This window comes from Mauremys reevesii, linkage group 25, assembly GCF_016161935.1.
Source record: "Mauremys reevesii isolate NIE-2019 linkage group 25, ASM1616193v1, whole genome shotgun sequence".
In the NCBI taxonomy this organism is placed as follows: domain Eukaryota; kingdom Metazoa; phylum Chordata; order Testudines; family Geoemydidae; genus Mauremys; species Mauremys reevesii.
This window is the reverse complement of record NC_052647.1, coordinates 9,815,521-9,869,308: the sequence shown is the minus strand read 5'-3', so window position 1 is coordinate 9,869,308 and position 53,788 is coordinate 9,815,521. Positions and strand designations below refer to the sequence as shown.

The following is a 53,788-nucleotide window of genomic DNA, read 5'->3' as shown; positions in this document are numbered from 1 at the left end:
TGTGCTGAGGTCCCCAGGCCTCTTTCACACCGGGCTCTTTCAAAGGGCACCGTGGGAGACGGATGCCCATTTCCCTTTGGAAACGGTCCCGCTCCCTCTTAGAGATCATTGTTATTAGCCCCATGGCGGCGGCAGCAGCAGCTGTGTTGGGACCCCATGGCGTGGCACCTAGAGAAGAGCTTAGTTGAAACAGGCAAAATATGGGAGGGGAAACTGAGGCACAGAGCGGGCATGTGACATGCTCAAGGTCACCCAGCTGGCAGTGGCAGAGCCGGGGAATAGAACCCAGGTCTTCTGAGTCACGGTCGACTGGGCAACGCTGCCCCTTATCAGAACCTCTGCGGGATTTACTGGCAGTGCTTAGGCTGGCTCTCCGGAGCGCTCCGCTCTGGCGTCCTCTTGTCTATTTCACGCTTCCTGTTCTGTTCTCGCTGCGCTCCGTTTCCTTGCTGAGCCTTGGCAGGCCGAGATTGAGACGCACGTTCCATGGGCTCTTTGCCCTGCTTTTTATTCCAGTTTGTACCGATCAGAGGGGAAAAACCCCAAATGAAAGTCACCTTCCAGTGGGGTTCTTTGGGGGAAAATAAATCGCTCTTTTGTGCTTGTACAGCACCGTGCGCAAAAGGGTAACAGGCTATGACCGGGGCTCCCAGATGCTATTGCAATAGAAATAAAGAATCATATTCTCTGAGCTGCTTTTCTGTTCTAAAGTTTTCCATTAATAAAGGACGTATTTACAAACTCACCGACAGAAATAGCGGCACGATTTCTAGTTTGCGACCTGGGCTAAAACTTTTCCAACACTGCTCTGGGAATTTGGCTTTTTCCCCTTAGGACGGGGAGGAATTAGACCGGGGGAAAGAATTTATGTTTCATTGGATTTTTCTATATATTTTTTTCCATTGGTGGAAAACAAATTGTTTTTTTAAAATGTTGGGGTTTTTTTTTACCCCCAAACCACTGGCAGTTTTTGGAGTTGGTTTCAGCAAAACACCTGCAAAATGTTGTTGGAAACGGACATTTGTGTGTTGACAAAACTAGCCATTTTTTGTCCTGGGGGGTGGGGGTGCAGAGAAAGGTATGAACAAAAAACCTCAGCCAGTCCTACTTAGATGACTAGCTCTCTGGAGGAGGGACCGTCTCTTCACGGTGTATGCGCAGCTCCTGGCACAGTGGGTGCCCTGGGCCAAGAGTGCAGTGCCGAGGCATTGCCGTAATACAAATGATAAAAACCCAGGCCTGGACGGTGGATCCTGAACCGGAGTTCTTTGGACCTCCCGGCTTCCCCCGAGCAGCCTTGCAAGCTGTACGATGTGCCTTCCCCGAACTGCAGCTGCCTCTGGGGGACAGCGTGTCACGGCGGCACACAGCAACGCCACCGAACCTTGGTGCGTGGGGATCGAGCGGGGTAAGGTGTAACTTGAACTGGGATCTGGGGGGGACATCAGAGTTAAAATGTTTAATGATACCCCCCTGGTTGGTGTATCCCCCCCAATTGGGGCGGCAAGCATTCTGGTGAGAAGAATGTCTCCTATTCCCCGCCACTCCTGCAGGCCAGCTTGGCACCGGCTGAGGGCCAGGGCTGTGCTTATTTGGCCACAAGGTGGCGTGGGGTTGTCTGAGCATTACCCAGGCTGCTGGAAATCTTCAAGAACTGGGCCTGTGAAGGCGGCTTGGGGCACCTGCATTCCACATTGCTGGATTAATAGCAGGGTCCCACCGCGTGTTCTCTCCTGCCCCGGCACCTCAAGGTGTAGCACCCCCTGGTGCCGCTGAGACTGGCTTTGGTTGCAGCAGCCTGGAGCACCGGCTCCGATTGGATGGCTTACGGCCGCCAAACCCTTGGGGTTTTGTTCTTCCAGGAAGGACCGACGGATTTTATGGCCGGCAGGGACCATCAGGAATCCAGTTATCCAAGAGGCCAGGCGCAGCTCAGTGGTTCCTTCCGGCCTTATATGTGATCATCGAGGGTTGGTTGCTGCTTAAAAGTTTATACACGGCAAGGGTGGGGGTGTGGGGGGGAAGATCCACCCGTTTCTGGCTGAGCTCAGGCATGTCATTTACAAAGAAGCACCCGGCCCCTAAAATATAAGTGCTGGTCTTTAATATGAATCCGCAGTCCCTAGGGATGCTTAGGAAAGGGGCATGAGGAATGGCCGGGTGGCAAACGTGGGAGGCCGCGTTCCCCAGAGGAAGGGTTTTTCTCGGGGGTGTTTCTCAGAGGGTTCGAGTTCTTCCCTTTTGTTGTTTAAAAACACAGGGGTGGGTCTGATAATGGGGGAGAGACTCGCTCCGTCGCTCGCTTCCCCCCACCCTCACTCATGTTCACTGGGCTGGGGAGGGCCCCTTTTTGACTGGGTGTTCGGACACCTGGCAACTCTCCGCCCAGTGAGGCCAAGTGGCATAGCTGCCTGCACTCCAATGGAGCAATGCCCGTTTCCACCCGCCAGGGGCCTGGCTCCGAGGATGGGGCTTTCATTCTGCCGCTGCCCATGGGCAGCCCAGGGCCTTGAGTTCTCCAGCACCCTGCCTTCAGGCAGCGCGAGGAGAGCCGGGCCAGGGCGTGGGAGTGGCTGCACTGCAGGGCTGGCACGGAGACGGCTCAGCAATCCCTCATCCTCCCTGGCAAAGCTGCCGGCAGGCTGGCTGCTCACGCCGGAGAAGAGACACTGCAGAGGTTGAACCCGCCATAAGCAGCCCTGGCAGCCTCAGTAGAGGGGCTGCGTGCTCGGAAAGTGGGGGCCCGATCCACAGCTGGTGCAAAGGGGGTTGTGCTGTGGGGGGGTCACTGAGGCCAGATCCTGGTGTAAATGGGCACAGCTTCATTAGGGGTCACTGGGCTGGACCCCGAGCTGGCGTAACTCCGCATGGCTGTGGGTGACTATCCCCATTGTATGCATGGGGAAACTGAGGCACGGAGCGGCTAAGTGACTTGCCCAAGGTCACACAAGGCGTGAGGGGAGGAGCAGGGACTTGGACCCAGTTCTCCCAAGTCCCAGCTGAGTGCTCTAACCACTGGGCCATCCTTCCTCTCTGAAGCAGCCTCTCTGAGTCACCTTGGGCCAGTCACTTATTACTGCTTATTACGGCAACACTGGAGAACGGCACGGCACAGACCCCGGCTGACACAGGCCACTGGGCTGGGTGCTGCACAGGTGCCAGCTGAGATCGGGGCCCCACTGGGCCGTCACACAGACAGAATGAGGGACAGTCCCTGCCCTAGAGAACAACTAGACAGAGCAAGTATCATCCCTGTTTCACAAATGGGGAAACTGAGGCCCAGCACAATAACGTGACTCACCCAAGCCATCAGGGGCATGAACCCACGGCTCCTTTCCAATTCCCTGGGGACCTCTGCAGAAACAGGATGCGGCAGCTGACCCCGGGGAAGGCGGTTACGAAGGAGAAACTCACTCACGCATAGCCCCTTCCCCTCCTTCCTTGCAACAGTGAGGGGGGAGGGCCCAGCAGCGGGTGCATGTACACAAGCATGCGAGCCAAGCGTTGGTGAAACGTGCCAGGCAAACAGCCCTGCTGCCGAGAGGCACCATGGAGCAGTGACACAGCAGTCAGATCTCCTGGGTTCTACCCCGGGCTCTGGGAGGAGAAGGGGGTTCTGGTGGTTAGTGCAGAGCTCATGGGAAGCGGGAGCCAGTGGCTAGAGAAGGGGGGATTGGACTGGGAGAACTAATTCTCCCCTAAGTGCTCCCCGTGTTTGGGACATGCCCAGAAGTGGTTGGAGGCAGCCGTAGCTTTGACCCATCTTGCTGTTCTCCATATGCTGGGTCCTATCTGATCCCCAGTCTTAGCAAGAGCAGCCTTGGGGCTGCTCTAACTCATGCTCTCCACTCCCATAACCCCCAGGAGCTGACAACAGCTGTAGCTCAGTGAGCTTTGGCCACACCGCAAGCCAGTTCCACACCAGCTGGGGAGGGCCCCTGCACAGGCCACGGAAGTGTGTGTGTGTGTGGGGGGGGGGGTGTTAGAAAGGGGCCTGTGCATCATTTGGTGTTGGTCCAGAGATGTCCCTACCAGTCAGTCGGAGCAGAGGAGCTGGGCTGGAAAGAGATGTCCTGTCTTGCAAACACTTTCACGACGGCGGATAATTTTCCCGTCCCCAAATCAGGACCAAAAGTTCAAGTCTCCAAAAGTTTCACGGAAGCTGGGAAGGAAAATTGCGTCGGGCCCATCCACCAGTTTCACGTGGATCGTGTCACAGCACTTTGACGTTGGCCGTTTTCATTTCTTTGTACTCTGCTGCGCTTCAATTTCCAAATCCAGCCGTCGTTCTGAACCAGGAATCCAGAATTCTTGGTGGGAAAATGCCCCAACAGGATGCTTTGCCCATTTCAAAGCATTGTTTTCCTCCAAACTTTGTCAGTCCTGAAAATGCATCAGTTTCCTGCCAGAAGTTGCGGTGAACTTGAATTGGAGACAAACTTTTGTGGAAAAACTCCGGCTCACCTCTGCTGAGCAGCCCTGCAGGACTTAGAAAGGCCATGCAACGCATGGAGCATCCGGGGACCCCCGGACTGGATCCATTAGCGCGTTCTACCTCTGGGGTGAGAATTTCTCCTACCAGGATCCAGCTGAGCTGAGCTGAGGAATAGGCAGGAAGCTGGCCAGTCCTTTAGAATAGCTGGAAGGAGGTTAGAAGGAGTAGGGTGGGTCATTGGCAGGGAGCTGGGGAGATCCAGGAGAGAGAGGGCAGCTTGCAAACTACATGGCCAATGAAGCCCCTGCGTTCTAGCTTTGCGCTCACTCGCTCCTTTGCATTGTGCAAGGTTGGTTCTGATGCAAGGGTTTGTAATTCCTCATTGCTTGTTCTGAGAGCAAGCCTCTCTTCCCCCTTCATTGCATGTTGTTGACACAAGAGCTCCTTTTGCTGAGGCTAATAACCACAATGTATTGAAACAGGTTTCAGATGGTAAGCTAGCACTTTAAATTGGGGGGGGGGGGCTTCCTGGTCCTGCTGGCAGACTGGGGCTCTGTAGGGAAGTGTGGAATCTGGGTCGCAGCTGTCAGTCTGCAGAGAGCCGGTTTAGAGTAAGGGGTAAGCTGGGCTGCAGGGAGCAGCCTGTTTTGTCTCTCTCTGGTTTTTTGGTTCTTGTGTGTTGTCATTCTGAATGCTGAGAAATAAAGCCGAGTTACGTTGCAACAGCCCCGTGAAAGGATTTTATGTTTTTGTGTAACTTCTCTATCTGTACGCCAGGAACATAACAATAACCATCAGAGCTGGGGGAAAAAAGTTGGTTCAAAACTTTTTAAAAAATTTCTTTAGAGGGAAAATGGCTTTTTTTCCCCAAAGCAGATCAGAACTCAGGATCTTCGGCTGGAAATCCAGGTGTTTTGAAATTTCCAGCTGTCCCACGTGGGAATGAGATTAAAACAAACAAACCTAACTGAGCGAAAACTGTTCCTCGCTGTGGCTGGGCACGAAGGGAGCCTCCAGCTCTGACAGGCGTTTAGCAGCTACTGTAACAATGGGCTAGATCCTCAGGTGGAGTAAATAGGCCTCAGTCCAATGGAGCAATGATGATTTACACCCGGTGGGGATCTGGCCCCATTGACTCCAATGGAGCGATGGTGATTTACACCCGTTGGGGATCTGGCCCCATTGACTCCAATGGAGTGATGCTGATTTACACCCGGTGGGGATCTGGCCCCATTGACTCCAATGGAGCGATGCTGATTTACACCCAGTGGGAATCTGGCCCCATTGACTCCAATGGAGCGATGCTGATTTACACCAGGTGGGGATCTGGCCCCATTGACTCCAATGGAGCGATGCTGATTTACACCCAGTGGGAATCTGGCCCCATTGACTCCAATGGAGTGATGCTGATATACACCAGGTGGGAATCTGGCCCCATTGACTCCAATGGAGCAATGCTGATTTACACCAGGTGGGGGATCTGGCCCCATTGACTCCAATGGAGCGATGCTGATTTACACCAGGTGGGGATCTGGCCCCATTGACTCCAATGGAGCGATGCTGATTTACATCAGGTGGGAATCTGGCCCCATTGACTCCAATGGAGCGATGCTGATTTACACCCGGTGGGGATCTGGCCCCATTGACTCCAATGGAGCGATGCTGATTTACACCCAGTGGGGATCTGGTCCCATTGACTCCAATGGAGCGATGCTGATTTACACCAGGTGGGGATCTGGCCCCATTGACTCCAAAGGAGCGAGGCTGATTTACACCGGGGGATCAGGCCCCCGAGATCCAGCCCCGTGCACCGGCTCCCTCCCCCTGCAGCGCCGTGCGCGGCGCCCTGGCCCGCCCCCAGGTGGGGCCGGTGTGACGGCACATCGCGAAACCCTCCCGTTTTGCTACTAGCTGCGAATCTGGAGCGGTTCATGCTTCTGCCGTTACACCTGTGAACTGTTTGCAAACCCACCCCCGCTCGGCTCGTCACGCCGGATCGCGGGGGGGGGGGCTGGGCCAGGCTTCCCTCGGGGCGGCCACATCAGCCCGAGGAGGCGGCCCATCGGCTGCGGGAAGTCGATTGCTGAGGTCTGGGGAGAGACACACCTTCCTCCGGCCCCAGCGCCGCAGATCCGGGTGCAGCAGCCGAGGGGGGCAGAGGGGGAAGCAGCCCCCCCAGCGGCGCGCGTGCGGGAGATCCGCGCACCTTGGAAGGTAACTTGGCAGGAGCCGGGGCGGATTTCCCCGGGGCTCTGGGCGTTCGCGGGGGGTGATCGGCCGGGCGGGGGCTGGTGAATGTCTGGATCCGCCAGGCTCATTGAACGGGCGAGAGAAGCTTTTCCTTAGGGTGGGAGTGGCCGGGAGCCCTGGTCAGGGGCCAGCAACCCCCTGCTTGGCACAATGGGGCCCTGGGTGAGGTCTGGGCAGCGCCTGGCAGGAGGGGGCCCCCCAGTCCCAGTCGGGGCTCTGGGCAGCGCCTGGCAGGAGGGGGCCCCCCCAGTCCCAGTCGGGGCTCTGGGCAGCGCCTGGCAGGAGGGGGCCCCCGGTCCCGGTCGGGGCTCTGGGCAGCGCCTGGCAGGAGGGGGCCCCCGGTCCCGGTCGGGGCTCTGGGCAGCGCCTGGCAGGAGGGGGCCCCCGGTCCTGGTCAGGGGTCTGGGCAGCGCCTGGCAGGATGGGGCCCCTGGTCGGGGTCTGGGCAGCGTCTGGCAGGAGGGGGCCCTGGTTGGGGTCCGGGCAGTGCCCAGAGTGCCACGGCCCCTCCCCCCCGTCAGGGAGCCCCAATCTCCGTTGAGACTTCCAGGTGCTCCTGTGAGAGGAATCCTCAGTGGGTGTAAATTGGGGTCACTCCCCCCCCCAGCTGAGCGCTTGTGGAAACTCATGGCCCTTAGTGGGCGCTGCGGGGGGCGGGGGGCACTGACCCGCGTTCTGATTCGGAAGATGCCTGGCTGAGTGGCAGGGAAGTCGGTTTCGACTGATGAGGCAGCAGGAAGCAGCCCGGGTGACAGCTCGGAGGCCGGCAGGAAGCAGTCGGCTGCTTTCCAGGCAGGGATCAGCCGCAGAGGAGCGGCTGCTCTCCTAAGGCTTGATTCAGGAGGTTCCCCGAGCCAGGGGCACCCTCGGTTCCTGGGTACGCCTCGGGGGCGGCTGCGTGGCTCCAGGGCATTTCACATTGGGTCTGAGGCTCTCTGGGTGACCAGCCTGCCTGGATCTGTGGGTCTGGCTGGGTTCTCATTCACCCACGGCCTCTGCAGCAAGTGTAAAGCGATGGGGTCTGGTTCTACACTCAGCTTCCTTTAAGGGTCCCCTCAAGATTCCCCCATTGCAGGAGGGGTCTCTCTGACCCCCCCCCCCCTCCCAAGGGCTATGCACAGTCCCTGCTCCCGGTGTAAGGGGCTGATGGGGGAACGGCCAGCAGGCCCTACACTGTTCTCCGCTTCCTGGGGGCGGAGCAGCAGTAGAGCAGCCCTGAGGCTGCTCTCGCTGCCACCAGGGGCAGGGCCCAGAATACTGGCAAAGGGAGCGTAGAGCCCCAGGGAACACACGGTCCACGTGCACCATTCACGCGTAGGGGTGGGGATTCCATGTCATGAAACAGGAGCCATTTGGAGAAGGGAAGCGGCGGGGACAGGATGGTGATAACGGCCAGGGCATCGGCCTGGCAGGGCGGCTCCAATCTCTCGCAGAATTGAGGCCTTTCCTTGCTGGGGATTTCTCCGGGTGAGGTGGCTGCCTGCCCCTCCTGGTGCCGGGCACAGATCACGCCGCCCTCGCCGCTGGGTGGCGTCTGCACCTGCAGCCGGATGCCCACTTCCACCCGTGTCAGAGTAGAGGGAGGGGCCCTTCCATGCCCCGCCCACAAACTACATTCCGCCCACGTGAGCCGCCACCTACAGTGGATGGTGCTGTGGTTCCGGGTCCGATCCTGCTGCCCGCTGGGTCTCTGATCCGTTCCGTGTGGGGTGGGGGAGCAGCGTGGCCCATGGGCTCAGTTCTTTGATGGAGGGGGGAAATTAAGGGGTGCCCCCTCCCAAACTCCACCCCTGTGTGGCACCAATGTGAACCATGGCTTGCACAAGTGTAGCTAGTCAAGGTGATTAGCTGGCCCCCATCACTGCGGTATCTGGGCGCTTCCCAATCTTTACTGTATGTATCCTCCCAGCCCGCTCTGTGAGGCAGGGCAGCGCTATTGTCCAGATGGGGAAACTGAGGCACGGAGCAGTGACTTGCCCAAGGTCACCCCGGCCGTCTGTGACAGAGCAGGGAAGTGACCTCGTCTTTCCCAAGACAGGCTAGTGCACTAACTACTGAGCCATCCTGCCTCCGTGCACCTCCCAGCCCCCGTTCTCACAGGACGGACATTACCGATGGCAGCCTTCAGCCAGCCATCGTGGGGGCATGCGCGCCAGCGGCGCCCTTCGTACCCCTGTGCACGCTCCTCCCAGACCGCCCCTGCGAGGGATTCCCCTTTCTGAGGCTCCCCCACTCCCAGCACAGCTGGCGAGGGTGAAAGCCGAGATCCCGGGGAACGAGCCAGTAGCCCCAGAGAGGCTCCAGGGCAGTGGAGCTGCTGCTTCCTGGGTGCAAGTCACGCCTACGCTCGGGGTCGCATCGTGGGTCACTACGCAGGGAGCTAAGATCCTGAGACAGGGTGACCAGACATCTTGATTTTGGGGCCTTTTTCTCATATAGGCTCCTATTACCCCCACCCCTGTCCCAATGTTTCACACTTGCTGTCTGGTCACTGAGATGCTGCAGGGAGTGTACGTCTGAGGCCTTCTTTCACTGGTGCCGTGTGTCTGGCTAGAAAACGGGCCGAGTATTTCCTTGGTGACAACAGCATAACGGATGCTAAAGAGGGTCTGTCTCGGAGGCTAAACCCCCCAGGACTCCCCCGAGCTGGGAGGTTCTTGTAGGTTTTGTGGCCCAGGGCCGGTTCTAGTCTCTGGCGGGTCTCCACAACGGGGAGCTGAGCTGATGGGGGATAATCAGCTGGGTGCAACGGGCATTGGTCTGGGCTGATCCGCAAATGTCGGGTGCCTTGCAAGTGTCTCCTTCCCAGAGTGGGGGGCCCCTGGAGCCTCCTGAAAATCCTTGGGGGAGGAAGTTGAAGGGATGCGGGATGAGAATCCATCGGGGGCTGGATAGGCCCCCGCAGAGTTAAAACGTGTCCTGCCCTGAAGACTCTGCCACGTGTCCCTCCAGCCTTCCCCTCCTGTCAGGCTCACCTCTCAGCAGGCAGGAGCCGCAGCCTTGCTGGGATCCCCCCGCACTGTGAACTCCAGCTGCTGGTGCCCCCTTAAAATGCCCCCCCCTGCACACAGCACTTCGATTGGATATGGTATCCTCACTTCTTGTGCGGTGTTGCTCTGCGTTGCGAAACCGCCGCCGTGCTCCACCCCAGAGGCTGCTGCATCTCAGCTCCCGGTGAGGGAACCCTGGATAAACAGTCGCTGTGCCCCACACCACGCCCAGACCCAGTCACTCAGTCCTGGGTGTAGGATCCCTGTCTAAACAGCTGCCGCGCCCCACCCCAGAGGCAGCTGCATCAGTGCAGGGTGAGCCATCCCTGTATAAACAGCCACTGTGCCCTACCCCAAGGCGGCTGCATTGTGGCTCTAGGTGAGGGATCCCTATATAAACAGCTGCCACACCCCACCCCAGAGGCAGCTGCATTTCAGCACCAGGTGGGATCCTTGTCTATCATCAACTAGGCGTGGCTAAGCTCTGCCGACAACCTCTTACTACCCGCTGTCATGACAACCCTGCCCCTGCCGGCAGGTGGCTAATTCGAGCTGTGATCACCCCCAGCCCCTTCCTGTCTGGGTTGTGTCTCTGCACTCCCTGCCCCCTGGGTGTCTGTGTGGAAGAGATGACACAGCAGCATCTGCAGGGGAGTAGTAGCCTGCAGTTTCTTAGCCAAGAATAGCCAAGCTCTCCACGTTTGGGGGCCGGGTTTTGGTTGGTTGGGTTTTTTGGGGTTTTCAGCTTGTCTGGCCTGGGCTTCGTTTCCCAGCCGCTGTGCACACCCCAGAGCTGCCCTGACATGTTCTGTTGCCTCCAGCATCCCGGGCCCTGCCACTTTAACTCCTTCAAGCTGCTCCCAGTCATGTTCTGGCCACTCTAGGCTGTGCAGAGGGGGAGGGAAAAGCCCCTGCTAGAATCACCCCTTTGGGCAGGGGCTCTGGGTGAAGCAGCCCCTGTGCCTCACCCCAGAAGTGGCTGCATCTCGTCGCCGGATGAAGGATCCCTGTATAAACATCTGCCATTCCCCTCCACCCCTTCTGCGGTGACAGAGGGGTCCCTCACCTGGTAGGGAGATGCAGCCACCTCTGGGGTGGTGCGTTGGGGCTGTTTGTGCAGGGATCCTGCCCCCTCCCAGGGACTGCTTCTCACTCTGAGTCCATGCCGATAGGGCCTTCGATCTCTGTCTGGGGGGCAGGGGGTGTCTTGCTGTTACCGTAATACACCTAATAGTGCGAGGTGAGCGGGAAGCAGGATCGTGGGGTGGCCTTGCAGATCGTTGCAGAGAATCTGCGCCGTGCATAAGGGGCGGCACAGCGGTGCGTTGAACCAAGGCCGGCCAGCGCCGCCGGGACGCAGCGGGTGACTCGATCACGGGTAAGAAGTGGTACTTTGGGCAAGGATCGGTCAGGCTGGGCCTTAAAGGGGAATCGGCCCCTTCCCCTGGAGTTCCCTGGCTGATGCCAGGTTACGCCAGTGGGGCAGCTGGCCCCAGCAGTTTGTCTTCGCTCTGCCTGGGCTCCCTCTGGTTGTAAATTGCAGGGAGCGGCCCCTGTTGGAGCCATAAATAAACAAGCCCTTCGCTTTGCAGAATCAACATTTATAAAGGGCCAGATCCCAGCTGGTGTAAATGGGCCCAGCTGCGCTGGCTCCGGTGGCGCAACGCTGGTCTACACCAGCTGGGGGGCTGGCCTAGAGGCTTCACGGCCTGATGTGAGATCGGGTGTGTGTGGGGGGGGAGGGCGAGTGGTACAGGCCGGGGTGGAGGGAGGGACTGTGCAGCTCTCCTAGGGCCGAGTGCCCCCTCCCCGATCCCCTCCCTGTTAGTTCTTGCCCCAGAGTCTCCACCCGGCAGGGCAGAGAGCCCAGGCTGTGAGTCAGGGCCCTGCACCGAGGCTGGTTTGCATCTGCCCTGGCCGTGCCCATGCCTTGGCGCGGGATGGCTGCATACCAGCTCCTGGCAGTGCCTCCCCGGCCAGTCACTGCTGCCTGCCGGCCCCTAAGCAATGCCGTCCCTCCCTTGCACTGCTGCGTGCCAGTGCCCATCCAGCGCGTGCCCCTCCGTGGGCTGCTCCATGCCAGTGCCCATCTGCCCTGTCATCCACCCGATACCCCTCCGCTCCCTCCTGCATCCCTCCACCCTTCCGTGCCAGCTCCCACCCCCGACACAACCCCGAGGAGAGCGCTACTGTGGGATATTTCATCGCTCCAGATGGAAAGAGCTCGGTGATGAGTCCCAGTGGCTCTATGATCTCAGGGCTCCCCTGCCTCAGTTTCCCCCGGCAGCATTGCCTCCACGCACAGCAGGATGGAGACAACCGTCCCATGATGCCCCACTAGCATGAAGCCAGGGTATTTGAACAGCAGTGATTGGGCAAGCAATCTACCAATGAGAACTCTTGCCACCAATCTCCCTCCAACCCATGGCATGCAAATTAGCGGTGGAAGAAGGGCGGGGGTTGGTTAAGCTACCTCTGATGTCATAACGGGCCCTGCTGAGCCTGTTATGATGAGCGTTATTACATGCAGCGATTAACAACTTTGCTTAATTGCAACCGAATTCCTTCAGGTACAGCCTGCGCGCGAGCTCCCAGGATGGGAAGCTCGAGGGGTCTGCGTTATCCAGGGGTTAAGGTCACTGAGGACCCAGTTTGGGATTAATTCTAGCTCCTAAATTAGTTAACCAATTCCCTTGCGAATTCTCAGCCAGTTCGCTCTGTCCCGGGAGAGCGAGGACTGTCCGTTTCGGGAGGATGCACTGGGGTTTTTTTTCATATGAAATGAAGAGAGTCGGATCCCAGCTTCAAGGGCCAATTATTGTGCTGGGCACGATACAGACCCTGACCAAAATCAGCACCCCTGGCGCTGGGCGCTGCTCAGACACTAGGCCAGACAGTCCTTGTCCCAAAGAGTTCACTGTCTAAACAAGGGAAGGACAAGAAGAGAAACTGAGGCACGAAAGGGGGAAGTGCCTTGCCCCAGGTCCTTGGCAGAGCTGGGAAGAGAGCCCAGCTGCCCTGGGCCTCAGCTTGGTGTCCTCTCCATGGCACCACGCGGCAGCTCTAGGAGGGCAGAGCCCAGTGGCTGTCAGCACAAGCCGGGGAACCGGAGCGGTTGCTTCACTTGACTGTCCCGGAGCCGCAGGGATCCGAACTGGTCGGGCTGGTTGGGTTGGAGGCCCTGGCGAAGAAGCAGCTGGCGCGGGGGCGGGGAGCGTGAGTCACTGAACCCTGGCAAGAGCCGTTACAAAGCCAGTCCTGCTGGCTCCCGCCTGGCAGCGTTTAACCCTGTCTGCAAGCTGTGGCAGGCACGGGGCATCTCGCTTCCCTCCGTGCGTCGGGTGAGGCCAGCACCAGAGCGCTGCGTCCAAATGAGAATCCTTAGCAGGGACGCGCATTACGGTAGCACTTAGATCCTAACTGAGTGTGGGGGCTGCACAGACCCCCTTCCAGGATCGGGCCCCCCAGCACGCACCGGGGGCCGTGCAGGCTGCCTCTGGGATCAGGCCCCCCCAGTGCATGCTGGGGGCTGAACACACGTCGGCTGTGGGAGCCGGGAACTTCACTCCATTGCCTGGTCGTCGTCGGATTACAACTCCCATGAAGCAGCTTGGTAACCCTCCTAGTGAGCAGAGGTGGGGCATCATGGGAGTGGCCGGCCCTGGTGCATCATGGGCGACGTAGTTCAAGTGATGACCTGGGCCCCGGGGTAGAACTGGGGCAGGCGGGAGGCACCAGCATTACAGCTCCCCTGAGGCTCTGTGATGGCGTTTGCCAACAGACGTCTCTTGGGCTTCGGGCCTTCTGGTTTGCGGTGGAAAAATCCAGTTTTTCTGCAGGAAGCAGAGGCTTTTCCGGACAAATTTCATTTAGTCGAAAAACTTCATTTCCCCTCAGAAAACAGCTTGGGTGGATAATGTTCAACCGGCCCCACTCAGCCCCCACCTTGGCACTTGTGCCAGCTCTGAAAAATAGCAGCAACTCGCCCCTGGTCTCACCCAGTGGCAGAAGCAGGACTCGAACCCAGATCTCCTGCGGCCCAGTACCTTCACCCCACACCTGCCAGTCTTCAATCAGAGCCCACCCCCCTCTGCTGCTGGGAGTGGATTTCTTCCCTTCTCCCTCTAGGTAAACAGGTTTTGGTTTTGGTTTGGTTTGAAGTAGGGGTGAGAAGCAAAAGCCACAGTTCCTGCCACTTCCCAGTTAGCAAACAGCCGTGTTTGAGCTTAGGCAGCCTCCTACGCACGCCCTGCCCCGGTCAGGTGTGACCCAGCCCAGCCCAGGGAGCAGGGTAACCCCGCCCGGGACAGGAGGATCGTCTGTGCCGGAGGAGACGGGCACCTGAACAAGTCCTCGAGCAGCTGGGTGAAATTCTCCGGCCTGGGCTATGCCAGAGCTCAGACAAGGTCGCTGGAATAGGAGGCAGGATGGCTCAGTGGTTAGGGTGCTAGCTTGGGAGAGCTGCATTCGCATCCTTCTACAGTAGGGCTTAGAAGCCGCCAAGCAAGCTCAGGGTCCTGTTGTGCTGGTTGCCACACGAATACAATCCCTGAATGAGCTAATTAGCCTCTTATGTCTTTGTGCAGGACCTGAGACACTGGGGCCCTTGGGTGCTACCGTAATACACCTAATAAACAATGTACAGCGCCTGGCACAATGGGGTCCTGGACCATGGCTGGGATTCTTGGGTGCTACTGCAATACACCTAATAAATAACATACAGCACCTGGCACAGTGGGGATCCTGGGCCATGGCTGGGGCTCCTATTTGCATCGCGAGAGCACTTGACATATGAGACAATGGGTGTGAGGGGAAACTGAGGCACAGAGCTGGGAGGTGACTTGCCCAAGGTCACTCAGCAGGTCTGAGCTGGGACTAGAACCTGGGAGTCGTTATTTATTAGGTGTATTACGGTAGTGCCTAGGAGCCCTGGTCACAGGCCAGGACCCCGTTGCGCTCGGTGCTGTACAACCCCAGAACAGAGAGACTGGCTCCACCCCCAAGGGCTTGACAATCTACTCCTCCAAAGATCCAGTGATGATCTCTGTGTTACTGGTGGTAAATGACTCTTCTGGGCTGGGATCTCTGCCGATCGCCAGGGATTGGCTGCTCCCAGAAAGGGCTTTCCAAAGGAGGAGGAGCTGGGATCCCCTCAAACAGCCACAATCGGGGTCACAGGTCCTAGCTGGCCTGGGAGAGGAATGATCGCGGGGCTTTTCTTAGCCTTGTGGCTGGCTGGCTGACAAGCAAGGCAGAATGGCTTGTTCAAAGTCACAGAGTAAAGTCCTTGGCAAAGCTGGGAATGAGACCCAGGAGTCCTGGCTCCCAGCCGCCCCCCCCCCCAACTCTTACCACTAGACCCCACTGCCCTCCCAGAACTGGAGATAGAACCCAGGAGTCCTGGCTCCCAGCTTCCCCCCCACAACACTAACCACTAGACTCCACTCCCCTTCCAGAGCCAGGAGAGAACCCAGGAACCTTGGCTCCCAGCCTCCCCCAACCACTAGACCCCCACTGCCCACCCCTCTGCCTTGCTAATGGCCCCTCTCTGCCCCCCAGATGGCCTCCGCCAACGACACCCGGCAGGCCCAGAAAGATGCCGCCGACCAGAACTTCGACTACATGTTCAAGCTGCTGATCATCGGGAACAGCAGCGTGGGGAAGACGTCCTTCCTGTTCCGCTACGCCGACGACTCCTTCACCTCGGCCTTCGTCAGCACCGTGGGCATCGACTTCAAGGTCAAGACGGTCTACAGGAACGAGAAGCGGGTCAAGCTGCAGATCTGGGTGAGGGCCGGGGAGGGGAGGGACCCTGGCAGGGAGGGAGGGAGGCCCCGGGGGATCCCAGCGGGACAGTTTATCTCTTGGGGGCGGGACTGTCTTTGCGCTAGATGCTGTACAAAACACAGCACAATGGGGTCCTGGGCCATGGCTGGGACGCCCAATGTTACCGTAATACTGATAGTAGCTGATGAGGATAAGCCATGGCCCAGGCGGCCCCGCACTTATCGATCAGGGGCCTTGGGCCAGAAAAGATCCAGCACCCTGTATGCTCTGGCATTGGCACCAGACACTGGAAAGAGAGAGAGAGGGAGGCGTCCAACCCACCCTGCTGCCCCTAGCAGGGCAATACTATACCGCAGGTGAATTCCTCCTGACCCTGAGCTGTGGATCGGCCTGTGCCCTGAAGCATGAGGGTTGACGGCCCTTTTCCTTTCAATGCTCACCAGGTGCCGACCCTTCGGTCCCAGATTCCTGGGACTTCTGGCCCCAAGTGGGGCGCGCACCTTTCCCCAGCACCCTGGTCTGTACAGCCCCCCTGCAGCCAGCCCCCATTCCTGAGCCCCCACTGCCCAGTGGGTGGCGGTTTGGAGGCCTGGCAGTTGGAGAGGCTCTGCCCTGCGTGGTGGGGTGTTGGGCCAGCTCCCCATATGGGGAGTGGATCAGAACTTGGAGGCTCCCAGCACTTGTGTGCAGCAAATGGGCGTGAAATAGGCACACTACCCCCCCACAGGGAGGGGGCTGTTACCGTAATCACTGGAGTGCTGCAACGCTTCCTTTTTAAAACTTCATTTCCTCTTCTGTTGGAGGAAGACGTTCTGCCCAGTGCTGCGGCCCTACAGGGAAGAGGCCCCACCTCCCGACCCGGAGCCAGCTAGTCCCCTGCCCAGAGTTAGATCAGAGCCAGCACCCCCTGGAAGGGAAAAGGCCCTGTGCCCCATTCCACACACCTCTGAGCCAGCCAGTCCCCCCCCATTCCCCCTGGGCCCAGCCCAGAACCAGCGCCCCCTAGAGGGGAAAGGCCCTGTGACCCATTCTGTGAAGAGTGACACTTTTTAAGACTCTCTTTATTTCTTGAATGCAACGTGGCCCCGACCCCGGCCCCCAGCTGGTGTGATTCAGCCTTGCTCTATTGGCACCAGGTCACTTTACACCGGCCGGGGATCTGGCCCGTTGGCTCCACTGGCTCTGTGGCCGAGTGGGGGTCGGGCCCACGTCATGCTGAGGCCCCAGTGGCCGCCCTGACCCACGGTCCCAGTTGGCAGGACTGGATCAGCACGTTCTTTTCCTGTTATCTCCATGGCCGGCAGCTGCGGCGAAGTCCCTAAGTGCAGCCGGATCCCCCGGTGCTGAGGGTAAACATGCCTCCCCTCCTCACGCGGCAGCTGCAGCTGTCACTGGCTTTCGCGGGGAGGGAGGGGGGTCAGAGTCTCTTTGCTCCTGAAGGCCTCTGGCAGTCACCATGGTAATGGCACCGGCCTGCGTGTGCTTTGGCTCGGGCAGCAGCTGACGTTACCTTGACTCCGGTAAATGCCGCCGGGCACCATCATGCAAAGGCTCCACCCGAAAAAGATTATTTCCCCCCTGCCCCCAAATCCTCTGGGGTCTCCCCCACCAACCTGGGGACCGAGAGACCCAATCTGTCCCCCTTTTTTTATTCTGTTTTAGCCTGTGGAACTCTGCCACTGATTTTTTTCCATGGTGGGAACTTCACCAGCCTCCTAATGCCACCTCTGAACAATGTCTGCCTCCTCATTTACCCTCTGTCAATGCAGTTAGCCTGTGGAACTCACTGCCACAAGAGGCCACTTCTGGAGAAAGGCTGCCTGGCCAGACGGAGCCCTGCTCTGGGGATTTCTATAAGGTTGAGCGGTCTCTGCACATGCTGTGGCTTGAATCTTTGCAGGCCGTAACTCCACAGACTCCAGCCGGGAATTTGGCCCAGTTTGGTTTTTTTTCCACTGTAACCTCTTGCCTCACTGTGATAGGCGGGAGAGACCCGGAGGAGCAGTGTTGGCTAATGGAAGCCCTCTCTGGGAACTGACCTGACCACTAGGAGGGATGGGTGATTTAGATCAGGGGCATGTGTAGGAGTGACATTACGGTAGCAGGTGGTTAACCCTTTGGCTTGGCTTTGCTAGAGTCACTCCCCTGCTTAATTAGATCTGAAGCTCTTTGGGGCAGGGTCCATCTGTTTGTTCTGCGGATGTACAGCACCTGGCGCGTGGGTTCCTGGGCCGTGACGCTGAGGCGCTACCACAATCCGCCTCATAAATAAGTATTTATGCCTGTGCTTTGCTTTAAGGGGACACAGCTGAATGGAGAGGGGCTCATTGAAATGAGGATGGACAGATGCCTTCCTGCCACCTCCCAAATGGATCCGTGGAAGTGTCTCTGCATCTCTGCAGACTCTGCCTGACCCTCCGAAAAAGAGAGAGGTCAATAAATAGGTGTATTATGATAGCACCTAGCAGCCCCAGCAGCCCAGGACTCCATTGCGCTGGCTGCTGTACATTATTAGGTGTATTATGGTAGTGCTTAAGAGTCCAGCCATAGCCCAAGACCCCATAGGGCCAAGCACGATACATTATTTATTAGGTGTATTACGGTAGCCCCTAGTAGCCCCAGCCATGGACTGGGATGCAATTATGGTAGGTGCTGTAGATTATTTGTTAGGTGTATTACGGTAGAACCTAGGAGCCCCAGTCATGTGGCCCGTAACTCCATTGTGCTGGGCGCTGTACATTATTAGGTGTATTACGGTAGCACCTAGGCCCCCCCAGCCATGGCCCAGAACTCCATTGCGCTGGGTGCTGTACATTATTAGGTGTATTACGGTAGCACCTAGGGCCCCCCCAGCCATGGCCCAGAGCCCCATTGCGCTGGGCGCTGCACGAACACAGAACAAACAGACGGTCCCTGCCCCAGGGTGCTGATCCTCTAAATTCGACTAATTTAACGGAGATTAGTTTAAGGCCTAGTGTTGATCCCATCATCTAGGCAGGACATCGCAGGTTTTAGCCTGCGGAACTCATTGCATCAGCTGTAAGGCCGGCTCTCCATTCCAGACACCTGCCGCCGGCAGAGCTCTGCTAGTCAGTGCCGTGTAGACGGGTGAGGTCTGGCCGACCCAGCAGAACCCCTACCGGAGACGCGGTTATAGCAGCCGAGCGTTGCTTTTGCTGGGTGCGGTGATTTCGGTGGGGTGGGGTGGAATGAGCGATCCTGGTGGAGTGCACAGCTTTACTGGGGTAAGCCCTTTGCGTATGGCTGTAGCTACCCGGCAAAGCACTCTTCAGCGAGATCGGGCTTCAGTCCCCTCCCTTTCATACCCATCCAGCATCCCTGTAGTCCTGCCTTCCGCAGCGGGCTGACTAGGATCCCACCCGGTCTCTTCCCTGTCCCGCACCCCTCCACGAGTCCCCTCCTTGCCCACCCCGTCCAGGCAAGCCGCCCACGCTTCGCTCTGTCTCCACACGGCAGAAAGGGGATCGTCCGGCTCTCCGGTGTTTTATTTTTAACAGCAGCTCGTTCAAATTTCCATTCCGCCCCCTTAGTAATAGATTTTTTTTTTTAATTACACGCAAACAGTGCGTCTTACGTGCATCTGAGCTGTCATGGAAACGAGCCCCAGTTCCTGGTACCAGCCTGACACTTCCAGGCCTTTTAATGAAAAGATCCGTCTGTCACGGCCCTCTGGGTGCTCTCTGGTCTCCACAGTAACAGGCCCATCTCTGGTCTCTGCCTGCTCCTGAGAGTAGATAAGAGCTGTACAAGGCCAAGCAGATAGCAGGCAGCTGACATTTCTCACCCTCCCACAATGCACCGCTTCACAGCCCCTAACTGAAGCAGCCCTGCGGACACCTGGGGAGAGATGGGCCCTGCCCCAGGGAGCTTGCAGTCCAAAGAAAGGGTTATCCTGTGTTTTACAGATGGGGAAACTGAGGCACGGGGGGGCAGGAGTCTCTGGCAGGAAGTGAAGGGGAGCATTAACCCTCAAGCCTCCCACAGCACTACCTCCGGGTTGAAATCTTCCCCTGTGCCGCTGGGGATCTTGCAAAGAAGCAGCTCTTATTTGTGTGTTGTGGGGACGGGATTGTTTAAAGGACACCGCAGGGCAGGAGAGATACCGGACGATCACGACGGCTTATTACCGAGGAGCCATGGGCTTTCTGTTGATGTACGACATCGCCAACCAGGATTCCTTCAACGCCGTGCAGGACTGGTAAGAGACCCCCTGTTCCCTTGCATTGTACCATGAGAGCCAGTCGTGTCCAGGGCTGAGTGAAGATACAGGCACTGGGGGCCAGTGTTTAGGGCCCCTGGCTCCCTGAGGGTCACAGGGATTGAGGTCAAGATCTCCGTGGGGGAAAATGAGCTCTCTGACTGGTGCTGGTGGTGAAGAAAAGCTTGAGCCGAGCAAAACGGACGTCTGCCTGAGTCTGCCAAGAGCCTGAGTTGATAGCTCAAAAGAGCGCGGAGTTGTCTGTTGCAGCGACCCTGCCTGAGTCTGCTGAGAGCCTGAGCCCGTCCGCCTGAGGGGGGCAGCTGCGCTGCGTGTAATTGATGCAGCCAAGCTGCCTGCATCTGCAGAAAGCAAACTGTGTGTGAGAGTGGGGGAGGGAATATGGCCCCTCAATCCCTCCTGCCCTGGGGAGGGCCCTGCCTCCATTGAAAACTCCTGATAAGGTTGCAGCGCTCATGTTCCTTAAAGACACGGCGTCATGGGGAAGGGCCCATCCGTAAAGACTCATTGGATTTTTAAGATCTTTTATGGAGGGCGGGGCAGTGTTGGGGATGGAAGAGGCAGGTCACTGCACTGAACTATGGGGAAAACCAAGGTGGGGTCGACCTCGGAGATGGGGCTCTTTCCCGCCCCGACTTTTTCACTGCTCCTTATTCCTGGCTTCACCCCTCTCTGGGGTCTGTTTGTCATCACCCCCGCGCCCAGCTGCAGCCTCCCGCAGGGAGAGGCACAAATCTGCTGGGGCAACCCATGAGTCAGATTGACAGTGAGTCACCGGGTTTAGGGAGGAGGAGTCAGGCTGTCCGGGGCGGATGCTGCGGCTCGGAGCCGCTGAGCTGCCTCGGGTCAGGCTGAACGGGGAAGGGTTTAGCCCAGGGATATAGTGGAAGCCAGGACTCCTGGGTCCTCTCCCTGGCTCTGGAAGGAGGGTGGGGTCTAGTGGTTAGAGCAGGGGGCTTGGGAGTCAGGACTCCGAGGTTCTGTTCTGGGAGGGGAGCCCTCGGACGGCTGCTTTCACTCACGCAAAGCCCACTGGGTGCCATTTCTTCCTGGGACTGTGTTTAACGCCGCTGAACACTGACGGATGCACTTTCCCTCTAAAGATCTCCGAGTGCTTTACAAACAGGGTTTGGTATTTATTGTTATTATTTTGATCCCTTGTTCACAGAAGGGGAAACTGAGGCACAAGGTAGCAGAGACACCCAAAGGAGTCATCTTTTCCACCCCCTCCTCTCTACCCACTAGGCCCTTCTCCCCTCCTAAGCCTGGGCATAGATAGAACCTTGGACTCCTCACTCCCAGCCCCACAGCTCGAACCACTAGACCCCAAAGCCCTCCCAGAGCTGGGGATAGAACCCAGGAGTCCTGACCTCAAAAGGATAGTAAACAATGTGAGTTGGTGGGGGAAGGATGCGTTCAGTCCCTCCCATGGAAGAGCCTATATGTTGAGCCCCACACCAGCCAGGAATTTGCACATGTTGCTTTAAGATGGGGCGGTGCGGGGTCCCCAGCAATAAAAGACACATTGGATTTGTAACCCTGCTCTTTTATAAGGGAGGGAGGAGTCAGAGTGGGGTGGGGTGAAGGTGATTGACAGCTGGGTGGGCACAGCTTGTAAGCAAGGCCCGAGTTCAATTCCCACCCCCGCTCCATAGGGCGACCCAGATCAAGACCTACTCATGGGATAACGCCCAGGTGATCCTGGTGGGGAACAAGTGTGACCTGGAAGATGACCGAGTGGTGGCCACGGAGGATGGCAAGAGGCTGGCAGATGAGCTAGGTAGGTGCCCTCCACTCCAGCCCCGCAGCGGCTGGAGAACCTGGAACAGATTTTTCCATTTGTCGACAATTCCAAAAACCCCAGGAATGAACTTTCGTGGTGGTGGTGGTGGTGGTGGGTGTCAACGTTTTTCAAAACGTTCAGCATGTTGAAAACTATTTTGTTTCGACTTGAGGCAGAAGTTTTGAACTGGAGCATTTTTAACTTCGTTTGTTCAATTTAAAAGAACACGAAGGAAATTTTGAGAGGGAAAAAACTTAAATGTGTTTTTGTTTTTTTTTAATTCTTTTGGTTTTTTTTGGGGGGGGGGGTTGTTTTTTGGTTTGGGTTTTCTTCCCCTCCAACTGCAACAATTTGGCAGAACCAAATTCCCATGAAAATCAGCAGTCGGTAGGCACCTAATTTAGGCCTGAGGCCTCAGGCACTTCGCTAATGTTTTATTTGCAATCACAAACTTCTCCATGAACAGAAGGGGCCTCTCCCAATCATCTCCCGCCCTTAACTCTTGTTTTTTGTGTTACCTCGCCCCCTAGTGGCCAACATCAACAGATAAAAGTCCTGCTGCTGCTGGCCTCTATAGTCCTAGATTCCAAGGCCAGAAGGGACCATTGTGATCAGCTAGTCTGACATCTTGCATCACACAGGCCAGAGACCTGTAGGTAGTTATAGAGGGGGATCAGGTTATTGCTCCGTTAGCTCAGGTGTTAAGGGACTGGGGGTTTCATGCCAAAGGCTAAGGGTTCAAATCCTCTTCCTGGATCCACCGTAAGAATGGCCATATTGGGTCAGACGAAGGGTCCATCTAGCCCATCCTGTCTTCTGATGCCAGGTGCCTCAGAAGGAATGAACAAGTGATTCATCCCCTGTTGCCCATTCCCAGCTTCTGGCAAACAGGCTAGGGACACCATCCCTGCCCATCCTGGCTAATAGCCATCGATGGACCTATTCTCTGGTTCTTTTTTGAACCCCGTTATAGCGTTGGCCTTCACAACATCCTCTGGCAAGGAGTTCCACAGATTGACTGTGCGTTGTGTGTACTTTCAGGCACCAACACACGATTTTTCTCCTCCTTCTCCTCTTCTTTCTCTTTCCCTCCTTTCTCCCCCTTCCTTCCCTCCCCTCCCTGCAGGGTTTGAATTCTTCGAAGCCAGCGCCAAGGACAACATCAACGTCAAGCAGGTCTTTGAGCGCCTGGTGGACATTATCTGCGAGAAGATGAACGAGAGCCTGGACACCAACACCACCCTCGTCGGCAACAGCAAGAACGGGGCCCTGACTGAGACTCCACCCCCACAGTCCAGCAGCTGCTCCTGCTAGATAACAGACTCCACCCACCTCCGCTCCTCTCTTTCCGCCCCCCCTCACCCCCGCCCCAGCAATCACATTGATGTCATAGATAAATAGGATGGGAGGTTATGGGGAGAGGCAGATCTCTTGGGCTGGTGTCCCACTGTTTCTCTATTTGCCTATGACAACAATGCGTTTTCCCTTTCCTTATTCCCAAGCCAGGGTTCTTCCATCCCGGCAACCACAGCCAGCAGAGGGATGAGGAACGTGAGCCCATCCACCGGACCTCAGAGGTGGTGGGGCAGGCCCAGGCCCCCCACCGCTGACGGAAATTGGCCTGACTTCCGTTGACTTTGATGGCGCTGACGTGGGTGCTACGGATCCAACGGGGGTCTGATGCCTCAGCAGCTGCACAGTCTCTTGGGCGTGCGTCTATTAACCAAGCCCTAGGTGCAGCTTTGCAGAAGGCTGGGGCATCGAACCCCCATGTAGATCTGTGACAACTGCTCTGTGTTTGTAAGAGGACGGAGAGGGGCGTCGGGGGAGATGTGGGGAGGTTTTCTGCACAGGGCTTGCTGCAGGATCCTCATGCTGGAAAACAGGTGTTGGGGGAGGGGGAAGATCCAGTTTCATCTCAATTTTCCACTGAACATTTCAGGCTTTTCCCAGTGAAAATTCGTGTCCTGACCATCTTTGACCAAAAATCGGAGCGACTTATTCTGAAATGCCTCCTGGATGTTGTAGTCCAGCTGCCTTGTGCTCCTGTTCTCTTCTGTAGAATGGAGGCCTTGGTCAGACTACATCTCCCACGATGCACCACATTCTCTCTGCTAGGAGGGGGGGTTGCATCATGGGAGTCCCTGGCCATGGTGCAGCATGGGAGATGTAGTCCAACTAAGGAACCCGGCTCATAGGGGAGAATGGAAGCTTGAGGCCACTGAACTACAACTCCCATGAGGCACCACAGCAGCATTTCCAAAGCAACTCAACCCCACGTGACTTTCCCATAGAGTCGTACACCCTGTAAATGGCCAGGGGTGCCTAGTGTGCTCCCCCACCCTGGTGCATTTGTTTGCACTAGTGTCAAAGGCTCCCATGGCGGGGTTTCAGTAAAAATAACACAAAGCACCCGAGAGTTGGGCCAAAGATCCCAGGCCTGATTTCCCGTTGCACTGAGCCTTGTACGGTGATTTATTTACACGAGGATGTGAGGGGTTAAAATCAATTCTAATCTGATTTGCACTAATGGTGCATGGGGGGAGGGGTTGCACTAGTGATGCAGGGCACTGGGGAGTTGGACCAGTGAGGCAGGAAGGGCCACTGGGTAGAGAGACTTTCCTCCGTCTTGGGGTGTTGGTTCCAGGCCGGAGCCTGGCTTGGCAGTGACTGAGACCCTAAGCTAATGCAGGCAACGCAAGAGCTCGCCCCAGCCTTGAGGCTTCGGGATCCATCACTATTTGGTGCAGTGTCCTACACTGTGAGGGGCTGGTGCGCTGTGGGGAAGCTGAGGCACAGCTGCCCTAGAACCAAGCTTCGTAGGGCCTGGGGCCCAGATCCCCTTGCCGTTCCCTGGGATTTGAGGACATCTGACTCCCTTTGTGATGCCCTGTGCCCCCAGCCTGTATTAAATATCCCCGTCAGGCCCAAAGACTCCAGTGCTGTTATTTTTGGGAGGTGCCGTGCAGGCACCCAATGGGGCACCTTCCAGAAAGCTGTAGCTGGTAGATGGGCCTTGGATAACCCCCAGGGGAGGAAAATCACTAGATTCCCCATCAGGGGATGGCTATGCTTGGACCTGGACCAGGGCATGAGACTCGGTTGTTCCCCTACTTCTGGGGTCGTGCCTAGTACCTGGTGTCAGCTAGAGCAGCCACTGGGCTGCTCTAATTCATGCTCTGTTTCCCAAGAGCCCCTGCTGAAGCATGGAGTACCCATAATGCAATGTGTTCCTCTCACACACCCCCACACACTAGGTTCAGTGCCCTTCTACCAGCTTCCCATTGGCTGGGGTAGGCCCTGCTCCTGCACACTGTGTGTGGGAGCGGGGGAGGCAGGATTCTCAGGTTGGGCTGTCTCTGCCCACTTTATTCAGCCTTAAAGGGGCCTTAACTGAGAATCAGCCTCTGGAATCTGGACTCTTGTGTGGCAGCTGCCCCTTACTGTACCGGGACTCGGCTCCTTTAAAAAGGAGTCAGACACGTTCCAGGGTGACGTGAAATGCTCCTTGATGTCCCAGCCATTTCAGCCCCTCTGCGGCTATCGATTAGCTTCTCCTCGCTGGAGCAAGCTTCTATGCGACAACTGGGCTCTCCTGGAGTCCGATCTCACGGCTCTCTGTGAAGCAAGCGCTCAGGATGCGGCTGCAGGGACCGGTGCGCTGGGGAGACCAGACAGCAAGGGTGAAAACTCGGGATGGGGGTGCGGGGTAATAGACACCTATATAAGACAAAGCCCCAAATCTGGGGACTGTCCCTATAGAAGCGGGACATCTGGTCACCCTATGGTGCACCATCCCTCAGCTCACAATGCGACACTTACACGCTTCGTGCCCCAGCCGTGCAGTGTTTTGGCCACGGGGTGGGGGGGGGGGGTTTGCATCACTCAGATTTCCAGGGGATGTGCAATCTTTAAAAACGGAGGAGAGGCCAGTGTCTTACTTTTACAAAAAAAAAAAAACAAAAGTGCCTTTAGCAAAAGCCAAACTCTTGATCAGTCATGTGTAGCTTGCCACGGTCCCAGCTAAGCTGTAGCCCCGTGGTAAATGTCTTGTTTAACTTCACGCTCTTTTCTTCTTAGCCAGACCTATGCCTTCCCCCTACACCCTTCCCAGAGTTATTTGAGAGAGAGAGATAGCAGAGTTCAAGGCCAGAAGGGATCATTCACTCATCTCCTCTGACCTGCTGTGAATCAGAGGCCATGACACTTCATCCAGTTACCCCTGTCTTGAGCCAAAGATAGATACACTGGCACTGATCTTTAAAATCCCTGCGGTCAGATCTCTGTAACAGGGTGTGTGTGTGGGGGGGGGGGGGGAGATTTATAACTGATGTAGCATGTGAACATTGGAAGGTGGCATCCACCCCAAAAAATAGGCCTAAAGAAATTTAAACCTGACCAAAGTGGGATTTAGGTATGACTGGGGCGGGGATGGGCTTTTTGTTCTGTGTTTGTACAGGGCCTGGCACACTGGGCCATGACCAGGCTTCTGAGCGCTACCATAATATGCCTAATAAAGACTAATAATGCCTTTGAAAATCCCAACGGAACGGTCTGATGACTGACTGATTTCTACGCAGGTGGGTCTCGGGCCCCCTCCACGGGCCAGATGATATAGTTAGGTGGTGGTGGAGGCGTCTCTGGCTCAGGGTATGACAGACAAGGGGGAGGTAATGGCTTTTATTGGCCCAGGTGCTGCTGGTGAAGGAGACAAGCTTTCGAGCACCAGGCAGCTCCTCTGCGGGACCTGAAGGAATCCCAAGTTTAGCTTTGGCACAATTCAACTTTGATTTTTCTATCAGTTCGATGGATACGAGGGATGTTTATTTTAAGCACATTTTTGATTGTTTGGAACCAATTTACCCGTTCACCATTGCACAAAATTATGGGTTTTAAAGCATTTTTTTCTATGTATTTAAATTTTCCCAGTTGTGGGAAAATATGGGGGGAATCAGAGACGGGGAGGGGAGTGGACAATGACACTCGACTTTGGGATTCAACAAAGAAAGCTTGAGAGCCATCAACACACAAGCTGGCAACATCACGCGTCAAAAATTTACACTTCACTCAAACTCTAGTAAATTCTCAAGCAGCATGTTTCTTATGTTGCCCGGCTGTCAGTGTCAATGATCAGTGGAAATCGTTTTGCCTCCTTTGTGGGTGTCTGGTCAAATCGCCGTTTATTGACCCTTCCTGATGAAAAGCGAACCCGGCCTAGCTAACGTGCATGTATTGCTGAATCTATCGGTGGGGGCTTTTGCCTGCTAGCAAGGAATGATCCTGAGTTCAGAGCTGTTCCTAGCTCCATATAATCACGGCCTTTTCTATAAATGGCCTTTTTCTGTTGTTAACAATCTGGCAAAAGTCCCCCCCCAAAACATCTTAGAATTACATAAAACAACGGCCGGGGTCTTCGGCAGCTTTGTACAGAGGGTCTGGCCCAATTGTCCTTAATAATTCAGGATGGTGGCGACCGCACAAATAGCGCCCGTGTTCCTTTTCCCAGCTGTCTTTTCCCCCCTGCACCCCAAAAAAGCAGGAGAATGTAGGGAGGCGAAATACAGACCCTCATGCCTTTTAATTCCCTCTTTCCTCTCGCTTGTCAGTTTCACCCAACAAACTGCTTCCAAATTTTCTTTTTGCGGGGTGGGGTCTGGGGGCGATCGGCGGAAAATCTACCAAAGCGCCTGCAGTATTGCGGTGATGTTAATGGCCCCTGGGGAAACGGCTGCGTCTGCCATGTGCCTAGCTAATGAGTTCTTTGCACTTATTGCTAAGGGGCAGGGGTGGGGTTAAATGAACGAGGTGATTTGTCATTAGGGGAAGGCTAATTAAAGATGGGCACCTTGCCAGCGGCCAGCGGCTTTTCGTGCTTCTTGCTAATGGCAAATGGCTGGGGGAAGCAAAGGATGTGGGTGAAGAAAAGCAAAGCCGAACCTTTCCTTTAGCAAGCGTTGGGGCAATGAAGCTGGTCAGGAAGGGTGGGCTCGTGGTAAAAGCCCTGGCCTGAGACCTGCATTCAATGCCAGTTGCTCTGTGCCTCAGTTTCCCCCGCTGCAAACCAAGGCTCATAACCCTGCCTTTTGTCTTGGCTATTTCGGCTGGGAATGAGAGCTGGGCCGATAATGGCGGTTTTTTTGGTTCGCTGACAATTCTGAAAAACTCAACCCCCCCAAAATTGCAGAACCTTTTCGAAATTCTCAGCAAAGGGAAAAGTTGGGGGGGGGATTATTTTGGCTTGAACAGAATGTTTTGCTTAGATTACAAGTAGGGGTTTTGTTTTTATATTTAAAGAAAATAAAATGGAAGGAAATAACGCAACAAAACGGTGGAACCTTGCAACGTTTTCTGATTTATTTTTCTTACACGAACTGCCATCGAGAAGCAGCATGTTCGAGAGAAAGGTTTTGGGGTCACCGAATCAGCATTTTTCTCTTGAAAAAACATTTCAGCCCAAACATTTCAACTAGCTCGATTGTAAATGCTTTGTGGCACAAGGGGGCCCTGATCTTGCTGTGAGGACTCCCACCCGAAGCGCGCCTCCTGCCACGCACCCCCAAGGATCCTCTTGCGCTCTCCACTTTGGAGACCACTGCACTAGCTGTCTTTTCCCTGTATCCACATCCTCACCAGCAGCAGGAAGCCCTCAAAAGGGCTAGCGGGGTGGAGAAGGGCTCTTGCAGGGAAGAGGCAGCATGAGGGTGGGGACTGGGGGTAAGGGGCAGCACGAGTGCGGGCTCTCAAGGAGAAGGGGCATCCCTCTCAGGAGTCCTGGCGCCCAGCCCTGCTCTAGCCCACTGGACCCCTCTGCCCTCCCAGAGCTGGGGGTAAACCCAGGAGTCCTGGCGCCCAGCCCTGCTCTAGCCCACTGGACCCCTCTGCCCTCCCAGAGCTGGGGGTAAACCCAGGAGTCCTGGCGCCCAGCACCATCCGCTCTAACCCACTGGACCCCATGCAGTTAATGATCAAATTCAGGTTCTTGCTGCTCCTGCCTCCGCAGGTTCTCTCGGGCGCTGGGGGCAGGGGTCTCTCTAGCTCCCCCCAGCAGTGCAGTGGGAGCCCCCCTCCCCCTAATCTGGGCTTCCCCTTCTGCGGCCAGTCAGGTGCAGTGTCTGAGCCATGGTCTGGCTCTTTAAGGCTGTGAGGCCTTGAGCTGGAGGGAGGGCAACTCCCCCAAACCATTTACTGCTGCTTAGTGCAGAGGGGGAGGCCTGGCAACTCCACAGCGCCCCCTGGCCGGGAAACTGGGCAGCCAGAGGAGCCGCATGAGGGCACCTGGCCTGGGCAATGGGTGCAGGGGCAGTGCCTGAGCAGGGTTACAGGAAGGGCCCCGGAGCAGGGTCCTGCCCCACCGAGCCAGCATGGGGCAGGAACCGATGGGGGAAGAGGGGCTGTGCCAATGTCAGGGGCAGGAAGGTTCCCCAGGCCCTGGTGAGCTGGGGGAAGGGGCTGGATGCAGCAAGAAGCAGGGAGCTGGTCCAGGGAGGACACAAGGGGTGGGCAGGGAACTGGTCGCAGGGGGCTCAGAGGCAGAACATGGTGTCTGAACAGCCTGCAGGAAGGGAGGGATGTCCCCCCTCCCTGCAGAGAACGGGCCGGGGGGCTGCTCCGGGGGTGTGTCTCCATTTCCCCTCCCTGCAGACAACAGGCCGGGGGGCTGCTCCGGGGGTGTGTCTCCATTTCCCCTCCCTGCAGAGAACGGGCCGGGGGGCTGCTCCGGGGGTGTGTCTCCATTTCCCCTCCCTGCAGAGAACAGGCCGGGGGGCTGCTCCGGGGGTGTGTCTCCATTTCCCCTCCCTGCAGAGAACGGGCCGGGGGGCTGCTCCGGGGGTGTGTCTCCATTTCCCCTCCCTGCAGAGAACGGGCCGGGGGGCTGCTCCGGGGGTGTGTCTCCATTTCCCCTCCCTGCAGAGAACGGGCCGGGGGCTGCTCCGGGGGTGTGCCTCCAGGTCCCCTCCCTGCAGAGAACGGGCTGGGGGACTGCTCCGGGGGTGTGTCTCCATTTCCCCTCCCTGCAGAGAACGGGCCGGGGGGCTGCTCCGGGGGTGTGTCTCCATTTCCCCTCCCTGCAGAGAACGGGCCGGGGGGCTGCTCCGGGGGTGTGTCTCCATTTCCCCTCCCTGCAGAGAACGGGCCGGGGGGCTGCTCTGATGTGTGTCTCCATTTCCCCTCCCTGCAGAGAACAGGCCGGGGGGCTGCTCCGGGGGTGTGTCTCCATTTCCCCTCCCTGCAGAGAACGGGCTGGGGGGAGCGTGGAGGGTGGACACTGCTGGGAAGGCAGCAGCAGGGAGCAAAGGCCGCACTGGCTGGCTCGCAGGCACCGAGAAGTGGACAGAGGGGAGAGCCAGGCTGGACGCAGGCCCCGGGAAGCGGCTGGCTGGGAGGTGCCCTGCATGGCTGGGGGGTGTGCCAGTCTGAGCAGTGCTATTCCCCCCAGCCCCACAGGCCAAGGCACCGCCTCCAGGGGCGCCCCCTGCAGCAGCAGGCCCCCCAGTGCTGCCCCCTGCAGGCCTGTGGCGTTACCGTTCTTCAGGAAGATAGATGTAGAGCAGGATGATACGGATCTTGTCGTAGGCCTGCACGCTGGGGTCCAGTAGGACGGGCACGATGATCTTCATGGGGTCCTTGATCATCTCCCCGTCCACGTCCGTCCCCATGGCCAGGTCCTGGGGGGCAAAGGGCCGCACACACAAGGCCCAGCTCAGGCCGATTCGCTTCCACCCGCCCCCGCAGCAGGATGGGAGACGCGATGGCCCCACGACCCACAGCTCGCCTACCCTCTGTGCCAGGGCCCCCTCCTCCCTGGGGTCAGCTCCCCCTGGGGTGAGCAACGGGCCCCCAGGGAGTAACCCGAGCCCCATGTCCCCCTTCTGCACCCCTGGTGCTGCATGGTGGGGCTGGCCCTGGCTCCAGCGAGCCTGTGGGTCTGAGACCCCTCTCTCTGGGCTGAGTCCATGAGCCAGACTCTGCCCCCCAGCCAGGCTCTGCCCACAGACCCACCTGCTCCACACTGCACAGCTTCTCCACCGATCCTTTGAAGTGCTGCATGCAGTGCTCAGCCAGGTTCAGGTGTGTGGAGTACTGCGGGGACAGACCGGAGCATGGGGGAGTTTACCGCATCACCAGCTGGTCCAGAGCACCTGCACCCCCCAACCCCCAAGGAGGGCCCCTCGGCCAGAGGGGCAGCCCCAACTGGCTGTATAAGGCGAGTATATAGGGATTGTTTTGCCCAGCACTGATGTGCAGCCACCTCTGGGGTGGAGCGGGGCAGCTGGAGGGGAGGATCAGGAGGAGGAAGCAGCTTCCAAAGCAGCCCACGGTTTCTCTGTTAGCCACCACGAGGTTGGGGGCTTGGAGACCAGCCGGTGTCGGGGTACCTGTGCCAGTGGCCAGGAGCTTTCCGTTGGCACATGGCCCAGTGGCACCAGGAGTGGCTCCATCGGGCTGGTTTGGAAGCCCACCAAGGCCCTCTCCCGAGAGCTGCAGCAGCAAGGCGTGGGTGTTACCCAAGGGCTGCCATTGCTGGGGCATTGCTACTGCCCATGGTGCCACACAGCACCTGGGGGGAAAATGGCTCTGCCCGACGGGACAGGTCAGCAGCTCTCATCAGGCAGTAAAGCAGGGCCGCCCGGGAGAGGGGGGGCAAGTGGGGCAATTTGCCCCAGGCACTGGGCCCCGCAGGGGCCCCCATGAGAGTTTTTTGGGGCCCCTGGAGCGGGGTCCTTCATTCGCTCTGGGGGCCCTGGAAAACTCTCGTGGGGCCCGGGCCCTCGGAGCTTCTTCTGCTCTGGGTCTTCGGCGGCGGGGGGTCCTTCCGCTCTGGGACCCACCACCGAAATACCCTGAAGACCCGTGGCGGAGGGTCCTTCTGCCCCGGGACCTGCCACCAAAGACTCCAGGCCCCTTGAATCCTCTGGGTGGCCCTGCAGTAAAGTGGAGTGCCCCAGAGTGCCCTGCCCCCCAGAGAGTCCCTACTGTCCCTCACCAGCCCCACAGAGCACCTGGCCCCCCATCAGCCCCACTGAATGCCCTGCCCCCCGTCCACTAACAGCCCCAGCCCCGTTACGTTGTTCAGCTCTTTCTGGTATTGGGGCATCTTCTTCAGCATCTGGGACAGGTCCTTGATGTTGGCCTGGAGGGAGGCGGTGGTGAGACCCCAGCCCCTCCCAGCACACGGAGCCTCCTGCAGGGCAGAGGCCTCGCCTGGGGCCGGCCACAGCAGCCCAGCCACGAGTACCAGGGCCAGGGCGGGTCACTCAGGCCACACGTAGCTGCGGCTTGGGTTAGACCTGCTTTTCCCAGGCCAGCTGGAGTAAGACAGGAGCCCTGCAACCCGAGCGCCCCTGAGGTGGAAAGCGGCAGCAGGCCGGGGAGATGCCAGCGCTGGCTCCCTGCAGCTCTCCCTGCACAGCCCAGATCCTGCTGTCTGACCCCGCCCCATGGGCCTCTGCCCTCCCACACCCTGGGGAGTTCCAGAGCTCTGGCTGGGGGCAGGGGGCTCCACATACACTTCTTAGCCCTTTACAGGCAAACCCTGGGAGCAATGGGACAGCCCCACCTCCGCCAAGGCCTCCTGGGGCAGCAGAGCAGCCTCCCCTCCCCATCAGTGGCACTGGGATGGGTTCCCCCGTCCTGGACTCCCCAGTCGCTCCCCCCCCAGCCCCCACCGCACCTTGTCCGTGGTCAGCCTCTTGCTCTCAGAGAAGGTGCCCAGCAGCTCCATCACCTTCCTGCAGCAGGGAGAGGGGTCAGACTGGAGCCAGGCACTGCCTTGGAGGTAGGGGGTGCCCTGTCCTATACTACAGGTGATAGAGCCCCCTGCCCCACGGGCACCAGGGTTTTTTGCCTCAAGAGCCTCAGATGGGGCGGGGGCAGTGTGGGGGGCTCTTCCCAAGTTATCCCAAGGCAGAGAGTTCAGTGCACCTCTGGGGGCTCCTGGCGCCTTGCTGGGTGGGTCTGGGAGCAGCGGCAGGCCCAGCAGGAGGTTGGTGAGGGACTCCCTCAAGGGGTCTGTGAGGCGCACGGGGAGATCCTGGAATCGGGGGAAGACAGTGTCCAGGGGGATCCCCGAGAGGAGATGCAGACAGTCGCTCTGGAAGGGAGCGCTCAGGGGTCCTCTGGGGAGAGGGGCTGGGGCCAGGGGGTCTCAGCACTCAAAAAGGAGCATGTCAGAGGGACGGGCCTCAGCACTGAGGGGGAGGGGGAGTCCTGGCAGTGAGCAGGAGAGGGGTGTGTTGCGGGGGGTGTCGCTGCACTGGATGGGAAAAGGTGTGTCCAAGGGGGGAGGTCCTGGCATTGGGAGGGGCATGGAGTGGTGTGTCCAGGGGCAGTCCCGGCTCTGGGTGGGGCATGGAGGGATGGGTGGGACACTGAGGGGGGTGGTAGGTGAGCTCGTGCAGCGGTGGGGACACCAGGTCGAAGCTCCGGTCTACGATCAGCAGCTGAGAGTGGGCTTTGTCGGGGCCCTGGGCAAAGGAGAGAGAGACCCGTCACCCCCTGCTCCAGCAGAGGGGTCCTGGCCTGGCTCACACGGCACAATCCAATGGGCCCTGATGGCCTGAAACTTCACCACTCGCCCTCTCTGCGGCCCAGCTCCCAACCCCAGGGAGAAGCCCTGGGGTCCTGCCCTGACCGGCAGGGAGAGCTCCCCACCCAGCTGCGTTGCAACGCCCCCTGCAGGGACAGGCCACCTGCCCCTCGTGCAAATAGCAATGCCCCCCTCCCCCAAGCACGCTCTCTGCTCGTGCCTCTCCACCAACGGGAGCGTGCCCCTTGCAAGGCAGCCCCCCGACTGCCCCCTGCCCCATATGCTGTGTGGGGGCGGGGGGAACTACACCAGAAGGCCCTGGCTAGTCTATCATTAACCAACACCAGGCCCAGAGACTCTTTGATACAAGGTCCCAGAGGGGGACAATGGGACGTTATCCCGATGCCCCACCTTGCATCTGAGCTGGGACCCCATGTGAGGCTCTAGCTCCCCACTCCCAGCCTGGGTGGCCCCCAGCATCCAGCTGGACAGAGACCACTCAAATGGTCAGCATCTCAGACCCACATCATGGGCGCTGGCCCAGCCCCTGCTCCCTGCCTGATCAGCATGCACTGCCCTCTTGGCGCAGCAGGTGGCGCTAGGAGACCAGCCCTGCGCTCCCATGGCAGGCGGCTCTGAAACCAGCTCCAGCAGCCCCAGTGGAACCCAAGCCCACCCAGGAGCACCTCGGCAAGGGGCTGCGTCTGCTCTTCGCTGGGTAGCACAGACAGTCTGGGGAGGGGGGAGCGGAGACGTACAGCCCCTGACGCTTCCCCAACTGTCCCACCTCAGTACATGGCCCGATTTTCAGCCACACTTGGGAGCAGAACCTCGGACCAGTCACCACCCACTCGCTGGCAGGTCTCCACAGTCTCTGGGTAAATGGGTTGAGGTTAGGGTGACCAGATGTCCCGATTTTATAGGGACAGTCCTGATTTTGGGGTCTTTTTCATATGTAGGCTCCTATTACCCCCCACCCCCGTCCTGATTTTTCACACTTGCTCTCTGGTCACCCTAGTTGAGGCTGATGGGGAAGCACCTCTCTTGGAGGAGTATCTGGCCCCCACCACTGTAGCACTATCATTGCTTCATCCTGCCTCCCCCCAAACCATGCACATGGGGCTGGGCAGGGCTGTCACCCCATTGCAGAGGGGGATGGAGGCCCAGAGAGGCTGGGTGACTCACCCAAGGTCACACAGGGAGTCTGTGGCAGAGCAGGGACATGAACCCAGAGCTGAAGCCATCATTGCTTTCCAGACCTACCCAGCCTGGGTGGGTTGCTATCCCCCCACCCCCGGACTCTGCTCACACCTTTGCCAGTTAGGCTCTGCTGGAGGGATCCCCCACTGCAGATGGGGCCTGGCTTAACCGCCGGGTCACCCCACCTTGCCCAGAGCAGAGGGGTTTGAGTCAGCACGCCCACCGCAGGGCCAGGAGTGCTGTCTGGATTCTGATGAAGGGGGCTGGGCAGTCAGGACTCCTGGCTCCTATTCCTGCCTCTGCCTCCTACTCCTGGCACGCTGCTCCATGCCTCAGTTTCCCCCAGGTAACATGGGGATAGTGCTTACACCTGTGACAGGCAAGAGCCTCAGGAATATCCCTGGGGGGACTCACAGGAGCAAGAGCAGCAGGGTGTGTACGGAGCAGGACTCTGAGCTCCCCAACGCCGCCCAGCTCCTGAGAATAGCACAGATCAGACAGGGGCTGCAGCCAGCTCTGCTGCAGCAAGTAGCTCCGGTGGTTAACAAGCATGCTGTCAATCCCTTCCCTGTAACCTCTAAGTGTGAGCCCTCTAATAAATTAAAAACACCTTTTTATATATTTAATACCATTATAAATCCTGGAGGCAAAGGGGGTTGGGGTGGAGGCTGACAGCTCATGACCCCCCACATAATAACCTTATGACCCTCTGAGGGGTCTCAACCCCCAGTTTGAGAACCCCTGACTTAGAGATTAATGAGTGTGGTACAGCCTCAGCCAAGTGCCATGTCACTTTTTGTTCATGCATTTAGCTCCAGAGGTCCCAGGTTCAATCCCATCCCCTGATGACTGGAGTCTGTCGGCGTCACAGTTAGATGCTGAGTCTGGCCAGTGAACTGGTTGTCACAGTCATGCCTATAACTTCCTGCCTCCTGAGCTACACATTAATTTTAAAGAGAAAGACAGAACAGTCTGGTTCATTTTTCTTTTTATTGGATACAAATTGATCTTGAGTTAGTGAGTGAGAGCAAAGGCTTTCTTGGTTCAAGCTGTGGTTTCAGCAGCTGATAGCACTCAGCATCCCAGAGTCAGGTGTGTAGTTCTTGAGAGACCACCCAGGGCTGCTGAGGTGATCAAGGTATTCATCTGTGAAGAAAGAAGCTTCCAACCAAGGAGCTTGTGGCTAAATTGCTCACCCCACCTTGCCTCGCCTGTGAAAGCAGCAACTCAGCCTTATATTGCTAGTTGTGCACCTGCTTGGTTTTGTCTCTGAAGAACAAGATCACTTTTCAGATGAACTGATCTTTTGTGTAGTGAAACTCAGACAACAAAATGGGATGAATACAAAAAGCCAACATTAGCCAAAATCTAAGGGTTAGATATGTCTTGCCAAAGGATCCCCAGGAAGACCAGTTATGCCCAGGAAGGATGTATACGTGGAACAGTGAGACACCACAACCACCGCATCATAGGACAAGAGTTTTTTCCAGCTCCTATCTAACCCATCCCCAGGTGCATGGTTGTCAGACTTTCAGGGTAACTGCACCTGTTTCTGTCTGCCCCCTTTGTGGTACACTCCAGGAATGCTCAGTCAGGTTTCAGCTCTCCTGCAGGCACTTGCCTCTTGGCAGGAACCCTTGTCCAACTTCCTTTTCACCAGGGAATTTAGGGCTGCACAGCTTCCTACCCTACACTGTGATATTCCCAGCAAGCCAGTCTGCCTAGCGGCCCGTGCTTTGCTTTCTCTCCAAGGGCGAGGAACTGTGTACTGCCAGCAGTTACACATTATCACAAAGCTCCTTCTAAACAAGCACATTTATTTTAAAGATAAAAGCATTACAGAGAAACCATAATAAAAACAAACAAACAGATTTAAACACTCGAAACACACCAGAAATCACCAATTAGTCTTATGGAGCCCTAATAGGCCAAAGTCTTTCCAAACTTTCTGCAAGGGTTGAGGCCCCTCCTGGGCAGAAGACAGCCCTGAGTCAGTTTAAACCCAGCTTTTTTATATAAAACCCTTTTTCTTTGTCTGTTGGTTTCTGGGAAACCCAGTTCGAGCCAGTATATACAACCGCCCCCGGGGTGGCACCTCTTTGGAGGTGTTGACAACCTGAGTGATTCACCTTAAATGCCCCCAATATTTTTGCTTCTTGGAGGAGCTGTGATAATCTTCCCCCTTGGAGTTGCATGCAGTTTCTGGCCCAGAGTGAAAAAAAAGCTTAATACAAGGAAAAGTAAAATATCTCTAGGTTTTTCCAGAAAGAAGCACCTGGGCTAAATTGGCCAAACAATGAACTGTCTGAAGGCAAAAAACAAGAGAAGGACTGAATCCATCCCCTGTATCAGCCCAGTGAGGTGTGGGCTCTTCCCTCACAGGGTCTCGGTTTGCCTCCCTGAGGTTGTAAATATGACAAAGTGGGAATTTTGGTAATATGTTTATGATTCTTACGCATGCCTCATTTTCCCTCTGTGCTTTGAATTGCTATGCATGGAACATAAAGGGTTAAAAATGTGCTCCTGAGGCAGGAGGGGACATGAGGCCTTGTGTCACACATCTGTCTGGGGTGGTAGAGGTAGTTAAGCATTGGCTGAAACTGCTCCCTATCAATGGAGCATCTGGAAAGACAATGGGAACCACAGTGCGTGGGATGTTCCCATCTAGCAACCAAGAGGACTGGGAGGCAGATGCAGATGAGTCTGCTGCCAGTTCTCCTTTTGTTCTTGGCTTCAAGGCAAATTGCACCTTAAGCACAAGTCAAAGTCTTGGTGAGGCAGGCCAGGATGGAAACCAGCAAATGCAGGCCGTGAGCACCTCAGCAGCAGCATGGACTCCGAAGGGTCACTCCTGGAGAAATGGATCTCTGTGAGGCTCTTGCTGTGGGAAAGAGCAGCCTGGAGAACAGTTGAAGCTTTTAAACTTGTAGATTTCCCCAATAGCCATTTTAGACATGTCCAGACTGAGAAATCTTGCATCTGAAGAAGGAGTATTCCCCACCTTCCTACAGCTCATGCTGCAAAACGTCTGTTAGAGAACAAGAGGAAAGGTGGAAGGTGGGGGGGGGGGGTTAAGAGCTGGCCTTTGGAGAGACACACACACACTTAGCACTAGGGAGCCCAGGACTAGGGTTGGCCAGGCTGAACTCTATCTTAACCTTGGCTTTTCTTTGTTAACCTAAAGACTTTCAGATTCTTTAGGCCAATAAACTAATAAATTGTTACCTTGTTTTGGAAAGACTGCCTGTGTCACTGCAAATACTCTGAGAGCACTGTGCCCTCCCTGAAGGGCTGTAGAACAAACCTGCCACAGGAGCCTGACTGGCTGTGTTCACTGCAGGGAGCAATGGAGAGAGACAGGGTTTGCTGGGGCCTGAAGGCCTAGTTTCACAGTCTTGGAGGCTGTGGACCTGCCCTTGTGGAACTGTGAGGGTCTTTGGGGACTGTTACACTGAAGGGGTCACTCCCAAGGGACTGCTGGGGCATAGACCAAACCCTGTGGATCCGTGACAGTACTCAGAGGATGAAAACAAACGATATACTTTCTATGCATATTCTGAACCTGCTGGTCTGCCTAGGGTATTTACAAGCTTTTCCCAGGCTGCGTTGCTATCACCACAATACCCCGTGACATGACAGATTCCAATAAGTGTAACTCCACCTGTTCTAGTTTTAGGTTTGTCTAGATTGGGAAACAAGGTTAGTATTAGCATGGGACCTCAACTTCTTTCTTAATCTAGGCAAACATTAGACAACCTTAGGCTGAAAGGATGCTGATAACTGAGGAACACACTCTGCAAGGGCAAAGAATGAGTGGTTGGCAGCATGTGAGCCACAATTTCTGTCTCTTTAATCTGCCTGTCTGGGGTTTACACTGCATGTATCATCATGGTGTCTGAGCACCTGTCTGGACAATGGCAGTGGTCCTTGTTATCCATAATCCCCTCCAGCCAGCACAGACTCTAGAAGATGGTATCACTGGCCCCAGAAAGAGCTCTCCCCAACCAGGGCTATCATTGGAATCCATGTATTTCGCAGGTAGATCACTTCACTCCTTTACATTTCTATTTATAGCTCTGCGTTCATGCTGGCTAAGCAGGAAAGATTAACTGAATACTCAGTCTCCCAGGGAAAAACCTCCAGTCACACTGTTTATCAACATGGGTCTGATTTCCCAGACAGGACTGATTCACTTTCTGGACTGTACCAGCTCCTTCCCGCTTGATTAGCTGACCTGACACAGCTCACAATTCCTCCTTTGTTGGCTAGGAAAATGATCCTAAGGAAACTTCATGTGGATTCCCACTGCACTGCAGCAAGTGGGGGTTCTCTTCACCAAATGCAGCCCTAGATGCACATTCTACCCAGTGAGTTGGCCAGTTCCAACCTGACATCTCTGACCCAGGGATACTATTTTCAGGGTCAAGACGGACACAGAAGTAAAGGGTGTCATGTGACCCCTCGAAGAACTCCTCCGACCACCCTCTACCAATCAGGATCACACACACACACACACACCCACCCACCCCCATAGGACCACCCTGAGAGGAGATCTGACCAATCTGGGGGTGTTCCGGGGTGGAGTGATCAGGCCAAAAGAGGGTCACATGACTCCTCTAAGAATGCCTCCATAGCCCTCTGCCAATCAGGATGGGTTTCAGCGATAGAGGACCTTCCTAAGAGTGGATTTGACCAATCAGGGGGAAGGGAGCTCCAGGCGAGATGACCCATACAGAAGAGGATCGTGTGACCCCTCTAAGAGCTCCCCCATTGCCCTCTACACATCGAAATGCAGCATCACCCCCAGAAGTCCCAGCACCACATGGAAGAGGCCATTTTGTTCCAAGAATGCATGTTTTAGAAATCATGGAAACAGAGAGGAAAAATGGAGTCCTTCACCACCTCTGTGAGAATTTAGGATTGAAAAGTTCTAGCGGAGAAAGGAAAAGGGAGAAAAAAGCAGCTACTGGTGAAATGGTCAGGGTGGGCCAATAAGTTTAACAGCTGGGTCAAAGCTTCTCAACTCTGTGACATTTAGAGGCGAATGAAAATGATTCCTCCTTCAGAGAGAGAGAGGAAGAGAGAGAGAAATGAGCGATGGCAGGTTTTACATTACTTTGCCCAGCAATGTCAGCTCTGGGGTTTTTTCGCCCAAAACCTCAGCTCAAACTTTACAATACAGATGATTAGCCCCTTGCATCTCCCGGGTGCCTGGGAGGTGGGGTTAGTGGAAATACAATACCCGCACAGCTGCAACATAGAAAAGTTAGACTTAGACTAAAGTCATGCTCCAATAATGGGTATAGTGCAAAGATAATTGAAAGCAGCCTGTTTGCTGGAGCTTGCTACTCTTTCTATATAGCAAAACTGCTTCACATTCCCAGTGGACTTTGTTCAATATTGTTTTTAAAAATGAGTACCTATTGGGAATTTCTTAGCACTCAGTGCTAGTACAAGTCAAGCCATTTATTTGGGGACCTAGATATGAACACAACAGCCTAACCTGAGGCAATTTTTTTTAAAAAATCAAATTTGGCTTGTATTCATGTGTTACCTATTGCCATGGTGGCATCAGCAAGCGGGACATATGCAATGAAATTCACTGTACATAAAGTTGCCGCAAGAGTCTGAAGCTAATGCTTGTTGCTTCACTGCACTTTGGGGAGAGAGCTGATCAGGGAAACAGAACACCTGCCTTTCCAGACATAATCCATTGTCCAAAATTCCTCTTCATCCAAATGAATGCCACCTCCTCTTTCTTCTCCAGGTCCATATACATGACCCAGCTCACCACAAAACCCATCAAATGGGGAAAAAGTCTCCAGGCTCTGGCAAAGTACATAAAGGTTTTAGCTGACAGTTGAGGGAACCAAATAATCAACTCAACTTCAAACTACCATAATTTGAGCAAAGATAAAAACATGGTCCTCAAACTTTCCATCTCACTTAACTTCTCTTTGTTGCTAATGTTTCAAACCACACAGGCATGTGTTAGGTCAACAACTCAGAGCTAGACCCCCAGATTTTCCAGAGCTCTGCTTCATGTTCTGGGGAAACAGAGGCTCACAGGTAGGTTCAAGCCAACTTTCTACTGACCCAGGCAATCTCTTAAACTGCCTGGGGCCAAGTTTTAACTTTCTGTGCCAGGTAGCTACTCCCAAGATGCTGCTGGCCATGATTGCAGGAGCACATCATGCTCCAGTCCCACCTCTCATACCTTTGCCATGCCCCCCTCCCTGGTCCTTAGCCTGCCCCAGGATGCCTCCTAGTATTTACAGAGGAATCTTCAGCTGCCACTTTAAAGCAACATTTAGTTCCCTTTTTGCCCTCTGAGCCAATGCAGTGGCTCAAAGGGGACATACAAGGAAGTAAGGATCTGGGCCATCCAATTTCAACATTGTGAATATTTCTTTCACATCTGTCCTGCACACATGTATTTCTAAATATTAAACACTGTTTCTGTGTGAGTTCCCAGATTTTTCTTAACTAATTTAAATTATTCCTATTAAAGTAATCAATTTTATGAAGAGACTGGTATCTTCCTTACAGGGTAGATTTACACTATGGCCCCAATCCTGAAATCTTTTGAGTAGTAATTCCTTTTAAAGCCTAAATTCTGCCCTCAGTTACAGCCATGCTATTCCCATTGCATTCAATGGAAGTTTAACATGTGTATCTGAGTGCAGAATGAGGCCTTATACTCAGTCTCCAATCTGTGCTTTCTGCTCAGCTGCACTCCGTGCAGGAGGTGACAGGAAAGGAGAAAAGTATCTGTACACCACCTTTATATTCTCCCCATCCCCTGGGCTGCCATAAAGTAGAGCAGCCTTAAGGCAGCTCAGCTTACACTGGCTTGTAATAGTCACCAGATAGGAAGGATGGGGGCCAGATACTGCACATCAATAGGAGGAGTAGCCACCTGACTTGATATGAGACGATAGGCAGCACTGAAATTCATGTTGTTTACTTTCCTTAGCACTTCAAAATGTCTTTTGGAAATACTCTTTAAGGAAGCACCACCAAAGAAACCAGGCAGCTTTTAGAAGCAAATTTAATCATGGTATTAGCATTGCCATTGTCTACTGTCACAAAATGTAGTGGTGTGATATCACTTCAGACATTTACAGTCATCTCTACTGCTTGGTCCACTTCCTCATGTCTCAGTTTGTTGGTATAATTCACCATCCTACATGCAAGGAAAGTGCAGGACATACATGTTAATATGCAGTGTTGTCATAGCCGAGTTGGTCCCAGGAGATTAGAAAGATAAGGTGTGTAAGGAAATTTTTTTTATTTGACTAACTTTCAAGTTGCTTTCAACTTCCCACTTCCAAGTTGGTCCAATAAAAGCGATGATCTCACCCACCTTGTCTCTTTAATAAATGTTAATAGACAGCTACTCAGAGTTGTGGCTTGTGAGCTCAGAGGGCTGTATTCTCTGGCCCACCAAGTTCATTTTGCACCATGTAACTAGCACTCAGTGAACTTAAACCAGCTGCAGCTTGATGTTAGAGAATTCCTCCTGTCTAAGGGAATCACCGCAGGTATATGGCTGGTGATGGCAGTATAGCTGCCTCCCATGCCACTGTAGCTCCTGGAGCACTGTTGTAATCTACATTGTTTTATATGTAAATTGCAACTAGTTACACCCATGTTCAAACATACTGTCTCTCTCTTTGGATTAATTGCTCACTCTCATTATTGTAGTGCTGTGTTGTAAATCAGCTGGTCTCAACTGTGGGCCCACAGCCCACTGGACCCCAATCCCCCTGCTCTGCGGGGCAAGTCTTGAGCCCCCCCACATCCTGTGGAGCTCCTGAGCCCCCCAGTCCCAGCCCCATAGGGCAGAATCCTGCCCGTAGCTGAAGCCCAGAGCCCCCCCCCATCTGAATCCTGGAGGGCCCTCCCTCCCTGGGTCATGGAGTTTCTATAGCATGTTGGGGGCGGGAGGCTTCAAAAGAAAAAGATTGAGACCCCTCATTGTAGACAACACTCTAAAACGTCCATCTGGGCACCACAAAATAGTTATTAGCCCTTCTGTGATGTGCAGCAGCCAATCTCTATCTGTAACATCAGTCAACATCTTGCCCCAGTGAGGTTAGATTTGGGATTTAAATTAATAGCTTCTCTGATGAAATATGGCATTTCATGATCACGTCAGTAGACATTGTCCAGTGCATGCCACCCCCAACACAAGACCAGCCCTCAGAGATTTATTACTACTGTGGCTCACTCTCCTTTTTCTTCACAAAGCCACATACTGCAGCTCTCTCTGGGCTCAGGCTGTGTTTGACACAACAAAATGCCAACTGCAGCCAGAGCAAGTTTTGAGGATACCAAGGGGTGCATGGAATGCAGGACAGACCCTTCAATCCTCATTCAGGTAAATTCCTCCTGACTTTTATTCTAAAAAAAAATTAAAAAGAAATTAAATAATTGGAGATATACCAATCTCCTAGAACTGGAAGGGACCTTGAAAGGTCATGGAGTCCAGCCCCCTGTCTTCACTAGCAGGACCAATTTTTGCCCCAGATCCCTAAGTGGCCTCCTCAAGGATTGAACTCACAACCCTGGGTTTAGCAGGCCAATGCTCAAACCACTGAGCTATCCCTGCCCCCTCTGCTTAAGTTCTGCTTAACTAAGGGCTGCAGACATTAGTTCATAGCACTGGGCCCCTCTGCCCTTACACTGAACAGTTCTCCTGGAAGTTGTAAACAAGTTCCAGTCAGAACCAGTTTTCCTAAGGGGTTTCCCAAGCAGGGGCTGTCTTTTCTAAGGGGTTTCCCAAGCCCCAAGCAGGGGCTGTCTTTTCTAAGGGGTTTCCTGGGCAAGCGTATAAAAGGTGCCCTGGACACAGCCTCAGGGCTGTCCATCTGAGTGGCAGCCAGAGATGGTTATGCATCACAGGTCTTACTTGCAGCCTGACCTGAAAAGAGAGAAGGAGAAGAAACACCACTTACTTTTGTCACCATCCAGCATGGTTCTCCTGTGCATTCAGACAGCGTGTACTGAGCGGAAAGAACACTCAGTGCAGGAGACAAAGGGACTGAGTTAAACTGCAGATGTCAAGTTCACATACTTCCATTTTCAGTGACTAATCTCTTAAACCAGTGGGGATGGCCAGGGTACAAAAGTATTTCTGTAGATCAGCATGTGATTATTTGTATTCCAGTACTGCCTCATAGTCCCAGTCACAGACCAGATTCCCATTGTGCTAGGACCTGTACAAACACAGAACACTGTAACATACCTGGGCTTTCAAAGCTAAATGGGACCTACGCCAACGTTCTTTGCTGGACCAACAGAAAGTATCATATTATGTACCCTGCTGGCATTTTTATACAGGGTCAGTCAACCCACCAGGAGTGAGATGCTGAGCACTCCCAATTCCTTTTGACTTTAATGGGAGCTGAGGGTACTTAACATCTCAGAAAACGGTTCAGCACATCAGAAGACTGGGTTTAATGTGAATACAAACTTTTCCTGCATAACAAGAGATTCTGGACTTGATCCTAACTTGATGTAAATTGGTGTAGCTTCACTGAAGTCAATGGAATGATACTGATTTACATCAGCTGAGAATCTGGCCCTGTTTCTGAATGTCCAGCTCTAACCTACCCTTCTTTAATGTCGGCACAAGGCAGTACTGGGGACTCTGAACAGCAACAACAACTAGGGAAGATACAGCTCATTTTTTAAATCTTTTTTTGACTATCAAACCCACTTGAACATTGTGGGGTCCGACCTTCATCAGAAACATATCGGGTTTGTGCTCCACATAGGGTCTGTCATACTCCACAGAGACTACAATGGCACAGCCACATCATTGGAGCTCTGCTGGCATAACCCCATAGCGTAGACACAGCCTACACTGACTGAGGAGTCAATAGATTCATACCACCGTAAAATTGCTGAAAGACATTATTAGGCCCACAATACCTAGATTCTACATAGGGCACCCACTTGGCCAACCTAGCTTTTATGGCTCAAGTTTCCGTACAGAAAGAAAAACTCTGGGTTTTTTAATTGAATCACCCTTGAAAGTAAACATGGGGTTTAATTTTCAGAAACATTCAGTTTGCAAGATCAGACTATATATGGAACCCCAAAATATTTCACTAACCTCCAGCTTCATGCGTAATTCACCTTCCTAAACATTAACCTAGCAAAGGTGTGGGGGGAACTGCTGTAAAATTTCCATTCAGCTGAAACCTTCCTGGCCTGATTCTGCCCGGATTGAATTGGCTTCAGTGGTTTAACTCTAGATTTACCCCAGTGGTTCACAGTTATCCAGATGAAGGAAAAGTGAGGGCCTAGAAGCCCAATTTCAATTCCCCACTGTTCCCACATACTGCAACAGGAATGGCACAACACGTGTCGATACGAAGCTGCATTTTCTGGCTTCCCTTCTATTCTCCCTGGACCGCACTCCTCCTAACTAGCACTTTACCTTCAATGTACTGCAGCAGAGATGGGATCTTTACTACCCACATCTCACCCACTGCTGCATGGATATTTTGGTGCATGGTACAAAACTTGCACAAAAGGTCATTTACTTTGTGCATATGTGCACATTGCCTCACCCAATGCAGATCATAAACTCTGCATATGCATGTGCATGGGGCCATTTACTTTGCGTGGTCATTTTTGGGTGTGTACAGCACCTCGCACGCTGCCAATGGGGGTCATTTACTCTGCATGTGGGTGGGTGCAGTGCCTAGCGTAACAAGGCACCAATGTGATTGGGCTCCAGGTGCTATGACCATCTAAATGTTAAATTCTCATCATGATGGTGCTGAGAGCTGGCAGTGCCTGTGCCCCCGGTGGATGAGCTCAGTTTCCTCCCTCCAAGCCTCTGTTCTCAGCTCCACAGGGTTGCTTTAGCCCTGTCTCTCTGAGGGCAATCGGGTTCTCTAGTGTTCACCAGGGTACAGACGTGGGGTCCCATCTACTTGGTGAAGAGAACCACTGCACTTTTCACCAAGAGTGGGCTCAGTGACAGTCTCTAGCCAAAATTTGCCCTCATTGCCCTAGCTACCTCTCTCCACCCCAGAGATGGCTGTGTTTGCAGAGGAGCTGTTTGCAGCTGGCATGAGAAATGCTTTGAAATATAAAGTATTAGCACTAACGAGATGACAGCTACGTTACACCTTATCACACCAGCTCAACAAACGATGGCAGCTTTCATGCCTCACTTCTCCTCCCACTCCCATCTCTGTATGCAGCAGACCCTCCAGCCTGGTTCACCTACCCACTGCCCCTTCTCCTGGTTCAAACCTCTCCTCACATGTGACATGGGTGTGTGGGACATGCAGGAAGGGGTTAAACCTCTTCTCTGGGCACAATGAAGGAAGCTGGTCTGCCAGGGTAAGGAGATGTGAGCTGTGGCTTGCTAAGCTGATAGGAGGAGGTACTGATAGCTGGGCCTCTGTGACGTTATTGACATGAACTGGGACCATATAGATCATTGTTGCAACCAATGTCCTGTAATGGCACCAAATCTTGTATAAAAGGGGTCAAATAGGGTGTCTAAGACAAGGTTATGGTTTGCTGGTTATCTGTATATGTGTATCATTTTTATAGTTGAAGTTATGAATATTGGCTCTATACTGTCTGTATTTCAAACTTCTGCTATGCCTCTGGGTAACACCCCAGCCAAGTTGGTGTCACCTCTGCCTAGCCTGCTTGATGGCCCATTAAGTACCATCAGCTACACAATTGACCCATTGAGAGAAGGCAGATACACCGTGTGACTCAGCAATGTATGCAGGGACTTGCCTATGTGACTCCAGACTCCATTTTGCTATAATTTTCCACAGTAAGAACAAAGAAGTGTTCTTACATCTGGAAAAGACTATAAAAGGCTGATGCCTCATCTCCATCTTGTCTTCAATCCTGCTTCTTACCTCGGGAGGGACTTCGCTACAAACTGAAGCTCTGAACAAAGGACTGATGACTCATCCCGGCGGGGGATGTACTCCAGAGACTTGATTTTGAACCTGCAGTTTATTCTACCACTGCTACAAGCCTGAACCAAGAACTTTGCCATTACTAACCTGTGGAACTCATTGACTTTGGGTGTTGTGGTGACCAAAAGTGTAACTGGGTTTAAGCAAGAATTGGATACGTTCATGGAGGATAGATCCATCAATAGCTATTAGCCAAGATGTTACCCCCTGCTTTAGGTGACTCTAAACCAGTGACTGCTAGAAGCTGGGCGTGGAAGAGAGGGGTGCATCACTCCATAATTGCTCTGTTCTGTTTATTCCCCTTGAAGCTCTGGTAGGGGCCACCAATGGAGACAGGATACTGGGCGATATGGAACTTGATCTGACCTAATATGGCAGCTCTTATGTTCTTATGAACTCTGCCACATATGACTCTTCACAAGGTTTTGTTCTTTTAAAAACTGATTCAGTTGCCCAGTGTCCTAATAGCCCGATCCCCAAAGCATGGAGTTCAGGGTAACTATTATTAAACAGCCTCATTGTATTCCATGCCATTTGGATCTTATGGAGGGAGTTTCATGTACTCGCCCCGTACTTACTTGAAAATCTTTTACCCCTTAGCAACAAGCCCTAACTGGAAGGAAGTGTGACCCACTGAGCGTTTGTCTTGGTCCCCTTGTCAAACTGTAGCTGTGACATCCTGGCCATAAAGCTGTCCTGTTCTGGGGATGCCTGAGGCTTCAAAGGAATTCTCTTGCAATATCTTGCTCTCTTTCAAATGGCCATTAGTTTAAACATTAGGGGGGATTATGGTCTTTTACTTCTGAGTATCTGACAGAGTTTCTGTGATGTGGGCATCTGTTTCCAGTGTGAGCCCCACCAGCTACAGAGACCATCTCCTTGATCTTGCGCAAGTTACTTAAGCTCTCTGTGCCTCAGTTTCCCCATCTATAGAATGGAGGGATAGTAATACTTATCCTGCAAGCTAAGTATTACTAGCTATCTGAGAAGATCAACATGTAACTTATGAAGCATCCTCAGATGAAAGGTGATGGAGAAGCACAAAATAGCATTATTAGGGTTTATGCTTTGAGTAGGAATTGGCCAGCTTTAAAAAAAGCAGGCCTCCACTTTGCAGGAGATCCCCATTGAAGTACACCCGTTACTTGATACCAGCTGTAAATTGCCAGGCAAAAGCATGAATGAACTGAGGATGCAGCATCGTGAGCGCAGTTATTTGCAGTGCAAAAACCACTCTTCATAAATGAGGGCTTGGTGTGAAGCTTATTTCTGTAGTTTTCGCACCCTTTATTTTTATCACTGTATTTTGAGCTAGCAGGTCAGGATTCATGTAACTGTAACTCTGAAGTGTTGAGTGATGAATACGTTTCAAAAGCATAATGTCTAACAGTCTGGTTGTAATACTCTAATTTAAGAAAAATCTAAAAATCATAATACATTATGCTATCGGGGAGGGGAGCTGAGAGAGATGTGATTAATTCCCAAGAAATGTGGTTTCCCCAGCTGTTAGGCCTGCAAATTCATGGTGATATTATTTCTATTGTTGTTACAACCAGGATCTCATGGTTGTACAAACAGAACAAAAAGACAGTCCCTTCCCCAAAGAGCTTAGAATCCAAGTAAGAATCTGAAAGTCACGCTGGCTTGTGCATTGCCAAGAATTAGAAATTCTGCACCTGGAACTCAGTTTGACTAATCTGGCTGTACACAAGCCAGCTCTCACTCTCAGCTGTGCTGGCTTTGCAGTGCTAACAGAAGTAGTTTGGTCAGTAAAGTAAGCAGAAAGATAACAAACAAATGCACCTAAGTAGCAGGTCAGAATAAAGGGAACTGTCTAATATCCTCGATTTTTCAAGCCAGTACTATACTTTAAAAATGTCCCATTAAGTGGATGTACTTAGAGCAGCAGTGAAGTTTGCATTTTGCCTTCAAAACACCCCTCTTTTGGACTCCTTTTTAACCAAACTTGTTGGGTATAACCAGATGCTTAATCGCCTCCCACATTTAAAAAGCCAGCCAGCCAGCCCAGGATATTGTACCAATTTCACAATAAAACCTGTTTGGTGCATGTGTCTAGGGAGTAGAGGATGCATTGTTGGCAGTCCTCTGCTTTTTTTTTTTTTTAATGCAGAGGTGCATGGATGGGAAACCTTATGCTTCGTGCTTTTCTTTGATATTTAACTGCCTCTTTTATCTTCTTTTCATGTTCTATATCATCTGATGCATTCGCCACATACTTTTCTATGATGTTGATCATTTCACCCTTAAAATAAAATTAAGAAAAAAATTTTACACCACTACTGGAATTTTCTGGAGCCCTGCATAATGAACCTAAGTAAACAATATATCAAAATGATTTTAAACATGGAAAAGAATTATGTATTAATGGCTGAACTTTTTATTTTTGCATCCACATGTGATGGAAAAAAGGAATGAGAAGCAAGGTCTGATAGGAAAAATATTTTAACCTAAAAAAAAATATTGGTAAGGGCAGGTGACAAAATACTGATAATTTAAAGCATATTCCTCAGTGAAAGGTATGCTTTAATAGCTCATCTACAACTGGCATACTAAAGAGTTCAGCAGTATCTGAAGAAACATATGGAAACGGCAAAGGTACCTACAAAATATTCATTCAAAATTATTCATAGGTTTTCAGGAGGTGGATTCCTCCAAACTAACTACTTAAAATGCCAGTATATAATGAATTTTAGCTCAGTTATGATGAGAACTTTGGGAATGAAATGCAAGATCTGGAAAATATTACAGTAGATCTGTCACCTGTGTTTTTGTCCATCAGAAGAAAATCAGCAGCAGTGAACAGCAAAGCATTAAAAATGATGCACAATTAACTTGTTCATTTCTGTACAAGTTTACAATATGCCAGTAATTTTCACACTTATTCATTTTGTATCAAGGCAACATATCAGATGTATAGAATGTGAAATCCTCCAAAAAGGGATATGCTAAATATAGGCTGATTATTCACAATACTACCCATTGAATTCTTTCACAGTGGATCTAACACAGTTTAATTTCACGATATTAAAAAAAAAAAAGTCAGTGAATCCCAAGAACAGAGTTTATACAGTTCAACTGAATACATTTTTTCATATTTTTATAAATACTGCAAATAGAGTTAATTGTTTTTAACCCTATATGATCTATTCTTCCCATCTCCTTATTAAGATAACATTTATGAAATTGAGAGGTGGGGACACTGGCTATCACCCTCCCACTTATGGACTTAGTTATAATTTCCATTTGTTAATGGGAACAAAGTATGGGTATGTAGCATGCCAATTTTCTTTCTATATCACTGCCAATACACTTCTCACCCAACATTTAACCCACCACCACGTTAGTCTTCTGCAATAGCTAACAAATTCTGTTAGTTTTCAATATATTAACTGCCTGTTATGGCCTAGTTAGGCCAAATTTACTCTATGATCTAAATATAGATTTGAATTCAGGTCAGTGTATTCACCCACCATACTATCTAGCCCTGATCAGGAAATTACACTATAGCACTAAAAATAGTTTTACACTTGTACTTAAATATATACTGCAAAAATCTCATCCTTTAGAATCTGATACATTTTTTTATATCTTATGGATTACAATGGCAGTTATTCATTATCCCTAGCAGATGTGATCAGACATGGAGCTCAGACTACATGATGCCTTCTGGCCTTTTAAAAAAAACATCTTTGATGTGTAATCTTCAATAGTTTGCCTTTACTTGTACAGGGTTTTGATTATAGTGTTTAAACAAAAAATGGTATCTAAAAATGTTGCAGTTATCAAGATTGCTAGATATTTGAGTATATGTCAATGTCCTGTATTGTTTTCACAGGAAAACTACAAAACATGCAAAGCACTTCATTACTAAGACAATATTTGAATTGGTTCAGTTACCTGAGTCTCAACAAACATAGCCATGTCCGTAAACATGTCATGTAGCGCCCGCATATTGGATTCCAGTTTCATAATATCTTTGTGTCGTGACTCAATTTCATTCAGAGCTTGTCTAGTAATTTGGGATTCCGATATAATCTTTGAAGGAGGAAAATAGGAAATAACTAATAAGTATGTGATTGACGTATTCCTGAATAGAAGAAATAGAATATGTGATAGCCATAAAGTGGGCTGTGAATACATACATCACAAGTGAAAATAGAAGGATTATCACTTTCTAACATTTCTTCCAGTTCTTCATCAGTGGTGTTTTTCCCAGCTAGGAAGAAATCATATTTTAAGTTTATAAAGTAACAGTACATATTTTGCTACACCTAGAAGCCTGAGAATTCACCATGAATAATAATTACATACAACACAAAAACAACTTAAAATTTGTTAACTAAACATTAACTAGTTGACTCTCTCAAACCCAAGTATTCATTTTGATCTGTTGATCATTTCACCCTTAAAATAAAATTAAGAAAAAAATTTTACACCACTACTGGAATTTTCTGGAGCCCTGCATAATGAACCTAATGTCGTGGAAAGATTGACCACACCGTTGATTTTGTTTCAGACACACTGAAGCACCTTTATTGGGGTACAATTATGCATAAAGGGAAGGTTGGCATGTCCCCATACAAGGGGTCAGCCGCCTTACGTAGGCTACATTGCTCTAAGCTTATAAAGGTAAAAACCACAACGCGTAATCACACATTACAAATTTTATCAGCCTTATTTGGTACAATTCTTATCAGCAAGCCAATCAGAGCCCCTCTGAGGCCGGGACTCTGACCTTTTACCATCTAGGGGTTTTCCTGTTATTGTCCCTAGAGGCTCCTGCTTTCGCCACGTCCCTCTTCTTGCATTACCTTCTCTTGCATTATCTTATTGAGTACTAAATTACCTAATGCATTTATTTTCCAATAGAGTTGTACAATTAGCTCTTTTCTAACTGTATGCCCACCTACTTTTTTATTGTACAAGACTCTTCTGCTTTTATTAATCTTCCATAGCTAATATGCTGTTACCCTAGGTCAGGTTACCCAATTACCAGTCGGCGGAAGTTCCCCTTTTCTCCTGTTGGCCTTTTGATTAAGCCATACAGGCTCTTACAAATCTTGCCTATGCCTTAATGTCAAGCAGGCCTGCCATGGCCTACTGTTGCTAGATTAGCTTGGGACACAGTTCAGGGCAAGGCATGTGGGGTCCCTGAAAATCCCCATCAATTCCCTCCTCTTGATGCCAATCTTCTGGCATCAACTTCCTCAATATGAATGTTCATTAAAGCCTGGACCTCAGGCCTTTCCTCCAGGGGCGTTTCATACCCATTACAGTAGGGTATTTCCAGGGAGTCATAAACTGGGGCTTCTGGTTCCAACACAGAGTCTCGCAAAGGGGCGAGGGGCAAGGGATAAGTGGGTGGCGGAGGGAAGGATAATACTGTAGGTCGGGGGTGGCAACGTGTGCAGCAACAATAGCATGCACAGGTGCCCAACAACAGCCCACCACCGATGAGCCCCCAGAACAGAAACTCATGTATCTGAGGGGGGCGGAAAACTTTTGTAATTGTGCAGAGAAAATCCGAGCCCGTGCAAAGGGTAGTGACTTTATGAGCTGTTTCAAAGGCCCGGAGTTCGGTATTATAGGTATTATAGGTGGTTTCCAGAATATCAACTTGATCCTTTAACTGGGACAGCTTGCTGATGTCATTCAGAGCTTGTCTAGTAATTTGGGAGTCCGATATAATCTTTGAAGGAGGATTCCTCAAGGTGTCCAGGACTGCTTCCACCTTCCCCAAGTGCGTCTCCCAATCCGGACTATGTATAATGACGTCATCAAGATAGGCGGCCGCATACCTGCCATGTGGGCGCAACAGTTTGTCCATGAGTTGGAAGGTTGCAGGAGCCCCATGTAAACCGAAAGGGAGGACAGTGTATTGATACAGTCCCTCTGGAGTTGAAAAGGCCGTCTTCTCTTTGTCGTCCCTGGCCAAGGGAATTTGCCAATAACCCTTAGTCAGGTCAAGGGTGGACAAAAATCGTGCTTTCCCCAGTCGGTCAATTAGCTCATCTATCCGGGGTATAGGATACGCATCAAATTGGGACACCTCATTCAGTTTCCGGAAGTCATTGCAAAATCTCATTCTGCCATCCGGTTTAGGTACTAGGACCACGGGGCTTGACCATTGGCTATGAGACTCTTCAATGACCCCTAACTTCAACATTTTCCTGACTTCTGACTTGATCTCTTCTCTTTTTGCCTCCGGGATCCGGTATGGCTTTACATTCACCTTCACTCCAGGCTCTGTGAGGATGTGATGGTGAACCTCAGTAGTCCGGCCTGGCTTTTCTGAGAACACGTCCTGGTTGCGTTCGATCATGTTGATCACCTCCGCTCTTTGGTCAGAGGTCAATTCTGGGGATATTCCCACTTGGCCAGGCAGGTTGCTCTCGGGAGGAGGTGACCCTATAGTGACCACATGCGCTTCTCTGTCTTGCCAAGCCTGGGGGGTGAGGGAGGGCAGCTGCAGAGGGGGGTAGCCAAACAGTACCTCAGTAAGGAGATGAACTTGAGAGTTCCCCAGGCTACCCCCTCCCCCATAGCTGTACCCTGTGCCCTCTCCCGTGCCTGCAGATGGGGCTGCCTGGTGCAGGGGGGCCGATCTCTCTTGGAGGGTGACACAGCATCAGTGGTCTCCAGCGCCTGCCTCTCAGGGCCCCAGCATGGTGCCTGCTGCCCCCACATCCCAGCCAGCGCGTGGCGGCTTTCACAGGGTGAATCACACCCTGAGCTGCAGCGGGTGGAAGTGATTCTGAGAAAACAGAACTGAACATAAGAACGGCCGAACCGAGTCAGACCAAAGGTCCATCTAGCCCAGTATCTGGTCTACCGACGGTGGCCAGTGCCACATGCCCCAGAGGGAGTGAACCTAAACCTAACAGCAGCAGAGACCTCGGCCAGCCTTTGGCATCGCACCTCATTGGCCCAGGCACGTGCCCAGCAGGGCAGGAGCCGGGGGTAGGGCCAGCACTGACTGTGTGATAATGGGTTGGGGGGGCTCAGAGCTGCAAACACACAAAATCTCCCCTGCCCCCCAGAGGTCACTCCCAGTAAAGGAGGTCACTGCCTTTACCTGGGGTCACTCCTGCCAGCGCTTGCCCCAGCACAGCCCTGCTGGTGGGCAAGAGGGAGGGAGCCTCTAGGGCCCGTGGGATGCAGGGGGTGAGGCTTGGCTCAGGGCTTGATCAGCCCCAAGGGGGCTGGAGCTGGCTGCCTCAGATGGAGCTGGGGCTCCAGGTGCCCAGGGGTGGCTCTGATACCCAGGGAAAGGCACTGGGGAGGTGTCTGCCCCTGGCAGGGGCATTTGATCCAGGCCTGTTGGGGCAACGAGCCCAGCCTGAGTCCTGCGGGGCCCTGGGTGTAGCCCAGCTCTGTCCTGCTGCGGACCAGCCCTGGACGCGCCTCCTATGCAGTCCTGGCTCCTCCCCCACTTACTTGGGCACTCTGACTGCAACTCCTCCTAGGACCCCTCCCCGCTTCTGGAGCCGAGCTCCCCACTCGGGGACGGGGCCGAGAGGCCAGGGTGCCAGGCTGTGGTGGGAGGGGTGCAGGGAGCCAGGGCTGGGCCAGCACCCCTAGGCGGT

The 53,788-nt window shown here is 53.5% G+C and overlaps 1 protein-coding gene across 2 annotated transcripts; it reads left to right on the top strand.

The window, feature by feature from the left end:
- The first annotated feature begins 6,393 nt into the window (after window positions 1–6,393).
- Window positions 6,394–26,030, top strand: RAB3D (RAB3D, member RAS oncogene family). 2 transcript variants are annotated; one of them, XM_039514479.1, is made up of 5 exons: window positions 6,394–6,649; window positions 15,235–15,462; window positions 19,563–19,681; window positions 21,358–21,482; window positions 22,612–26,030. In XM_039514479.1, the coding sequence occupies exons 2-5, from the start codon at window positions 15,235–15,237 to the stop codon at window positions 22,797–22,799; spliced, it is 660 nt and encodes a 219-aa protein (XP_039370413.1). In that variant the 5' UTR covers window positions 6,394–6,649; the 3' UTR covers window positions 22,800–26,030. The 2 variants fall into 2 exon arrangements, with proteins under 2 accessions (XP_039370413.1, XP_039370414.1); XM_039514480.1 differs by lacking the exon at window positions 6,394–6,649 and adding an exon at window positions 13,589–13,803.
- Window positions 26,031–53,788: the final 27,758 nt, after the last annotated feature.

Bases quoted from the DNA above. Each gene is read 5' to 3' on its own strand.
- RAB3D (XM_039514479.1), top strand. From the start codon at position 15,235: ATGGCCTCCGCCAACGACACCCGGCAGGCCCAGAAAGATGCCGCCGAC. The intron at 15,463-19,562 runs GTGAGGGCCGGG...GATTGTTTAAAG, and splicing joins GGGTCAAGCTGCAGATCTGG to GACACCGCAGGGCAGGAGAG. The intron at 19,682-21,357 runs GTAAGAGACCCC...CCCGCTCCATAG, and splicing joins TTCAACGCCGTGCAGGACTG to GGCGACCCAGATCAAGACCT.